Raw genomic sequence first — 72,089 nt, forward strand, 5'->3', positions numbered from 1 at the left:
GGGAACCCGCAGGACATTCTATGCGAAAAAAAACGCACCACATTGTGGTGCGATTTTTCGGCCTGAAATTCCGCTGCGGACTTACCCCCTCTCGCCTCTGACGTCCGGTCCGGCCTCCCTGGATGACTTTTCAGGCCATGTGACGCTGCAGCCTGTGATTGGCTGCAACGGTCACATAGGATGCAACGTCATCCCAGGAGGCCGGACTGCATGAAGGAGGGTGTTCTGGTTAAGCATGTTCATTTTTTTTCTTCCAGCGTTACGATTTTTAAACACTGTGATTACGCCGCAAAAAACGCTACGCTTGGCTTTCTGTTCAGGTTTTGCATCCGCATTGAATTCAATGGGGAAAACCCACAACGGAAAATTAACAAAAACGCAGCATAAATTGAATGCTGTGGCATTAAATTCCGCACCAGAGGTCAAGTTATTAACGTTTACACTGCGTTTTTTTTCCACAGCGTGGGCACAAGATTTTCTAAATCTCATCCACTTTGCTGCTACTGTAAACGCTGTGGAATGTCCGCATAGAATTCCGTTCTGGCAGGGGATTCCAGAGGTAACTATTGACGTCACTGTCCATATATGGTTAGTAACGACTGGGGCTTCTCCAGTAGCGGAATCCCCTGGCCAGAGCGTCGGCGGGGGATTCCGCTCCTTCAAGGAGCTACAGCGGCGCTGTCTGGAAAGGGGGGGGGGAAAGAGTGCCATGTACGGGGGAGGCCGGGGGTTGCTGCCATCTACAGGGGGGGAGGGTGGTCAGGGGAGACAGGAGTCCCTGGCCAGAGAGAGATCTCACGATGCTCTGGTCAGAGACTCCACAGTTGAAAGCCTGACATCACTGTCCATATATGGATAGTAATGTCAAGGGCTTCCCCGGGCTCAGCGCTCAAACTAGTGCTGTGTGCAGGGAATCGTCGTCCAGGATCAGTTTTTACCGGCCGTTACAAGGATGCTGGTAAAAATTGATCCATTGACTTCTATGGGCCCAGTTCTAACGGTCCGTTAAAAAAACGGCCGTGTGAATACACCCACAGGACTATCGTTCTGAAAACAGCCGTTACAAAAACGACCGTCACACGGCTGTTTTTCACAGTCGTGTGAATGTAGCCTTATATTTGTTTCATTATATATGTTTCATTATATATGTTTTTAATCAGTGAAACAATCGGTGGGGGCTTTCTCAAAGAGAATGCTGCTGCTATGAATGCTGTATAATAGCAGTCTCGGGAGCACGCATATACAAGAAGCAGCATTGTGATTTCATTACAGCGCCACTTGCTGGTGAAGAGTGATAGAAACACACATATTTATTAAATAAAAAACACAACAACTTTTTATATTAAAATTGATGAAATAAAAAATAAAATTTGACTGGACATCATTTTTAGGGGAAAATTATTATTTATTAATATGTAGCTTGGGAATAACCCTTTAAGGCGTTTGACAGATGGAGGCTCCTCCCTCTGTCAACCCGTCAGTACCCCAGTGACGCGATTACGGAGTCCTGATGGTTACCATGACCACCAAAGACCTAAGGCTCTGTTCACATCTGCGTTGGGGTCCCGTTCTGACATTCCGTCTGAGCTTTCCGTCAGAACGGAACCCTGAACAGACACAGACTGACATTTCCATCACAGTCGACTACGCTATTGCTTCCGGCCAAACGACAGGTCCGGTGCACAACAGAGACAAACGGAAACCATGGGCACCGGATCCGTCACCACTGAAATCAATGGTGATGGAAACTGTCAGTTTGTGTCTGTTCAGGGTCTCGTTCTGACGGAAAGCTCCGATGGAACGTCAGAACGGGACCCCAATGCAGATGTGAACAGAGCCTAAGAAAGACCCCCAAGTCTGCCATAAGTGAATGCCAGAGGCAATAATTCTTTAAAATACGAATACCACAAAAAAATAAATAATGTTGGATTTACTATTTTTTTCACTATCCCCCTCCAAATAAAAGTCAACAAAAATGGTGCCAAGAAAAACAAAAACGCATCTCGCAAAAAGCAAATCCTCAAAGTTACATAGAAAGGAAAAAAAAAAAAAAAAACTTAAAGGCAATGTAAAACTGACACAAAAAAAAACAAAACATAAAACTTTATTTGTGCAAAAGTACTGAAACAAACAACATATTTGGCATTGCTGCAATCGTAATGACCCAACAAAAAAAGTTAAAGGGAATGTGTCACTAGAATTATTATTTTTTTTTTTCAGTTAAACAGTTAGTATATAAGTGATTACACATTGTTTTAATTTTTTCACTAGTCAGGAAATATTATAAATTAGATTCTAATTTATAACATTTCCATGTGCTGGCCACTAGGGGGAGCAGTTCCCAAAATTGCAGCATGGTCACTGTGGTAAAGCAACCTCATAGATGTATGCTGCAAATTTGGGGTGGACACACTTGCTCTAGTGTCCTCACACAATCCCCTCTCCCTTATTCTAGCTAGTGCCAGGAGAAGGAGGGGGTTGAATCTTCAAATCTCCTACACTGTGTGCCACCATTTTCTGAGCGACTGCACAGTGTAGGAGGATTAGATACAGGGCTCAGCAGACAGTATATAATACACGAACATAATACACACATCACATCGTCACATACAAACCATCATCATAATACACACATAATACAGACCTCACATACGCGAACATAAATTACCTGCTCCTGCCGCCGCCTCCGCTGGTCTACGCTCCTCTTCCTTGCGCCTTTGCTTCGTTGAACATATGGCCGGAACTCGTCATCTTACTGTCCGGCAGCGGCTTCCGGTCCACATGAAAATTGCACCGGATTTCGCTCTACGAACGAGCTTCGTTTTGGTCTGTGTGGGAGCGGCGCATGCGCCGTTCCCACACAGACGGCGTACGCTTCTGAGAATGGAACGGCTCCGGTTCACATTCTCAATGCGGATGTATGTGCCGTATTCCATCTCTGTATGTGTCGTTAATCAACACATACAGAGATGAAAAAAAATGGCAGCCCCCATAGAGAAGTAAGGCTATGTTCACACGAGGTATTTTGCAGGAGGAATATCTGCCTCAAAATTCCGTTTGGAAGTTTGAGGCAGATATTCCTCTCCCTGCACGCCGATTTTCGCAGAGTTTTTCGCCCGTGGCCATTGAGCGCCGCGGCCATAAAACAGCGCGAAATACGCTTTCTCTGCCTCCCATTGAAGTCAATGGGAGGTCAGAGGCGGAAGCGCCCGAAGATAGGGCATGTCGCTTCTTTTTCCCGCGAGGCAGTTTTACTGCTCGCGGGAAAAAGACGCCGACGCCTCCCATTGAAATCAATGGGAGGCGTTTTCGGGCCGTTTTTGCCGAGTTTTGCGACGCGGTTTCAGCAATATAATATTAACAATAAATAAATTATGACACCTTCCCTTTAAAGGGTAACTAGACGTTCAACAAACTTGTCACATCTCATAGTGACGTCAGAAGTATTGATTGGTGGGGGTCCGAGCACCGAGACCCCACCGATCGCTTAAACGAATCGGCAGAAGTGCTGGTGTGAGCGCTCGCCGCTTTGTTTCTGTAAATCAGTGTAGCGGAGGACTGACTCAATAGAAAGTCTATGAGCCCGTACTCCGACGTTCTGGAAAAAGCTGAACAGACACGGAGCGGCTGAGCGCGGACACCAGCACTTCTGCCGATTCGTTTTAGCGATTGGTGGGGGTCTCAGTGCTCGGACCCCCATCAATCAAAACTTCTGACTTGTCACTATGACACACACGATTCTGGGGAAGTGCAATAAATGCTTAAGATGAAAATATATATATATATATATATATATATATATATATATATATATATTTAAAAAAAAGTTAAATGCATTTTTATTTACCGAAAAATGGTGCCCTTGAAAAATACAACGCAAAAAAAACACCCCGGGTGAAGGAAGCTAAACAGGCGCGGACAAGAAATAACATGAATATAATAATACTACACATTATAAGACCATATAACATGGCCGCCCTCGCTATCTATAATAGGTGACATATAATAATATACCGGAGCAGGATGAGACTCTGGGCCGGGCTGTCTATCAGGTCTCCTCCCCGCCGGGTGTGACGATACCGGGGGAGTTCCTGACTAAACGCTGGATGTGTTCTGCCATGTGTAGGCCTCGTCACCCGGCATGTTATTCCCAGCAGCGGCCCGAGCCTGCGGCAGGTTGTGTGTTGTGATACGGCGGCCTCCAGCCGGGGTCTGGCCCATCACGAGCCGGTTATTACACGACGACGGTGAAGGTAAATACCGCGCCCGGCATTACTCCATATACACACATTATATACGTACAGCTGTTCTACCTGCGCGCGCCCGGCTGGGATCACAACGCTAAGCATGTCCTGACAACTGAGGCGCGCAAGTGGACCGGGCGGTCGCTCATAGCAACCAATCAGGACGCTGCTTTAATTTTTTCAAAAGGCCTTTGATAAATGAGAGCTGTAATCTGATTGGTTGCTGTGGGCAACTTCCCTAGTTTCTGTATGTGTGTGTGTGTGTATATATATATATATATATATATATATATATATATATATGAGGCATATTTACACACCGCTGATCAGTATATCGGTATAACATTTTCAGTGTGTGCCATTTTCTTCAACATGATTTGTGCCGTTTTGAGGAATATGGCGCAGCTCCTATACAGTGACAGCCAGGTCTTACCTACTCACCACCACTTTACAATATAGATAAGTTCCACTGCATGTGACTTCAAGGCCACGGCCCGTTTCATCTGACAAAACATTGCTCATTTAAAAGCTATGTTAATGTTTGAAAGTTTAAAAAAAAATATATATATATATATATATATATCATAAAAATGTGTATTTATGTGTGCTTAATAAACTTCGTAAATACATTTTATTAAAAATTTGTTTTACTTTTTGAGATACAGCTGCTCTGTCTTCTCTATACAGAGCAGCTGTATCTAGCCTTATTCACTGAATCTTTTAGTCCCGCAGACCTGTTGGGTTCAGTGACAGCGGGTCGGATCCACCTGTAAACATCGTAGGCTTCGTTCACATCTGCGTCGGATGCTCCGTTAGGGGCCTCCGTCGCAGATCCGGCAGGGATTACCAGAGACAAAAGCGCAGCTTTCTGCGCTACTGTGTCAGGTAAAATCACGGACACCCCAACAGAACCTGTTCAAGTCAATGGGTTCTGTCTGACGGAGCAGAACAACGGAATGTAACAACGCAGGTGTGAACAGGGCCGTCACTGAACCCGTCAGGTCCGCGGGACTGACGGATTCAGTGAATAGCGCTAGATACAGAGCAGCTTTACCTTTAAAAATAATTTTTCATACAATGTATTTACAAAGTTGAATGTTAATACGCACAATAATTAACAATTATTAACACACAATAATACATGTCTTTATTTAATTTTTTTTTAAAAACCCCACACTTTCAAACATTTACATAGCCTTTAGGGTATGTTCACACTGAGTTTTTGGACGTGGAAACCGCGCTGCAAAACTCGCCAAAAACCAGCCGAAAATGCCTCCTATTGATTTCAATGGGGGGTGGAGGCGGTTTTCTCCCGCGAGCCGGTTTTACAGGAACATGCCCTATCTTTGCGCGGTTATGCCTCTGACCTCCCATTGACATCAATGGGAGGCAGAGAAAGCGTATTTCGTGGCGTTTTATGCCCGCGGCACTCAATGGCCGCTGGCGAAAAACGCAGCGAAAATCCGCGTGCAGGCAGAGGAAAATCTGCCTCAAACTTCCAAATGGAATTTTGAGGCAGAATTTCCGCAGGGCAAAAAACTCTGTGTGAACCCAGCAGTGGGGCCGCACAGAGCAGTAAACTACTGTTTACCTACAAAATCATGCAGCGCCAAACCGGGTGCCGGTGCAACTGTCGGCCGCTTTGTGGCCGTGTCCATGCCGCTCCGTGGGGCCTTATCCTTATAAAGAACACAACCCCAACCTATAGCATTTGAATCACAAATAGTGCATATAGCCGCCTTTATTACTCGCCAAAAATAAATACAGGCCTCCTAAAATAATACAGACCCCAGACTACCTAAACAAACAAATACATTTAACTAATATAGACCCTAGACCGGACCCCCTAAACTAATACAGACCATAGACAGACCCCCATAAACTAATAGAGAACCATAAATATATACAGACCTTATACCAGATGTGCAGATAGTCGTCTTTACTTGTTCCTGCAGTCAGTCCCTATATAAATCTTGCTCTGAGGCATCATGTAGACGAGCGTAATATGCGCGCGTGCGACGCGTGTGCTTTTCACGCGTGTCGTACGCACTTATATTAGGCTATGGGGCAGTGCAGACAGTCCATGAGTTTTGCGCAGCGTGAGTCCGCTGCGTAAAACTCACGACATGTTCTATATTTCTGCGTTTTTTGAGCATCACGCACCCATTGAAGTCAATGGGTGCGTGAAAACCACGCAGGTCGCACGGAAGCACTTCCGTGCGAACTGCGTGGTTCGCGCAGCAGCTGTCATTCTCTGAATGTAAACAGAAAAGCACCACGTGCTTTTCTGTTTACAAACATCCAAACGGAGTGTCAAAATGATGGTGGCTGCGAGAAAATCTCGCAGCCGCGCATCATACACTGATGACACACGCAGCTGTTAAGTGCCTTTTGCGCACGCAAAATGCCGCGTTTTTTTGCGTGCGCAAAACCCAAACGCTCGTGTAAATAAGGCCTTACAAAAAAAAAGCTGCATTAAGTTACAATGGTTGTCCCATATTTATTATAGACCGGAATGATATATATTTTTTTCGCAAAAAACTGGTGTACGTGTACGACAGCCATGAGGTAACATAAAGAAAATAAACATCCCGGAGCACTGCGGATGCACTTCTGACTGCTCACACTCTTGCCTGCTTGTTTTTTAGCTATAAGGACTTCTGGTCCAAAGCGCGTCAGCAGAATTTTGGTAACTTTTGTAATATTACGTATTTTATAAATTTATTGGTAGCTAATAGCAAGGACATCTAGGCCGAACTGCGTCCGTAGCATTCGGGGATTGTCCCATCAGGAAAACCTCTTTTGCACATGACGCATTCTGGCCCCCTCTATAAGGCCCCATGCACACGACCGTATTTTTCATCCATCCATAAATACGGATCCGTAGTCACCTGTAATGGAAGTTTGTCCGTAAATACGATCCATAATGCATCCGTATTTACGGATCCACAAAAAAAAAAACAGGGAGGAATCTAGGGTTATCCCCTGGCATCGCATAGCATGCACGTCTGTATCTGTCCGTAATTATGGAAGTGCCCATAGACTTCTATGGGGAGTCCATGCTGTAATTACGGACAAAACAAGGACATGTTCTATCATTTCTACGGCACGGACTCCCATCCGTAAAAATACGGAAAGGTGTCCGTATCCCATTGAAATTAACGGGTCCATAATTACGGATGAACAATACGGTCGTGTGCATGGGGCCTAAGCTAGAAACCTAATTTCAGCAGTTTTTATATTCTGTACCTTTACTGTTCAATGGAATGAACCCTATTTATTAATATCGGGGGGCCCCTTTAATAAAAGTATTAGAAAAGCACTATATCATGTGTGTGCCCTACACCTACGCAGCATGAATTGTGTGTTTTATCACTGCTTGTGGTTCGGAGCAGAACATCCTGCACCTTATAAAGTGAAGCTCCACCTTTGATAGGGGGGCTATTGTCAGCAAAAGTAAAAATCCACCATCTTGGTAATAAATCTTGTCCACCATAGCAAATATATTGTTCCAATGCATCTAAAATGAAGCCAATTTCCAAATAGTCTTGATTAAAATTCGTTGTGTGTCTACAGCTCCCATGCAGACGTCTCCATGGTTACATGCTACAAACTGTGTGTAGTCCGATCCTGCAGTCCTACTCCTACAGTAGGACTGCAGTATCTGACTACACAGGGTTTGTTTGTAGCCTGTTACCATGGAAACAGGACTGCATAAGAGCAGTCGACACACAACGACGTGGCATTTCTAATCAAGACTATTTGCAAAGTTGTTTTCATTTTTCACTTTTTTTCCATCTGGATTTGGGGAAGCAAAATCCGGAGAGAATTACAGCCCCAGCTATGTAGAAGCGATTGGAAAAAAACAAAAAACATCCACATGCTGCAGAAGATTTTCCGGAAGGAACTCGGAGCATGCTGCGGATTTCCAACTTTTCAATGTAGAAGTGGTTACGCGTGGAAATGCTGTGGAAACGATGCGTAAAATCCACAACAAATCCGCTATGTTTGTGGGTACCCTGAGATTAGGGCTTTACGGAAACTTTTGTTGCAGGACTCTACTACAGCTTCTATATCAGTCCGGCTACGTGAGTCTCCCCTATGCAAATTGTGTACGACCGCAGCAAATGTGAGGCATTACATTACACCTGCAGGAGTCAATGACTGATATTCATGTAACGCACATTTGCCAGTGACTCCTCTCTCTAGTGGCTCTCTTCTCTGGCTAATATAGGGTAGACCTATACGGGGAGAAGTCCTCTATTATTTTCATACGTTCTTAGGACAGATACACACGAACGTTGCGTTTTTGCGCGCGCAAACAACGCTGCGTTTTGCGCGCGCAAAAACCATTTGACAGCTGCGTGTGTCATCCGTGTCTGATGCGCGGCTGCGTGATAGAGATGAGGCTAGTCGACGGCCGTCACTGTCCAAGGTGCTGAAAGAGCTAACTCTTTCAGCACCCTCGACAGTGAATGCCGAACACAATATCGCAAAACCTGTAAAAAAAAAGAAAAAGTTCGTACTTACCGAGAACTTCCCGGCCGTTGCCTTGGTGACGCGTCCTTGGTGACGCGTCCTTGGTGACGCGCCTCTCTTGACATCGGGCCCCACCTCCCTGGATGACGCGCCAGTCCATGTGACCGCTGCAGCCTGTGATTGGCCTGTGATTGGCTGGAGCTGTCACTTGGACTTAATTGTCATCCCGGGAGGTCAGACTGGAGGAAGAAGCCGGGAGTTATCGGTAAGTCAGAACTTCGTTTTTTTTTCTACAGGTTCATGTATATTGGGATCGGAAGTCACTGTCCATGGTGCTGAAACAGTTTAACTCTTTCAGCACCATGGACAGTGACTATCTCCTGACGTCGCGTACCGATAATTTTTTTGCCGGGTTCGGCCAAAATGAGTTCGGCCGAACCCGGTGAAGTTCGGTTCGCTTGTCCGGCTTCGCTCATCGCAAAGACACTCCGTTTGGATGTTCGGAAACAGAAAAGCACGTGGTGCTTTTCTGTTTTCATTCATCCTTTTCACTGCTGTTGCGCGAATCACGCTCGTCCCACGGAAGTGCTTCCGTGTGGTGCGCGTGATTTTCACGCACCCATTGACTTCAATAGGTGCGTGATGCGCGAAATACGCAGAGTTATTGAACCTGTCGCGCTTTTTGCGCAGCAGACAAACGCTGCGCAAAAAGCACGGACTGTCTGTACTGCCCCATAGACTTGTATTGGTCCATGCGTGCCGCGTGAAAACCACGCGGCCCGCACGGACCGAATACACGCTCGTGTGAATCCGCCCTTAAAGTACTATTCTGATCTCGGACGTTTATGGCACATCCACAGTATATACCATAATCGTCCCAATAGCTGTGGGTCCAGACTTATCTCTAGAACGAGGCCCCCTGACCCTGTCCTACCTTCTCCCACTTTAAGGGTATGTTCACAAGACTTATTTTCGGCCGTTTTTCGGGCCGTAAATGGCGGAAAAATCAGAAGCAGAACGCCTCCAAATATCTGCCCATTGATTTCAATGGGAAAAACGGCGTTCTGTTTTGATGGGGCGTTTTTTTATGCGGCCGCTTTAAAAAACGCCCACAAAAAAAAAGTGCATGTCACTGCTTGAGCCGTTTTTTATTAACTCTATAGAAAAACAGCCGCGAAAAACGCTAGTTAATTAAAAAAAACAAAAAAAAACGGCTGAAAATCAGGAGCTGTTTTCCGTTGAAAACAGCTCCGTATTTTCAGACGTTTTTTGCTAAGCGTGTGAACATACCCTAACTGGTCCCCGACTACTGAGTTACGAGGTGGCCAGGAGTACAGAAACCGCTTAGCCCGCTGCGCTACTCTATTTCTGTAGCTTCTATTTACTTCTATGAGAGTCAGCTCAGCGAACTCTGCTGTTTCCGTGGTACTCCTGGCCACCTAGTAACTCAATGGCCCGGGACCAGCAACAGTGGGAGAATGTGGTTCAGGGGGCCCAGTTCTAGAGATAGGTGGGACCCACATCTATTGGACATTTATGGCATATCCTTTGGAGATGAGAATACCCCTTTAAAAGGCTTATGGGAAAGATTGTCCAAAACAGACAACCCCTTTAATGAACCAATTAGAACCACATCTCATTTACAGTTCCCAACACACACAATAGGAGTGCGGCCAGTCAACAGCAGCTTGTTGACTGTTTCCAGATTATTATTATTTATTTCTAATGAAGGTGGAACTTCTCTTCAGCCTCTTACATCAATAAAAGCGAAGTGTCACGGGTGTACTCAGTATGATTTTTGATTTGCATCTAAAATTATTTTTTCTGTTGTAGGTAATGGCCTGAGAAACAAAGCTAAAAGTACAGTAAGTATCAGTTGTTGACTGTTTTTTTATATGTAGTATATGCAGCACTGCACCGCACTTGCAGGATGTAACACAAAAATACATTTCAATCCTAAGGGCTCATTCACATGAACGTGAATCTCGTCCGTGTGACGGCCGTCACACGGACTTATGCATTACAATGGGGCCGTTCACACGACCTTTGTTTCAGCGGAGCGTGTGAACGCACCGTTGAAAGATAGGACATGTCCTATTTTACTGCGTGTCACGCATCCCTCCATAGACTCTAGTCTGTGGGGGATCCATGAGAACGCGTCCCGCACGGGTCCACCTCGGACGTGGAAAACTGCAGTTTTTCACGTCCGAGGTGGGCTACGTTCGTGTGAATGTAGCCTAAGGGTGCAGTCACACGTGGCAGATTTTGTTGCAGAAAATTTTGCAGCTGAAAATCACTTCTATTCATCTGAATGAAACTTGCAGAAATCCATGCAGCTGCTGCAGATGAATGGATCTGATTTTCAGTTGCAGAAAATTTCTGCAACAAAATCTGCCACGTGTGACTGCACCCTATGGCTCCTAAACCGAAGTATTCCTTATTGAGAGCTCAGCCTTCAAGAATAGCCTCAGGCTTTGGGCCTGTAACTTTAAGGGGACATTTACCCACAGCGTAAATGCTGCAAAATTTCCATCCAGCTTTTCTGCGTGGAAATTCTGCTGCGTTTTCGCAATAGAAATTGACAAGCTGCAGATAAATACGCACCGCCGGTCAATTTTCACATGTGTTTTCTGTATTTTTTTCCTGCAGCATGTGGGTGAGATTTGTTCATATCTCATTCACTTTGCTGCTACTGTAATACGCTGCAGAATTTCTGAGGCCAGTGATTGGCTGCAGTGGTTGCATGCATGATCGGCATGTCGTCACTGCAGGACAAGTTAACAGGGACTGGCAGGGACCACTGCGGTTAGTTTCAGGGATTTTCTTTTTTTTTAATCCACTATCCTGCTCTTACTCCATTGTTTTATTATTTTTTTAGGTACTGGAAAACCCCTTTAAATTACCATATCTCAAAATAGTAAGTTCCCACATAGCGGCGTCCGCATGCGGCTAACATCTCGCACCCTTGCAGTGGCCAATGGCCGCACGATTTTGCTGGGTATTACAAAGAAAATCAGGTGGCCATTCGCAGCCATATGTGGGAGTGATATTGGCTGCTTGCGGACGCCCCTACCAGGAACAAGATATGTTTATTGTGCACCATAGAATTTTTTTTATTATTTTTTTTACTTCTTATGCATCTCCTTTAAATCTTCTATTTTTTTAAAAAAAAAAATCTTTTTAGATTTGTGTGGAGGGAAACATAGCGAGTGGAAAAACCAGCTGTCTAGAATATTTCTCGAATGCTGCGAACCTTGAGGTAATCCGGTCTATATGTGCTGTACGGTGCGGTTCCACCTTCGGTACCACTATATCGTCAGGGTGACATGGTATTGTGGTTGGTACTGTACATAGAATGGGCTCAGGTGTTCCTATGTTGTATACTGTGGGGCAAATTTATCAATGTTTTGTACATTAAAGGATTTTTTTATTTCGTTATTTTCAAACAACCCCCAGAAACTTTTTGCTCTAAAACGTCTTTATTGATTTATTTTCCTTCTTTTAATTGCACGGTGTATGTTTCAACGTTTAATTCTCACCCACAGACATTGACAGTCACACCCGTTTAGTTTACACGCACCCACAAAATGAAGATATTATCTGTATGAATTGGCCTAGCGCCAAGTGGGTGAACACATTGAATTTTTTTTATTCTTTCAATTTTTTGCAAGGATTTAAAACTCAATGCATTTATGGAGTGTATAAAGGTTTGGACTTGTCGGTTATATTAGGACACGGATGCAGTCATTGTCATTAAAAAAACTCAGGCGGCCCTTTTAGTAAAATCTTACGTTTAATTACCGCACGCTCTGTACGCAAATAGAATACCTGGAGTCATCGGGCGGTGCAGCAGCGTTGTATAGTCACGGAGTCAGCGCTGTCAGCGCACTAGTCATCTGTGATTGACATCCCACTTTCCTGTCGACATCCACGCTAGCGGCTCTGAAAGCCTGTACGTGTATGGGGACGGGGGATGTCAGTCAGAGGAATAGGCATGCTGACACCGTGACTACAACGCTGCCGCATCGCCCCTATGTCTCCAGGTAAGCGATGTACATACAACCTGTGCCATAATTAAATGTAATATTCTGCAAAAAGGGCCACCTGAGGATTTTAACACAGACAGGGTTGGCATAGTGCTTAGGCCTCGTTCACATCTGCGTTGGAGTCCCGTTCGGACGCTCCGTCGGAGCTTTCCGTCAGAACGGGACCCTGAACGGACACACACAAACGGAAACCGGAGGTTTCCATCACCATCACCGTTTTGCCGGAAGCAATAGCGTTGTCGACTGCGCTATTGCTTCCGGCAAAACGACGGGTCCGGTGCACAACAGAGACAAACAGAAACCATGGGCACCGGATCCGTCACCATTGAAATCATTGGGGATGGAAACGGAAACCTCTGGTTTGTGTCTGTCCGGTGTTCCGTTCTGACGGAAAGCTCCGATGGAAAGTCAGAACGGGACCCCAACGCAGATGTGAACGAGGCCTTAAACGTCCTATAGTGCCACGCCAACCGCTTGATAGGAAAATAGCAGGTGACAGGTTTCCTATATGCTAAACAGCTCGGCTAGTATGCTAAACACAGCCCCATCATTTAATATTATTATGGGCTCATCACATACGGAGTGATCGTGATAGACAGTAGTGAGTGCTATGGTGATGTAGAGCGACGGTTACTGCCTGGACATGAATATCAACAGGCCCCGCGTACAAAATCCATGGCTTTGTCCTCTCCAGAGCTGTCCTGACTGATCTAGATGACGGAGACGTCTTCTGTAGCATTGAGAACTGCAGTAATTCTGTTTTCCTTGTGTTCAATAACGTCGTTTATTTTTTAGGTTATGACAGAACCTGTAGCAAAATGGAGAAATGTCCAAGGCCACAATCCGCTGGTGAGTTACTGCACATCTTCTATTCCTAAATAAGAAATGTCAACGGAAGGCAGAAGTCCTGTGTAGGAACACTTGTCCTGATGGTTGGATGGATTAATAGGTTGTTATACACTTGTCTCCCTTCCGGAGTGCTTCCTTAAAGGGGTTGTCTTATGACAGACAACCCAGGGGTAAACTTCTGACACCCCTGGGAAACGGTTGATTTTGCCAGGAGAAGCAGCGGCCAGCCAGACAATTCCCCTGCAGTGACCACTGCGTTGGAAACTAAGTATTACGTGGCAGCCATTCAAATGGATGGTGCCACGTAATACATGAACGGTTCGAACGTGACGTTCCGCTCTGAATTATAGAAGAAGACCTGAGCAGGGAAACCCCTCCAATGATACACATATGCCCTAATAGGAACTCTTAAAGGAACATCCAGTGTGTAATGTTTGGGCAGGCATGTGGTTGCTATAGGGACCAACAAAGGTGGGGACAGCTCAGGAGGGACCCTTCACAAAGTACATGACGTCTGTATCTGTGCAGGGCTCTCTAGCATAGGCAGAACTTGAAGTTCCTGGGCCCCAATGCAAAACGTAACAGGATCCCCACTGGTGTCATCCTATGTGGCAGGATAGCCTTTGGCCCCCTTTAAGCATCAGGGTCCAGGTGTGACTGCAACAGGCACCAGTGAGTGGCATACTGTCCCAAGGATCACACCAGGTTTCTCCTCTACAGGGCATGGCAGAACTACATGACCCAGAATTGTAAATAGGGAGTTTTTTTCTCCCTCCATGGCCACACATCTCCATTTTTTTTTCTTTTTTAAAGGCTATGTAAACATCTGAGGGGCATTTTTTAAATATATATATAAACAGGTCAGTCAGTGTTTTTGGTGTCAATTTATAATTAGCCCTTATTAAAAATTAGTTTTACATTTTTAGATACAGCTGCTTTGTATTGTCCATACAGAGCAGCTGTATCTTTCGCTATGACCTGAATCTGTCAGTCCCGCGGACCTGATGAAGGTTTCAGTGTCAGCGGGTCCTGCGTGTGTCTAACATGCAGGATCCACCTGTAATCTATCACATCTAAGTTATGAACTCAAATGCAGGACTCGCTGTCACTGAACCCGTCAGTCCCGCGGACCTGACGGGAGCAGCGTTTAGTGCTACATACAGCTGCTCTGTACAGAGAATACAGAGCAGCTGTATCTAAAAAAGTAAAACAAATATTTAGACTAATTATAAAGTTACACCAAACACACTGACTGACCTATTTGGAAAACTACAGATCTTCATGGGTTCAAGAAACTACCAATATTGAATATTTCTACACCATTCATTCGAATGTTTACATTTGGATAAAGTTATTTAATATTTGATTCCATATAACACGTCATTGATTTTCCTTGTTCATTTTCATTATATTTTCTCAAATTTAGAGTCTAATGTACATGGATCCAACGAGATGGGGGCTAACACTGCAGACCTACGTTCAGCTCACAATGCTGGATATCCACACCAGGTCATCGGTAAGTTATAAAAGTTACCCTAACCCCAGGTTGAACTTGATGGACGTGTCTTTTTTTATACTATACTGTGATTTTATCCTAGTACTAAAGAACCCCCCCCCACACACACACACCCCATGACCACAATTACGGTTTTCACTTGTAGCTGATTTTTTTTCTGTCCGGATTCGCGGGTGGAAGACTGTTGTAGACAAGTGGATGAAATTGAACAAATCTCATCCACATGCTGCTAAACAAAATCGGAGCATGCTGCGGATTTTCAGATTTGCATGCTCATTCTGTTCCGGATTTAACCCTTTTGAATGTAGAAGGGGTGAAATCCACGGCGAATCCGCAGCAAAACTCGCATGAAGTCCATGCAGATTTTGCTCTGGATTTGCTGCTGTTATCCACTACATGTGTGAGCACCCTATGGCCCTGTTCACACTGAGTTTTTTTGGCGCGGAAACCGCTCCGAAAAACTCGTCAAAAACCAATGGGATTGATTTCAATGGGAGGCGGACGAGTTTTTTACCGCGAGCGGAAAAACCGCGTCGCGGTAAAAAGAAGCGACATGACCTATCTTGAGGCGGTTTCCGCCTCCAAAACCCCATTTCAATCAGTCAGAAACGGGAAAAAAACGCTTCGACCAGTGTTTTGACGAGTTTTTGTCAAACCACTGTGCAAAAAACGTCTGGAGCAGTTTTTGCAGGAGGAATTTTCCTCCTAAATTGTACATTGGTTTATGGGATATTTACTGTGGTCTGTGCTGCATCAGTCAGTATGGGGCTTCTCTTAGGCATCTGAATTGTCCTGGGGGCACTACCTTTGTGGTGGCATATAACTAGACGTTTTTTTTTATTACGGTCTTGTTAATATCAGATGGGATCCCACTTGTATAACATATTATTGATTTGCTTAAAATACAGTTCTCGACAAAAAATAAAGTTGCTCCAAATCGGAGTGTCCCTTTAAGTATAGATCAGAAAGTCTGAAATGGCTTCTTCACCTCCATGACCACTGTTCTGTGTGTGTGTATACTGTATACTATGCCTGTACAGTCATGCTATTTCCTTTTGTGGACAAAATAAGTACACCCTCTGCTCTACATAGAGAACGAGCACGGCTTGTTTCAACTGCCCCCAGCATCTAAATGGTCAAATCGTCTCTGGGTGACATCACGTGTGACGTCGTGATGTTCTATATGATGATGTCATAGAGCAGGAGGGATTTACACTATAACATGGAAGTGTTCATTTCTATAGGGATATACCTCAGTCACATAAGTTCCATAGTACCGTATTAGTATAGTATGAACTACCCAATCATGTTACTGCTGTTATCTTTGGTTCTTGGGGCCTATATGGCCCCCCCCCCCAGACCTGGTATAATGTATTCTGAAGGCAAATGTGGCAGATTGACTTTCTCTGCAGCCCATGTTGTTATGGTATCACTCCTGCTAGTTTTATTATACATTAAGGAGTTGCTATTTAAAGGGACACTCTTCCTATCTGTCATGGTGGAGCGTTCATCACATCTTAACGACCGGTTTACATTTACCTGTGTAATTTCTTGCAGCTTGCTCCGCTTAAAATGATGGAGAGGTCAATCCATAGTGCAAAGTACATATTTGTGGAAAACCTTTATAGAAGGTAGAGTATTTTTTCCTTGAGTTATCCATCGATTGCGTGCTCAGATTTTCTTACAGGGACGGTAGTGTGTAAATAAAGCTTATTCATTGTATTCTAATATTTTGTGTTTGTTACCCATTTTCAAGATTTCTGCTTGCTGTCGGTAAACGCAGACATTCATAGCTTACATTCAGAGGCTGAGCACCTGTTCTGATATTGTCCTAAGGACACAGGTGTATTGCTCGTTACAAGAAAGAGCTCCGATGCACCGTAAGGGTACGTGCCAACGTAGCGGCATGAAGCCATTCCCATTTGTGGTAGCCAATGGCCGCACGATTTTGCTGGCCATTACCTGCAAAATCTTGCAGCCATTCGCTACCGCGTGTTGCGTGCGTTCGACCGCATGCGGCCACCGTATGGGCTGTGCATCTGCGACCGTTTCCCCAGATAACAGACATTGTGGGATGGTATTCTGGTCACCATAGACATGAGATTGGATAGATGATAAACGTCCATTGTGGGAAAACCACTAAGAATTACCCACAGGATAGATGATAAATGTCTGATTACTGGGGATCCCTACGATCACTAGGACTTGGATCACGAGCCCCCGTTCCTCTTCTACTGCACTACCGCAGTGGGCAGGACTTTGAATGGAACGGCACCACGTGTGTACTACTGCTGTTCCATTCAATCTCCTGCTCACTGCGATTGTGTAGTGAAGATGAGCTGGGGGCTCGGGACCTCTGTTCTAGTGATCTTGGGGGGGGGGGGGGGGGTCCAAGTGATCAAAAATTTATCACATACCCTGTGGATAGGTGAAAAAAATGTCCATTGTTGGAAAACGTAATGACTGTGGCTATCTTTAGAGAATCCCCTACCGTTTTTCCACGCAAACCGTACAAGCTCAAGGTTGTCACTTTCTGTTTTTTAGTCAATGACTGAATAGTGAACAAGTGGATGTAATTACCAGCAGGGGGCGCTCTGTAACTCTTCTGTAAGTCAATTCACTCAATATGTCAGATAAAGCATAGTGGGTCTATGGTGCCAGCAAACACATTTCAGTCCCCATATTTAGCAAACAACATATTTCTAATAAAATAGTTTCACTGTTTTTTTTAAATATATTTACACAAGGTGGTTTAGATTTTGCCGTGTGATTGTTACCATCGTACAGTAAAAGAACAACAAGATGGGAAGTGGGTAGAAAGGGGTTAAAAAAGGGCAACTACTATAAGCACCTTTCGTTGGGTGCGTGGGTGAGGATCCATAGAGCGAACAAGACGATCAAGGTCCCACAGATGCTCAATTGGGTTCAATTCTGGTGAATTAGGGGGCCGGGGAAGTACTGAGAAGTCTTGGTCATGCTTTTCCAGCCACTGCCGGACATTTCTAGCCTTGTGTCGTGTCGTGCGCAATGTCTTGCTGGAAGATTCCATCTGCCCCAGGGAAGACAAACATCATGTATGGGGGGGACGTGACCTGCAACAATGGATTCATACCCAAATCGGTTCAGAGCCTTCCACATGGATGAGTGGCCCAGAGAATGCCATGAAAACATCCCCAGACCATAACGCTGCCGCCACCGGCTTGTGTTCTTCCAGCAATGGTCGCAGGGTGTTGGTTCTCTGATGTTTCTCGCCTAACACACCAACGTCCATTCGTTTGATGAAGCAGAAAACGTGACGCATCGGAGAAGGCGACCCTTTACCAATCATCGGTGGTCCAATTCTGATACTTCTGGGCAAATTGAAGCCTTTTTTTCCAATGCACCTTTGTTAGAGTAGGAGCAGTAACCAGCCGTCTTTTTCTGAGCCCCATAAGCAGTAGGGTTTGCTGAACTGTTCTTTTAGACACACTTCTGGTAGCCCCCTGGTTGATTTTCACGGTGAGCTGCTCCGCTGTAGCGTGTTGTTCGCGCACACTCGTAGCCGACGTTCACCTCTCACATCAATGGCACGTGGTGCTCCACAGTTTCCACGTCAGTTATTCCCAATGGTGCCATTTGTCCCCTCACGATACACTTTCACCACAGCAGCACGCGAACAGTTCACAAACTGCGCTGTTTCAGAAATACTGCCACTCTTGGCCAAAATTATGTATTTGACTCCAATTTTTAAACCGGCCACTGGAGATGACTCAATAGACTGACATTTGCTGTGTTCTGTGATCACTTATCAGCTTTGTTGTATAGCTTGGGACAGCAGAGTCATCTCATCATAGAGGGCAGGGAATTTAATGATTGCCCTGTTATACTGCTAGAGGCCTAGATAAGGCAGAATAGTAACACTATACACATAGACAAGGCTCTGTTCACATCTCACCAGAAGCTTCAGTTTAAAGGTATATGTCGGGATTATTCCCCGAGGTATGTCAGACAGAAAGCTCTAATGTATGCCTATGTATAGCCAACCATACAATGGCATATGTCGCCGATTGGTCCCAATTTAAAGAAAATTCTGTACCACGTTTTTTTGCAGTGGCCCACTGTATAGGAAAGCACAGCCTGTGTACCAGGTGCATACAAGGCAGATGGAGGCCAAAAGGTCACTCTTTTGCCCTTCATCGCGTGAATGGGGCCCATATATACAGTCGGCGTAAGTGCTGGGAGCATTCCTGGTGCATACGCTGAATGTGTTCACATAACGAGTGAGAGTTTAAAGCTATGTTCACACTTCGCAATTTGTTGCAGATTTTGATGCAGATTTTTGAGCCAATGCCAGAAGTGCTTTCAAAAGGAATGGGAAATATAAAGGAAGTACTGATACTTTTCCTTCCTCCTCCATCCAATTCTGTCATTGACCCAAAAATCTTCAACAAATTTCAATGTGTGAGTGTAGCCTAAGGCTCTCCTGCCACTCCTCCTTGAGACTGTAGTAGTTCATTGACACTTTTCTGACAATTGACTCCCACTCATTGCAGCTGCCATAAAGCGCACACACCCTGCTGCACTGTCCATACAGACAATACAGGAAGGAAGCCGAACAGAAAGCAAGCGGCTCCGCGCTCACACGAGTGCTTTTGCCTCTTCGCTTTAGCAATCGGTGGGGGTCTCGGTGCTCAGACCCCCAACGATCAAAACTTCTGACATGTCAGAAGTTTGAACGTTTAGTTACCCTATAAGGGCAACTTTTTCCTTTTTAGCTCTCATGGTGGAAGTTCTATTTATTTTCTGTTATGTTTTTATTTAGCAAGTTCCCTTACTGTGTAATCTGTGTCTGTGTAACCTTTAGACGGGATATTCCAGTATTTCTCAATTGTTTCTGTTATGATAAGTGGTTACTAGTTTCTGTAACTATTATAAGGCTGATGGTATCACTGTGTATTTTCTTTTTTTAGTAGACTTTTTCCTCTTTACATTATGTTTTTTTTTTTTCTTAGGCCTTTAAAATGCACAGGTAACTGTTCAGATATACCTAAGGTATGCCCTAACAGGCGTTATTACTGGTCAGTACTGGGGGTCTCAGCAGTAAGCATCTCTCCTCCAAGCACTGTTGTTGAGTGCTACGTCCACCTTTTGCAAACCGCTTTTTATTCTTTCAGTGCATTTGAAATAAACAATAAAGCAATTTCGCATATAATCTTGATTAAAAAAATATCCTGTGCAGACCTATGTGTCTCCATGGTACCAGACTACAAACACACCCTGTGTAGTCTGATTCTGTAGTCCCATTCCCTTCCATCTGTGCCCTTCTTTTTGCTAACATACATTTGATAGGCGAAGTAGGAGACAGATGGAAGGGATTGTGACTACTGAATCAGACTACACCGGGTTTTTTTGTAGTCTGTTACCATGGATACACATAGGTCTGCATAGGAGCTGTAGAAACAAACCGTAGAAGATCGCAAATTGCCTTGATTAAAAAAGTTGCTTCATTTTTATGTATGGATGTATTCAAGCAATAAGACAAATCTTTTCAGATGTTGCGCTACGGGCTGGCCAATAGACAATTTTTGGCCAAACTGAATGTTTGTCTAAGGTCGCTCTTATGTGGCTAGTAAACACGGGAATGCAGGTGAAAAGGCAATGTGCAATCTTATTCTAGTCACGTCTGTAGAAGTCGTCTTATCCTGATGTCATGGATAGGGGAGTGGAGTAAACCTTGTCATGTAAAGCGTTGTCTTTGCTGGAACATAATCCCTCGTCTTGTTGATTTTCTTGGCTTGTGACCTCTCCATTAACCCCTCTTGCCCTCCTGTATTTTGTAGCGGAAAGATGCCTGAAGTGGATTATGTGGTTTTAACAGAGTGGTTTAACTGGATCACAAAGAATATCGACCTCTCTGTCGACCTGATAGGTGAGTAAGAGGTCAGGCTTGACACTCTGGTACAGATTTTTACGTGGCTGCTGTAAAAGACCTTTAATCCAGCATCCAATAATCCAGAAAATCTGATAATCCGGCACTTGTTTCCAGCACAGAACTGCAATGTTTTGTGGAACTTCACAAGACCAGAAACAGAAGCTGGATCAAATGACCATAAATGTCTGATAGGCGAGGGCCCACCTATCGGGAGAATATGTTCACCTGACCCCTGTTTGGCAAAGCAGACTGGCTCTTTGTTGCATCAGCTTCAATGAAGAGGTGGCGGCGCTTGTGTGTGACCATTTCCTTTTACGGTAATTTAAAAAATAAAAATAAAAAAATGTCTATCAGTGTGTTTGGTGCAACTTTCAAATGAGTTATTTAAAAATTATTTGTACTTTTTGAGGTACAGCTGCTTTGTATTCTGTATACAGAGCAGCTGTATCGTTCGCTAAGATCTGAATCCGTCAGGTCCGCGGGATCCTCCTGTAATCTATCATCTAAATTATGAATTTAGATATGATGTCATTGAACCCGTCAGTGCCACTGACCTGACTGATTCAGGTCTTAGCGAACGATACAGCTGCTCTGTATACAGAATACAAAGCAGCTGTACCACAAAGAGTACAAATAATTTTTAATAAACTAATTTGAAAGTTGTACCAATCACTCTGACATTTTTATTTAAAAAAGAAAATCCCTTTCAAAAGGTGTCCATAGCCTTTAAAGTCCAAGGGAGTTACAGCTGAGTCCCTGCATTGATTCTCATGTAGCCGTCGGCTTTGCTTAAGAAAACGGGGCTTAGGTGGAGGACCCAGATGTGGAATCTCCACTAATCAGGCATTTATGGTATATCATGAGGATATGGCATAAATATGGGAAATCCCATTTAAGACCCCTCTGACTTCCTTACTATGATTCCTGTCCGTCATAGAAAAAGGCCACAAATGAGTCATCTGGTGAAGGGTGGTAGAACTTCACTTTAGTCATCGCTTTGCTGATCTAGTCATGTATCCGACTATAAATAGTTAAAAACGCTGTCGCTTTCCTTTACAGTTTATCTACGTACAACCCCTGAAACCTGTTACCAAAGGCTAAAGATGAGGTGTAGAGAAGAAGAGCGGGTGATACCACTGGTAAGAGCCTAAGGCCTCCCATACACAAGCGCGTTTGGTCCGTGATATACGGTCCGTACGTTGGCCGCATTTCCAGGACCGAACACAGTGCAGGGAGCCGGGCTCCCAGCATCATAATTATCTATGCCGCTATGTGTCGCTGCCTCTCTCCGCGGAACTATTGTCCCGTACTGCAAACATGATTACAGTACGGGACAGTTGTCCCGCAGTGAGGCAGCGACACCTAGCGGCATAGATAACTATGATGCTAGGAGCCCGGCTCCCTGCAGTGTGTTCAGTCCGCGAAATGTGGCCGACGTACGGACCATATAACACGGACCAAACGCGCTCGTGTATGGGAGGCCTTACTCCGCTTTACTCGTTGCATGCACATAGACCTATAGGTATTACATACCATTGCAGAATCAGTTTTTTTCTTTCAGCTCCCCTTATTCCGTAGGTTGTTTTTAGTTCCTGTTTCCTAGCAACCACTTGACTTCCTGTCTGGGTGACCACTATTTCATTACATTTTGTTTCAGACATGGCCCCTTTATGCTACACAGCTTGTTGTATGAGAAGAGGTTCTTCAGGAATATATAAAGCACAAATAACCGAGCACTAGATTTTTTTCCGATTTTTCTTAATCTACTAAATTAAAATTTAGCCCCCAGGTACTGATCCCAGGGTACGCATCTGAAGGGGGATCAACTTTTTTTTTATTTGTCAATGGGAACAGCTGCCCACTGTCATGCTGATTGGCGAAACGCATTGTGATAAGCAGGGTCCCCTGTTATTAGATGTTAATGTCGATCATTAAAAGCTAAAGCAGGTCATGCATAGGGAGATTTGCCAGACACCTGTGGTAACGCTTATCTTATGGGGGATAAAGAATCAAGCATCTTAAAATCCAGCATGCCTAATTCTCGTTTCCACAATGGCAGACATCCCGAAACCGTTAGGCTGCTCCCATATACATTAGATTATCTGCTGATCCCGCCAACATGTATCGAAGTCTAGTCGCTGACTTTAAAGGAATTAGAAAAACATGGCTGCGCTCTTCTAGAAACCGCATCACGCTTGTCCATTAACTACTACTGTTGACTTGAATGGGGCTGAGCTGCAATACCTGAAACAGCCTATAAACAACAGTGGTGCTGTTTCTGCAAGAAAGCAGCCATGCTTTTCTAATGTCATACAATCCCTATGCTTTTCGTAATCATTTTCTGATCAGCAATATTGACTTGGTCCCTTGGTAAGACGTAGGCCCTGAGTTATGGGGTATGTTCTTTATTACAACACTGCCTTAAGAGGCTTCTCAACTTAGGACAATCCCTACTCGTTAAAAGGGTCCCTTGCCAAATAAACTAATCACAGCGATCAGTGTAATTTTTTAGAAAACCTGGCAGTGAGTGCTTGATTTCCCTACAGCGCCACCACAGGAGAAATTAAGCATTACAACGTGTCCATTCATATCAATGGGTGATCTGTGTAATGCAGGACAGGGCAGGTCCTCCAGAGTGTGACGCTCTTTGTAACTGCTTACCCTTACTCAAGAGATTAGGATCCTGTACAGAGGGCCCCCTCTATTAACTCCCTAATAGGGTATATGAGATGAGTTTTTTTCTAAACTAGACAACTCTTTAAAACTAAACTTTTAATCCAAGACTCGAGAAAATCTTCCTCTTAGAGCTATTGATCATTCGCAGCTTCCAGTGAATTTTTTTTTTTCGTAGGCCATTAATGTCAATGTACCTAGAATAGTAAAATAAGAAAAAATGTATGGATATACAGGGGAGCGCTACTAATAAGTAAACGGGTAACAGTGGTAAATTATTACTACTTATTAGTAGCGCTCCTCTGTATATCCATACATTTTTTCTTATTTTACTATTACATTGCGGTACCACGCTTCCATGATACCGGCATCTGGATTGGGGAGCAGCAGCTATTTGTTTCATTTCTTACATGCTCACATCAGTGTTGTACCTGAATTGTACAACCTGTTAAGGTGAGCGCGATCACCTACTTTTACATTTTTCAACCTTTTCCATCAGGTTTATCTTGCACCATGTGGCGCTGTGTACTCTTTTTTTTTTTCCTTTAGAATGTACCTAGAAGTCTCTGCAGAGTATCGCACACATCCGTCATAGGAGCAGCAATATTAGCGGAATAACAGACATTACCCTCTTGAAATGCGTGTTGATCTTTTTAAGCAACGCCATGAATAAAAGGGGTCAGTGGCTCTTTTGAGAGCAATAACGGAGCAGGTAGTCGCCGTGTAACTTGGATCAGAGTGACAGACTGGTACACTTCACCAGGGAATGTTATGGCCGGAACTAATGAGGGTCAGGGGAAAACTCAACAAGGGATCAGGTCGGCCGGGGCTGATGGGAATTGTGTGGTCGTGGAGTGTACAGTAAAGTGAATGGGCAAGAGGCCCGTCTGCTCGGCTTGTTATTAAATATGGATGTGAACACAGGCAACATTGAAAGTCCCGGCCCGAGGCGGAAAATTCTAATTTTGTTTTATTTCTCTTCCAGGAATACCTGCACGCCATACACGGGCTCTATGAAGAGTGGCTCATTAAGCGGAGCTCGTTTTCAGTGCCTGCACCGGTTCTTGTAAGTTATTCTTTACCATTACACTCGTCTTCATCAAAGCTTTATGTTCTCTTCCAATCGCTTCTGTCAGCCTTACAGGGCAAAAGCCAAACTTTGCACGTAATAGCGTGACTGGAGGACTATTTGCTTAAAGGGCTATTACAGTTTGAGCAAATAAATCTTAAAGGGTAACTAAACGCTCAACAAACTTCTGACATGTTATAGTGACATGTCAGAAGTTTTGATTGGTGGGGGTCCGAGCACGGAGACCCCCACTGATTGCTAAAACAAAGCGGCAGAAGTACTTGTGTGAGCGCTCAACCGCTTAGTTGCTGTTCGGCTTTTTCCGGAAATCAATGTATCAGAGTACGGGCTCAAGAGAAAGTCTATGCGCCCGTACACCGCTACATCAGCTTTCCGGAAAAAGCCGAACAGAAATAAAGCGGCTCACGCGAGCGCATCTGCCGCTTCGTTTTAGGGATTCGTGGAGGTCTGAGCGCTCAGACCCCCATTAAGCAAAACTTTTGACATGTCGCTATGACACGTCAGAAGTTTGTTGAACGTTTAGTTGCCCTTTAATCGTTGTATAATGAACAGTTCTATACGTTTCCAGTATATTTTCTATATCCATTCCGCACAATTTAAGAAATCTGCTTGCGGTCATTCAGTAGGAACTTCTATTGGATATAAATCGGTCCGGATCATGTGAGGTCACACCGGTGCTGGCCTTTTTACAGTAGTTATCAGAGCTCTTGCTTGTAACGATCCCTGCAGCTGTGTGTCCATCACATGACCAGGACAGATTTGTATCCACTTGAAGTAAACAGTGAAGGTTCCTATTAAATGACTGCAAGCAGAGATCTTGGAAACCGTGAGATATTGATACATAAAATATATTGGAAACTTGTATAACTGTAATACCCCTTTATAAAGGTCCTGCAGGTAGAAATGATTAAAGGGTTTGATGTAAAAAAAAAAAATTGCACTTTAATATACTTTGTTTCGGTTCATTACCATTCTCTAGACCGCTTGCTGTCCATGAATAAGAACATTCTTTTACACTTTATACATCTCACAGCTGTGGGTTTGTTACAATTGTGTCCAGTCTAGGCAATCCCTTGTGAGCTCCCGACATATAAACCTATACTGATACATTGTAGCAAACTATCAGGAGAGAAATTTATGTTGCTGATATAGGGGTCCAGTACTTTTAAAGATTGAGTGATCGGTGGGGGGTACCGATGCTGGGACTGATCAGAACAACGGAGGGGCCGTGGCACTTGTTGGAGCGCCGCTGTTTCTTCCCGTTTTATCAGAGATTCACTAGAAAGAGAAAAAAGGTGCACAACGGCGTAGACATAGGGCATTATCCCACGTTTAAGTGTTAAGAGTAATTCTGTCAAGGTAATGCTCACCTGGTGGTGTTGTGCTAGGAGCACGACACCCCTGTAGATACGGTCTTTCAAAGTTGATAGTGGTATTGCGATATTTCTCCCGCTAGATGGGTGAGATAATCTAAAAGCAGCTCTTGGTATGGTGCTGTTCCCTTTAAACATAGTACTTTGCTGGTTTCTAGTGTCGCGTGGTCAAAATTGACACCAAGTAGTTCAAGCTAAAAGGTTCTTTAATGATAAATGCGACGCGTTTCAGAGCTGTACCGGCTCCTTCCTCAGGCGGTATCACAAGGATCAAGACCTACGGAGAAGATGCAAACGTTTAGAACAGAAAAAAACGGGAGAAAGGACTGACAGTGATGTAAGGTCAGAGGTCAACCGTCCGTTCTTGTTAGAACGGTTATACAAAGGCAAGAAATGCACAAAGTAAAGAACATATACGAGAGTGTAGTATTTGGTTTAGCAGGTGTCATATTGTGTTTGTAGAGACTTTAAGGGATTCTAAAAGCAGCGATGGATCACTGCTCTTCTTTTACCGATGTGCGCACTGCGGTATTGTCTAGTCGTGCGCTCTGACAAAAGCCGGTGGGGACAGTATTTAAAATAAATCCCCGGAATGTGTGCAGAGGTTGGGTAGGGGGATCGGAGTTGTGGGGGTGCTCAGAAACTGTGAGCAGTTCTCAGTTTACTATGTGAATTCTGATGTACGGCACTTATTGGCCGGAGCTACAGTGTCCTTGGAACCAAGGTTGCTAGATAATGAGTAGTGGCAGCGTAGCAGGGCTGCAAGCCAGGGGGTGTTCCTGTGTGATCGATCAGGAAGCAGACCGATCCCCCTACCACCCCTTCCCAACCTCTGCACACAGTCCCCCACGACTAGACAATACAGCCAGTGCGCACATTGGTAAAAGAAGAGCAGTGATACGTCACTGCTGTTAGAATCACTTGAAAAGTCTCTACGATCACACCTGCTAAACCGAATATTACACTCTTGTATATGTTATTTACTTTGTGCATTTCTTGCCTTTGTATAACAGTTATATAACAAGAACTGACGGTTGACCCATCACTGTCAGTCCTTTCTCCCGTTTTTTCTGTATAACTGTTTGCATCTTCTCCATATGTCTTAAACCTTGTGATACCGCCTGAGGAAGGAGCTGGTACGGCTCCGAAACGCGTCGACTCTTCATAATCCTCAATCATCCCTTTTAGCTTGAACTACTTAGTGTCAATTTTGAACATGCAACACTAGAAACCAGCAAAATACTATGTTTATAGGGAACAGCTCTATACCAATGGCTGCTTTTAGATAAACTCACCCGGCTAGAGGGAGAAATATCACAATTCCCGTTTTATCGGACACAGTGCTGCTCTCGTCCAGCACTGGACGAGTTGGGTATTGCAGCTCAGCCCTTATTACTTCATGGGACAGTGTGAATATACTGTATGTCCAGGTTTTCTGTGCTTGTCATTAACAGGACCGTAGCCATGTGCACGGCCGTGATTTTCGGGTCGGCCGGCCACGGAGTGTCAGCCGCGAGCCGCCCGAAAATCGCGGGCCCTGCACATGGCCACGGCCAATATCTTCAATGAGCCCAGACCGCAGAACACAGCCGTAATAAGGCTTGCCCGTTCTTTCTGCGGTCCGGGTTCCGGGGCCATGCACAGACCGTGGAAACCACGGTCGTGTTCATGGCCCCACAGGAATGAATGGGGTTGCAATTCTCCCGTGGATTTTCGGAGGAATTGCGGCCGCAAAAGCACGTTCGTGTGCATGGGGCCTAAGACTGGCTCATCTCTCTTTTCAGGTGATAGATGCAGATAAGAACATGGAGGAGATGATTCAGCACTATGAAGAAAATCGTGGCAAGATCCTTGCAGCTTGATATGAGGACTTGTGTTTGGAGTCTACCATTACTGTCTCTCCTGCTGACACACGGTACAAGCTGCCATTTTGTATTAAAAGGAAAGTTATACCAGGCACAGCCACCATCCTGCCAGCCACCTCTGCCATCTTGCCAGCTTAATGCAATAAGACGGCTGCCTGGCACGGTGTAGGCTACAGATATCATATAAATCACACTCTGGATTGGACCATTATTGGGGGACCAGGTACTTTGTGTCAGACCATTTCTTTTCTACAGCATCTCGTAAGCCTAATAGAGGATATAGTGCGATAATCACTTCTATTTATTTGACTTCTATTGTTTTATTTATTCCTTGTGTTAGATGGTCCATTTTTTTAATACTTTGTTTTACATTGATGTCATTGCTATTGTTTGTGTATGTTGTGCAAAGTTAAAAAGCTCAATTATATAATAAAGTGCATCAGAATTGTGTTGCATCTGATTTATCATGATGGCGGGAGAGAAGGGTAAAGCACAACTAAGTATAAGGCATCGGCAGGTTATGATCTGGATATGGGGCAGCAGTGCTCAGTTTCCGGCCTTTGGACTTAATTACCGTCAATGAGGTACTCGTGATCACAGGCATGAAAGTAGCGCAATAGTCCATAATATGAGGCATTAACGTGGGTCACCCATAGACTGTAGTTATGTCCTAAAAATGGTGAACGAGCGCTGGCAGATAGTCCAGCTTGTGGCTGTATTCACAATTTTGAAAAGTATTGTATGGGATTTTTCGACTTAACGCCTGAAAAACGTAACCACAATTTGGTGCGGTTTTTCGGACTGAATTCCCTGCGGCTACGAGGGTGGATATTCCCTGATGGGGGCAAAGCAGACTTTTAGACCCCTCTGGCCCCAGGGACTGGATGTGATTGCTACACCTGAACCTCCGATAACTACACCCTGCCTGGAATAATGATAAAAAGCCAAAATAGAAAGGCCTCCACGGGCCGCCCGCAAATCACGGACAGTGCACACATTGATTTCAATGAGCCTGCACCACAAATGGGGCCCGTAATAAGACATGTCCTATCTTTTTGCGGTCCAGACTCCGGACCAGTGCACGGACCGTGGAAACCATGTTTGGGTGCATGGGCCCATAGCAATGAATGGGTCCGCAATTCATCCGCAGGTTTTCAGGTGAATTACGGACGCAAAAACACGTTTGTGTGCATGAAGCCTTAAAGGGGTTGTACCAGAATAGACTATTATCACCTAGCCACAGGATAGGTGAGAATTGTCTGATCGCTGGGGACCCCCAGATCCTTCTCATAGCAACCCCCCCTGCAGTAAGGAGCTTTAATGGAGCAGCAGCCCAGCATGTGCCTGCCACGCCATTTAATGTTAATGGGACGGACTGAAACAGCTGAGCACTGTACTCGGCTGTTTCCGTCGTTCCCATAGCACAAACTTTGAATGGAGTGGCAGCGCAAGTGCTTGACCACTTTATGTCCTCCTCAGTGCGGTCGAGCAGTAAGGAGAAACGGCTCGGGATCCTTATTCTCACAATCAGTGGGGATCCCAGCAGTAGGGCCCCCCAGCGATCAGACAATTCTCACCTATCCCGTGGTCAAGTGATAATTGTTGATTTCTGGGAGTACGCCATTAAGTGAAAAGTGACCCCCCTACATAGTCAATTACTCTACATTACAAAGTCACAACTTTAATACATTGCATTGCTTATGTTGTACTGATTCTTCGTTAGTCTGTATTATACTCCAGAGCTTCATTCACAATTCTGCAGGCTTCAGAGCTTAAATCTCCCAGCATACCTTACTGGCCCAATTTCTGAGTTTAGTCAGGTGACTTTCTGACAAGGAAACCTTTACGTCAGCCACTGTACAGTGCACTGATATGGGAAATCGAACGCCCTCTCTGCGTTATATAAACTCAACCAAGCTTTCACGGGTGTGTCTGACAACATGCTTTATAGACTGTTTCCAATAGCAACCAGCAGAACTGTGAAGGTAACTCTGGTGTATAATACAGACTGTAACTCCGGATTTGTGCAAGACAAGTAATGTATGTACAAAGATACGGTGTAGATTATATGTATAAACTAATAATTATGTTCAAAAGTGGACATGCCCTTTAAGCCCATAGGTTTTTGTTTTTTTCAATGATTAAAAAAAAAGGGATATCCGGTTTAATAATTTTAGTTTGAAATAAGAGCATTTCCACCTGTATACCTGTGATAATGCCCTAATATTAGAATCACTACTTTTCTGAGTGTCAGGGATCAGATAACAGAGCAGATCAGGAACAAATTTCCATTGGAATGGATCATTTATTGTGCCATAGACATAACGATTATCGTTCAGTCGTCATAAACAGTTTGTTGATTGCCTAGACGTATATGTTCACCTTAAATAGGTTGTCCAGGTTTAGGGAAAAACATTTCTTTCAAACACAGCGCCACACCTGTCCACAGGTTGTAAGTGATATTGCATCTCGGGTCACATTCACTTCTAATGAGCTGAGCTGCAATACTGATCAGAGTCCAGAGACAGGTGTGGCGTTGTTTCTGGAAGAAAGCAGCCATATTGTTCCAATACTGGAATATCCATTTAAGGATCATTGGTCCCTAAAAAGGTAACGATCTACTACACATGGATCTAGTCACCTGCTTAATCAGGATTATGCAAATCCATCAAAACTGTTTCAGATAATTATGTATTTTATGCATTTAGCAACCAACCAGAGTGGTCCTTTCAGTTTCTAAAGATTACGGGAAAAACATGGACTCCAGCTGGTTGCTATAGGCAACATGGACACTCTTTGAGACAGACATTTGGAGCTTTCTGATACAGAGCTCCAAATCGCTTGCGTAGATGTAAAAGTAATTATAGCTACCCTCAACCACCACTAGGGGGAGCTCACTGCATACTGTTTTATCATTGAATCCAGTGTATTAACAGTATTCAGTAAGTTCCCCCTAGTGGCGTCTGCAGGCAGAGTTTTTTTTAAGTTTAACTTTACATCTATGCAGGGGATTTGGAGCTCAGTATCAGACAAATTAATCTCCATCCACTATAAAGATAAATCATGTCTATTAAAGGTCTTGCAATACTTACTGATTGGACTATAGGTCTTGGAATAATTATCTTAACCCGAAACAAGTTTTTTTTTAAAAAAAAATAATTGATAGAACTCAATTTTTGAGAGGATTGTTTCTAGTGATCATCACATACCCTTCCTTGATATCTTCCTGTACGTTAAACTCATTCACCAGCAGGGTATCTCCAGGTAGAGAAGCCGCCCGAAAGTGATTTTCCTCTGGTTTGATATTTGTCAATCTCATACACTCACTTTCGGGTGCCCTTGGTGGAATGTATGTGGAGTTGGGTGGTTCTCGGAGCTTATTCTCTGGCGTCCCAATAGCGGACTTATTGGGGTTACTTAACACTGAGAAATCAGAAGACAGGGACATGTGACCGGTGAAGATCTCTGTGCCCTCCTTAGTCTTCAGGAGTTCCCACTTTACCTCCTTTTTACCCAAACCATTGCTGTTGGAAAACTTTTCAGAATTTGTTTCCTCAATAGGGTAAGCCAATGACTCTCCAGCCATGCTCGGCATCTTCAGTTTTATCACCAGACGCTTGTGGACTTCGGAGTAAGATTCATTAAGCATAAGAGATTTTGGTGGGTCCAGTTTTTCATTAAATGTCCTGACGTCAATGTTGTCACCGCTTTGTAGGCCACAAATGACCTTCTCAGCAAGATCGCTGCCCTTAGGTATGGTTGATTCAGATGGGATATGAGGTTTGGCAAAGTTTGGTTCCTTGTTTTTTATGTTATGTAATGGGAAAATTGGCTGCTGGGCCAAGTTAAGATCATTGTAGTCATTAAGGAACTCGACACTGTCCAAGGGTTTGATATAATAATTTGGCTCCTTCTTGGAAGTATCGGAGAGGACATCCGGACTGATTCTAGGGGTGACTGTCAGGTTCACAGCCTTTGTAGTGTCAGGACTGGTGACGTTGCTTTTAAGATCGAAATTATTTACTCCCTCAATTTCATGGACGCCATCGGCTCTGTTGGTACTTTTACCGGCCTGTCCGGTGTGATCATCCCCATTGTGTTCTTCAAAACTGGGCCCATTGACCAGTAGGTTTACACAGAGGGACTTATCTTCATTCTTTAGCCTAAGCAGCTTTTCACACTGAATTCTCGACAGGTACAACTCAAAGGCCGTCTGCTTGGCCTCTTCCGGGTTTATTTTCCCCTGGATTGCGTATTCTGTGTCTGACGCTATAGAGTAACCTACTCGCTGGAGGATCTGCCTGATGATGTCTTCAGGGATTACGGGTTCAACAAAATAGACAAAATTTCCAGTAAATTTCTGCAAGAGAATAATAAATGTATATTATAGCAAAAATAAATAGGTGACTCCAAAAAGCAATGGGCTGGATCATGCATAACTAGGCAGATATGACAACTAAAGCTGGATGACAACCCCTTTGGGAGATGTAATCACAATCATGTTGGTTGTCAACCAGCAGACCTAAGTACAATATAAATGTAATGATCATAAAAGTCTTGGCATGACCTTCAGTCAGATTATGCTGGGACTTGTAGTTCCCTGAAGGCTTTCTTTCCCCTTAGGCTAAGCCATCGATGTCCCCTGGGATCCCCATAATTAGCAGACCAAAGTGAATTGAGCTGAGCTGCAGTACCAGGCACTGCCACATCTTCAAATGTGTTGCTATGCTTGGATAAACTTTGAGGGGGCTGCAGAGATTCACTGCAGGGAAAATGAGCAGCGGAGGGAAACTTCTGCTAGAAAAATCAGTTGTTTGCTGGGGGTCTCGTCCTAGCATCTCATATTAAAGAGGTTGTCTGTGATTAAACAACCTGTTTAAGGAATGACTATTTAAAGCATGTCCTTATATGTTCACATATTTTCACTTAAAAGGTGTTGCCTCACGAAGACAACCCTCTGTTCTGGCAGATAGAGGGGGTCCCAAGCAGGGGACCACCTCTATGACATCTATATGGCTTATGGACAGGTTTTCTCCCGATGGGACAACCCCTTTAAAGGGGTTTGCCAGTCCCTAAAAATTGATGGCCTACCCTCCGGATAGGTCATCAATAGCTGATCGCTCGGGATCAGTTGTTTTGAAGGGGCTGCAGCGCTCATACGAGTGCTGCTTCCCCTTCATTCCGGTCACTGCTCGTATTGTGAATCCCCAACACAGCAGCAGCGGCGATTCACAGTATTTTACAACCTTCTCCCATGGAAGTGAACTGGAGAAGACTGTAATACTGTGAATCGCCGCTACTGCTGTGTCGGCGATTCACGATACGAGCAGTGACCGGAATGAAGGGGAAGCAGCACTCGTACGAGCGCTGCGGTCCCTTTAAGACAGCTGACTGGCGGTCGGACCCGAGCTATCAGCTATTGATGGCCTATCCTGAGTATAGGTCATCAATTTTTAGTCACTGGAAAACCCCTTTAAGGCTACAGGTATTAGCAAGTTCAGTCAAGCAATGGACAAAGCCAGTGCTAGTCAGACATGGCTGATAACCAAGAATAATAGCTCAAAATGAGCTACAAATCATATCGTAGTGAAGCTGTTTTTTCATGCTACTGCCACTTTAAATAGATGTCTAGAATACATTTACGTCTTTTATTCTGTATCGTTTGTCACACAGGCGGCCCTTTAATCTGTATCATTATATCTGCAGCTTTTATTTCCTCTTCCTGCAAATATTGTTTTGCAAACAAAATTTACAAGAATATAGTAAATGATGTCACTTCCCTAAAACTGCAAACATAAAACGCAGTATCAAAGAAAATATTCTCTTCAAGGGATAACTCCACCCAATGGATTGTGCCTAATTTTAGGGTCTCTTTAAATGCAGTTTGCAATGTTATTTTATTATATTCACACCCCACTTTCACTGTGCTAGACGTGGTCTTAAAGGTAAAGCTCCACATTGGCTCTATAGAGTAAAAAACCTTCTTGATATATCTCTATTGCCTTTGCAGTAATCATATATTTTTTATTTGAAAGCATCTGGATGCCAGCAACAAGATGCTGTTTACAGATCCTGAATGGTTATTACATGTCTATGTTTACTGATTCGAGAATACAATGATGTTCAGAGTGGGGTGTGGATCGGATTGTTTAGTAACACCCTAATATTCACTGAAGATCTGCTCATTAACAGATTCATACCTAAGGGAATTCTCAGGATGCTGTTAACGGATCCTTTACTCTAATTAATGGATCTCTGTTTACTCCTTTGAGTGTACAATGTTCTGAATAGACTGTCTGCTTGTTCACATATAACGCCCTGAAGCCCCGTTCATTAATACATTAACATATATCAGGCAATGCTAGAGGAACTTTGTGTATTCATGTGTTAATAAGTGCAATCGCCTTGTGTATTTACAAAAAAAGACATAATTAAAATAAAATTGAAGCCTTAATCAGATCCAAGCAACGAACCTGCTTGTTGATGGTTTCTAGAAAGCAAAGAATTTGTATTGCATTGTTGAAAAAGTGAACATATATGTTAAAACAGCAAAACAAAATAAAAAAATAAATAAAATGGAGGTATTTTACAAAGAGATTATATTCTACCCTGGATTACTTTTAGTCAAAGGTGGAGCTTCACTTAAAAGCGGGTGAAATTTCAGTACAATTGGCTTCTTTCATGGTGACAAAAATTTGGTAACTGGGGCACCTAGTGTCAGTGAGCTGCTGTTCAGGCACTTCTAAGTGTGGTGCTGTGTAGAAATTCAAGACAGTGTTAAGCCTTCATCAGTTTGATATTGGGGTTGTACTATCAGCACATTAGGACACCCCATCCCACATGTCCATAGCGCTGCAATAACCCATGGTATAGCACATGCTTGCCTACACTAACGAATTGTCCAAGAGTCTACCCAAAATATGTCAGAACTCCCAGATTTACGGCATAGCAGGCAAATCTTCTGCAAAAAGCTACCACAGGGGGTTGCTGGAAGCCCGAATTTTATCATTAAATTCTTTGGCTGCGTAAAGTGAGGTACTGTTACGTCCATGGCCGGGGGTCGTCATTCTGACTTACCCCTTGACGATCCCGGCAATGGACGCCTCTCTTCTCGGCGTGTGCTCCCTCCAGGGAGACGCCAGCACTCTCTTCCGGGTCCTCTGACTGTGTCCCACAGGGCGCGCCCACGGCCTTAAAGGGCCAGTACGCGTCCAGCTGCCTTACATCAATTATCAGCCCAAATGGCTGCTGGACTATAATAAGGGGCCCTGCCCACTAGTTCCTTGCCTGAGCGTTGTATACCCTAGTTTGTCTTGCTAAAGGTCTCCCAGTGTTTTCAAGTTCCCAGTGTTACCCGTTTCTGCTGCCTGTACCCTGTATCCCGTACTATGGTTACCTGCTGCGAAAGTCAAGTCGTGTCTTCTCGCTGCATCACCTGCTGTGAAAGTCAAGTCGTGCCCCTGCCACTGTCTACATTGCCTCAGGTACCCGTTCATAACTATAGACATTGTTTTGTACCTTGTTGGCCAGCTGCTACCCCGCTACGCGGTACGGCCCAGTGGGTCCACACCCCGCGCCGTGACAGGTACCATGCTGGCACGGTTACTGAGGGTGAACTCTGCTGGCAGTATTGTTTCTTGGGGACCCTCTGCCGGCACTGCTGTGTACGAGGAGCATACTGTTGGAACGCTTTTATGGGGGGGGGGGACTGTGCTGCACTGTAAATGGAGGAACTCTGGCAGTTATGTTGGTTTTACCTGTTCCTATTTACACAAAAAGAAAAATCTGGAAACTTTTTCTTAAAGGATTTCTCCACTTTGGTAAATCTCTAATTGTTAGAAGGATTCCTTGACAATAAGCAGATCTCAAAGTGTCCCCCTGCAGAGACGTCCAGCGTGCAGATGTAATCTGTGGGAAAACCTGACAGCAAGTGTTCTTTCCCTTTAGCCCCACCACAGGGGAAACGAAGCATTACACAGTGTCCATTCATATAAATGTGTTGTCTGTGTAATACAGGACAGGATAGATCCTCCGGAGAGAGAGACGCTCTTTGTAACTGTTCTCCACTCTAACCAAGAGATGAGTATCCTGAAGAGTGGACCCCCCTGTATTAACTCAAAATTCCCTAATGTGGTGTATAACAATGGGTTTTCTAAATAGGCAGGTATGGTATAGCAACTTGAAATCGGGACATCTGGAGGCCAATTATTGGTGACTTAAAAGGGTTGATCCCCACTTAGGACCACCCTCTATGTGTCAGAAAGTAGAGCCTATTTTAGGAGCGGACCCTGTGAGTCCTTGCATTATAGGGATGGCAATTCATGTAGTACTTACATCCTGTATTTGATCGCCTGACAGAAGGCAGAACTTCATTGAATACAAATGACTTCTTTGTTCCAAACTTCAACTTTTAAAGGGGAACTTCAAAGAAAACTCTATTCACCATTGATGTCCATAATATTTCCAAAGACTCTCTAAAGACCTATAAATGGCATCTTACAGTTTTGTTACTTTTAATTTAAGGGTGAAAATTTCCTCCGGAGTTCCCCTTTTCAAAGACGCGTTTCGCTTCAAATATTAGACACGCATGAAATACTCCAGATATTTGTCATCGGTTTTGTTTTTACCATTATATGCCTGTCATCAGAGAGCACGTGTAAGATGAGGCACAGGAGATCCAACGGGTTTTAGATCATCAAAAATTCTGGGTGATCAAACCGACGCAAAGGGAAGATTTTTTTAGGGTTCGGATCCTCCAATAGAGATGACTTTTTAGGGTATGGATCCTCCAGGAAGTCATAAAGTCCAATTAAAGTAGATGGGGAGGCCTGAAGCAATATCGTTAATCAGGAAATTCTTCTAATTGGTTATGTCTGTTTAGTCTTTTGCTTCTGGTCTTGCAAATTTCTGGATTATTGACCATTTAAATAAATTCTCTGGGATCTGTTTTTTTTTTTTTTACCCCAGAAACATCACATGGACAGGAGTGGCGATATGCAGTTCAGCCTCACTGACTTGAATGAGGATGAGCTGCAATACCAGCAATAGCCAATGGACAAGAGGGGCGCTGTTTGTTTGTTTTAAAAAAAAGAAAAAGCAAACTAGACCCTTTTTGTACTGCTGGACTAACACTTTATATAAAAGAAACGGCTGCCAGACTGGAGGAAGCTATGCTAGAAAGATAACCAGGAAATAGAAATAAACCTAGTGATATTGATTTATAGGAAAGCTGAATAACCATCAATATGATTATCAATCGACTCCTTCAGGGGATGTCACCCAGCTTTTCCAAACTCCTGCGAAGATTCTCTGGTGAGAAACAAAACATCCCCTACTCATTTATGGGAGTAAAACAGGTTTTTGACTAGATTTGGTAGGAAGCAGTCGCGGTAATGTGGCCAACCAGCGTTTCCAGAAAGAGATAAAGCTAGGAAAGCAATGGCTTAAAAGTTGAACAGAACCACTTAAAAAAGGAACTCCTGCTGTTAATATTTGAGGCAACAAATCAGGGGTCCACCATTCTAGCGATCATTGGGGCTTCCAGTGGTCCGACCTCCACCTATCCCCTGGAATACCCCTTTAAGGACTTTTTACTGATTTTTATTTTAAGTGAAAACTATTTTGTATACCTATTACACATACCAACCAATGGAGCAGTTTTCCATTTTGTTACCATAGATCGATGGATCCCAACCTGTGGCTTTCCAGTTATTGCAAACCTACGAACACCAGCCTTTGGCTAGCAGTGCATGCTGGGAGTTGTAGTTTCACAACAGCTGCAGAGCCACAAGTTGGGGTCCCCCACCTTAGATCTATAAAAAGAACATGAAATCATAGCATCAGTAGGATGATGTACTCTCATAGTTTGATGGTAAATCCTCATATGGTGCAGGAATCCACATTGTGCGCCTCCCCCAGCTGCAGGTTTCTCTTTGTTGTTTTCCTACCTTTAGTGTCCTGATCTCTCTCCTCCATGGAAACAGAAATAGATTGACACAGATAAGCTCCAGGATTGCAAACCCCTTCATCATCTGCTTCAGTACTTCCACCCTGCGCTCCTCTTTTTTTCTCTGTAGGTTCTGAGTGATCAGCAGGGAGTAGAATCCCCCCAGTGCTGCAGGGGAGTCACACAGCTGAGTGTCTCCCCTGCACTGCAGCATCTGATCACACAATGTTACATTGCCTTCATGGCTCCTGGACTCATAATGGGAGATGTAATCTTGGTAGAGCTTCTGTCTGTCTGCAATGCTCTTCATGTTATTAGATCTCAGCTTGTGTCTTCCCTTCCTGCTATAAGTTCTGCATGAGGAAGTTACCAGTTCTCAAGCTCAGCCTCCAGCTCCTTCTGTAACATTGGCTGGATCTGTGCTCTGTACAAAGCCACATAGGGTATTTGCTGTGTCAATCAAACCACAAGAGGCCAGGAAGTCTGAAGCAAAAGTGAAAGTGGAGCTATGCACAGATGTAGCAGAGCTCAACTTGTCATTCCACTCTGGGGCTGCACTGTGATAACTCTGAAAAAGTTTTATCTAGTCCTATGTAAAACCAAAGATTACACATTGGGATATTGTTAGGTGTTGTGCCAAATGACAAACTCAGCTCTGAACATCTGTATATTGAAATTGCAACTTAGTTGCATTGTGTATCAGTTATACAATGTAACATTTACAAGATACTGTATTTATTTATTTATGTGGTTTATTTATTTGCCAGTTCCTAGTGATGAAGCTCCACAGCCTCTTTCTTCACACGTACATATTTTCTGGCATTAAAGTACATCAAAAAACGCTTCTAAAAACGCCAGCGTTAATAAAATGTAACATGCATTTTTTTTTATGGCATTTCTAGTGGCGTTTTGGTTTTCTTTCAGTGTCATTTTGTACATGCTTTTTTTTCTGGAGTTCAGTCGTATAGAGAAGTCTATGGGAAAAAAAATCCAGAAAAATGCATTCTGCCATTGAAAAAAACCAAAAACGCTACTGACCACAAAATTGCCACAAACGAAAACGCAGCATATGCAGTGTTTTTTTCTTCTTTTTATATTTTACACTGAACTTTAATGTAACATCTGGCTGCACAAAATATGCAAGGCAAAAACGTAAATAAAAATGTCACCAAAAAAATGCATAAAAAAAGAGCAAAACCGCTTCATGCGGGCGGGAAATCAGTGGTAAGTTGGCTGGAGTTACGGAAACAGCCGAGCTCGCTGAGATACGCCGCTTCCCTAGCTCCTATTCACTTCTATTGAAGTTACGGAAACAGCGGAGCTCAATGCTGGGAATACCCCTAAAGGATGCAGACCGTTTTGGATTTAAATGGGGTTTTCCACAATGGACATTTATCATCTATCCACAGGATAGGTGCTAAATGCGTGATCGCTGGGGGCCCCACCACAGGGACCCCCTCTGATCTCTAGAACAACCCCCATTACTCTTGAAGTGGTAGTGTATGTTAAATGTAGGCGGTCTCCGTCAGCCCCATAGATATTGAATGCGCAACCCTCGCTCCATGGAGAATCCTTCTCACTGCAATCGTGCAGTGAGGAGGAATGGGGGTTAGGACCCCCGTTCAAGCAAGCAAAGTCTTTGTGGTGGGGCCCCCAGCGATCGTACATTTATCACCTATCCTGTAGATTGGTCATAAATGGTCACTGTGGGAAACCCCTTCAAGGATGCAGTAAATATTGTTGTATTTTTTAATGGCACCGTTTTGAGGGTACATATAATGTATTGTATAACTTTTATTCATTTGTCCTGAGAGGGGTAGAAAAAACAGCAATTTTTCCATTGTTTTTTTTATTTTGTTTTTACGGGGGTTTACTGAGCGGTAAAAATGACATATTAACTTTTTTCTGTGGGTCACTGATTACGGCAATACAAGATTGATATCGTTTTCTTTTCATGTTTTACGACTAGTGCAATAAAAACACTTTTCTTAACAACAAAAAAAATTGTTTTGTGTCAACACATTTCAAGACCCATAACAGCTTGTTGTAGTTTTCATCAGCAGCATTTTGGTGTACATGCTACTTTTTTATCACTTTATATTCAACATTTTGGGAGTGGGGAATGAACCAAAAATAGCAATTCTGTCATTGTTTTTTTACGCCATTTACCTGCGGGAATAATAACGTGATCATTTTATAGTTCAGGTTGTTATGGACGCATGATACCAGATAGGTGTAGCTTTTTTCACATTTTTTTTTATTTTTCGCTTTTTTTTTTTTATTTACACCTTTGAAATAGATTTTTTTTAATTTAATAAAAAATGTATATCAGTGTGTTTTGTGCAAGTTTTTATAAAAAATTATTTTTACTTTTTGAGATACAGCTGCTTTGTATCCTGTATATAGAGCAGCTGTATCATGCGCTGAGTCCTGAATCCGTCAGGTCAGCGGGACTTAGATGTTATCGGTAACCGCTCTATCCTGCGTGATCCACTGTCACGGAACCCATCAGTCCCGCGGAGCTGACGGATTCAAGTTTCAGAACTAGATACAGCTGCTCTGTATACAGGATACAAAGCAGCTGTATCTCAAAAAGTAAAAATAATTTTTAATAAAAAGTATTTAGAAAGTTGCACAAAACACACTGATATATATATGTGTAAGATTTCAAAGGTGTACATAACATTTAAGTCCGACTCTGTGTACAACCCAACACGCTACGACCACTCCCGCCATAGCACATCTTACCAAGAAGAGTTTTCTTTGTTAATAAATGCTTTATTTTTTAATTCCTCAATGTTTTGGTAGCCAGAAAATGCACATGTATAAGATGACTATGTAGTAGGTGCAGTAGGAGACAGTTCTGGATCTTATTAGCCCTCATTAAGGTTCGGTAACATTTCCTTATAAAACTATTGCACTCGCTTATTGCTAGATATAAACTAATTGCACTTCTCAATTGAATCACCACGACACACAAACGTATAGTGGCTACATAAGAAAGACAATGACTTATTCTCAAGGAACAGAGAAGACAGAATGCTACCAATAATATTGCTAAGTCAAGTTTTCTTCTGACACAACGATGCTCGGTGACGAGACGTCTTTCAATATGTCCATTGGTATTATAGGAAGGTGAAGACTTTTCTCGGCCATATTTTGGATGGGTGGAACAGCGTGAAGGTCAATGGTAGGGATGGGCATGGAGCCCTGGAAATGTTCTGTGTTGGGCTGTGGCATCTCTTCAGTGCTGATACCAAGTGACAACTCTTGTCTAAGACGTGGATCTTCTAAGGAGTAAGGTGGAGGATCATCTTCAGGGAGGTATATTTCCAAAGTTCCTGGTCCAACACAGTCTTCATAGCTAGAGGAAAAGATAGAACATCATTTTTCTGTTCTCCAATAATCTCAACATGGTTCTCCAGATTCATTGACCACTCTTATGGTCATGCACTTAGTAACGGGGAAGAAGACAATAGTAGATTAAGTCGTTCATCTGGCCATACATAATATAACGCAAGGTAGTTCGGCAGGCATTTATCACTAATAATCCCCCATATGAACACACATCTTTGGCTTGGCCCAACATCCATGTCTATGGAGAAGGAAGGAGGAATGACTGTCACACAATTGTGGTTCTGCTTATCTTGGAAAGATAAAAGTTAAATATGGTCAATCTTATGCCAATCTTATTAAGTGGGAGTCACTTGTAGCTTCCTTATATTAGATCCCTAGATGGAGTCAACCAAAAACTGGACTTAAATATGTATGGGTAGCTGAAGGGCCCAGCCAAATAAGGGGCCTGCTAAACTATCCGCCACAATTGAATTCAATTAGAATTTTCTGACTGTCAGCAGCCACCACTAGGGGGAGCTTACTGAAGATGGATTTATTAATGCGTTCAATGGGAATTGAAGAAATCAATATTCAGTGAGCCCCTCCTAGTGGTGGCTGAAGGCAGCCAGAATTTAAGCATTTAAAGAGGTTTGCTATGACTTTGATATCGATGGGGGCCATCAATATCAGATATGTGGGGGTCTGAACCCCGGGACCATCACTGATCATCTCGGGTTATGGGACCGCAGCGCGTGTCCCCTTCATTGTTTACCAGGCAGAGTGCCATAGATTTGGTAGTGGCTGTGCCTGGTATTGCAGCCCAGTGCCATTCACTTGAATTAGAATGAGCTGCAGCGAACTTTAGTACTAGGCACAGCCTCTACGGAATGTATGGTGATTCGCATGGTAAACAACAAAGGGGATGCGACACTGGGGCCCCTTCACTCAGCTATTCGGTGGGGGTGCCGGAGTCTGACCAGCACCAATCTGATATTGATGGCCTATCCTAAGGGCAAACTCTGCGAATGTGTGATCTACACACGAAAAGGACCGATTGAATGTAAGCAATACTAATTCCCATTAAATGACAGCAAGCAGAGATCTTTAAAACCATTATGAATTGATACACAAAGTATATTAAAAAATAGTAGAGCTCTTTAATTTGCAATAAACAAGGTTTTTTTTTCCCGCTGAAACCAGAATGCCCCTTTAACTATACCCCATATAAAACTAGAGTTGTGCTTAGATGAACCGTCTCTATAGAGAGACACAGCCCTCGCCTCATCGCCTTTCTGCTCATGATCTTGTTAAAAGCAGCTCTATCTGCAGCCTCCAGCAGATGGACAGTAAATTCAGAACTGAAGCTATCCAGGACAGGCATCTAAAAGCAATTAGGATGTTGTGTGTCTAAAATATGCTGCGGGATAATACGGAGATGATTACTTCATGCCAGCAGATGCTCCATAGATTCTGCAAAACAAATAAAGATGCCTGTTCTCCGCAAATAAATGTCTGGTGAACAAACACCCGCTCACGTCAGACTGATGAACCAAGGACCGTTACCGCAAAGGGGAGGAGAAAGAACAAGGCCATCAAGGACATGGGATAGTATTGAGGGAACTCCACCCTTAAATGGAAATCGTGAATTAGCAAAGATCGTGCAGCGCATTTGCCGATGATTGTGCTGATCATAGAGCCCCAAAGCAAAAATCTGATTTCCTTACCCCTCCCAAAAAAATAAATCCTATGACTTGATATGGAGCAAGCAGAAGGTCTATAGGAACCAGTTTCGGCAGGGTTGTAATGGTGTGTACACAGACCCTATTTTGGACCTGTAGGCATTCAGGCCCAAATTTACTAAGACCACCGTTTCACACGCCAGACTTAAACAGAAACCCGTTGGAGCAAGATGCGACAAATTTATTAAGAGACGCAAGCCTCTTAATAAATTTGTCGCATCTTGGGCTGTCTAGTGAGCACCACAAACTGAAACCTACGCTTTCCGTTATAATTTATGCCAATTTCTGGTGTAAATGATTACAAATGTCACATTTTTTTAAGGGACGATTGTGGCGTAAGAAGGAAAAAAGTTAAACATTTTTGCGCAAAACAAGCGTGCAGCAAAATTTGTTACTTTTTTCCGCCAGAATACTGGAGCAAATAGCATAAAGGATCTCCTCTAATGGCGCATCCATGAGGCGCTGTATTCTTGCCTATAATACGGCATGCAATGGAGCACGTCACTATTTTTTCTCATGGATTCCATATTGGATGCACAAGTAACACAGTATGGGGTACTGTACATAGCAGGCTATGGGCACCATATGATGGATCTATTCAACACGGATATGTGTAGCATGGCTGTATGCTGGACATACAGGCAACAATGAGGCAAGAATCCAGCCATGTACAGGAAGAAGTGCCCTTCATATGGTCAGAAGAGTCACGCCAGTGCTTAGTCACAACTTGAGAAAGTTTACTGGCCGATCATAGAGAACCCAATGACCGGTTTATCTCTAAAAACAAAGCGGCATCCCGGGGAGGAAGTAAAAGTTCTTTGGGCGCCGACCCAAGACTAGTGATGTCACCATGAATGCTCAGTGACGTCATTGAAGTTGAGATATCTCAGCCAGTTTTATCAAGGGGCAAAACTTTTCAGGTGGAAGTGAACTCATAGCTTCAGGTGGATGCTCTGTTATCTGTGGATGTAGAAGAGTGGGATTCCGGACCCCTCAGTTTCTGGGCTCTTGACACCCACCCAATAGTTGCATCTACTAATATCAGAGCTCCAACTCAGAAATACGTCTCCTTATCTGTTTCTCTTCTGCCATGAAGGCTGAATTCCCCCATCCTAACGACATTACAGAAATGATTTCCTCCTTTAAGGTCATTGTAACCTACAATGCTTCCATTTATCCTATCATTAGATTAATATGACCGCTGTACCAAACCATCAAAATCCCTCCTATAATAAATTCTGTGACCTCCTAATTGAAACTAAATTTGCTGTGAAGGGCAACAAGAAATATTCTGTCTGAGCTTCTCATCTTTCCCTGTCCATTTCACATTAAATAAAGCAGATGACGCTAGAAAACTAACCACACCGGAATTTCACTCATTCTCTTAATAGGACATAGTAACGTGATGTCCATTTATTCTGCCTGTCAGCTGTGATTTACTTAAATGCTTCCTCCTCCGACTCACTGAACGACAAAAAAAAAAATCTAATGCCCTATTTATTCCAAATTTAATTAGCAAAAAACTAAAATTGTTAAAGGCAATGGCCCAACATATTGAGTAGAGGTAAAGTGGATGAAACATTCGCATCCTGGTATCTACCATCACCAATCTATGTCTTATTCTGAGGTTGTATTTCATGCGGGACCCCATGGTCATAGTTTTCCATCTGGCAAATATCAATTCTTAATAATTATTCAAGCCAATTTAATAGCAACGTCGAGTAGGTAGAAGAGCTGGAACATATGATATGCTGAATATTATATCGTGTGGGCCTACTAAACAGGTAGAATGGGAAATCCTTCAAACTTGATGACTGTAGATCACCTTATAAAGCAACCAATGGGCTCATAAAGCTGTCTGTAGGATCTGGCATCCATCTCCTTTATGGGCATAGGTGGCACCTAATATGAGCCTGTACTAGAAATGGTACCTGAGAGGTTTAGATAGTGACATATATTAATGACATTATTACTAATGTGTACACCAAAAATAGTTTATACCATATATTGAACTTGGCACCAGATGTTGCCCTGGATAATAAGATTGGCTGCACATAAGATTCTCTAACAAATTCAGCAAACATTATTTGAATAAGATTAGACATGGTATGGCTTATTTATTTATTTATTTCACCTCATGTCATGTATGGCTCCCCATATTATATGGCACCATATATAGATATGTTTTGGCACCAGTTATAAATCACGGCATTATTCTAGGCACCAGGTATTGTCTTATTTAGTAAACTTGACACTATAAATATATTGATAGATGTCCAAATATCTCTATGGATCATGTCCACTCTTCTTTGGCAAATATAAAGTACAACAGGTTCTATGAGATACTGAGGGACACTTGTCTAAATGATATGTTACATGCATTATTTATTGGGACTACTTTTCCTTACCACGGCGGATAATCTGGATAGGAAGCACTAAGCTCTAGGTATGAGCCATATTCTAAGGCTGGAGAAATGTCCTCTGTACAGACAGACCTTAGGTCTCCAAAGGAAGATGTTGCATAGGAGATTCCATCTGCAAAACAGGGCATAAGAAGTAGTGAATGTAGACGTCCAGTTGGCCATGTCTGAGGCACCATCACCTTCACGGTGCACCACGTCTGCCAGTAACTCATGACATTACTTGACCTCAAGGAGTCTCAAGATATTGATGTTGAGTCTCTTTATGATCATGTGACATCACTGGTTGAAAGTACGTGCCCATTATCATACAATTATGTAAGATATCCGGTACACCTTGCATATCCCTCCATGTTAAGTTGACAAGAAGACTACTTCAACCTAAAATATACTATTTATATGGTTTATCATACCTCATTGAGAGTATTATCTTGGAGAACTCAAGGTGGCCGACACTACTGCCAGACACTACAGGAAACAGCTTATCTTCCTACAGAACAAACGATTGGGTGCGCTGAAACCCATCATGCCCGATTCTTGTTTTCCCTAACATCCGTCATCAGGGTAGAGTCGGGAAACCCCCATACACTTCAGATTAATGATCAATGTGTTGACTATAATGTTGATGTCCATAGCTTACCATAGCTTGGATTCTGAAGACGCCAGTCTCTTTCTCCTCCATCTTTTCTCAGGCTTCCTATGATGATGGTAACACAGGAGAGAAAGAGAACCAGTCCAATTACAATCCCAGCCACAACCAACGGGGACACCAGAAGTGCAGGGTCATGGCTGCTCCGGATATAACCAAAATACTCCGGAAGAGAGTTACTCTGGTTTACCTGAATTTCTGAAAGGATAAATGAAGGTGGTTGAAGCTCATTTTGAGTTAATATCTCATCATTGTGCCAACCAATGGGGTATATGATGCCTCAGAGGTGAAGACTAGCTCAACAAGTATATATATGAGGGTGGATTCTCCATAAGTACTTCTAGCTTGTAAGCATATACAACTTGAGACATCTAGTGCTTCAACTGTTGACTAATTTCCAGAAGAATGAACAACCAAAGTGTATGCAATGGCCATGTGTAGTGGGATGACTCCAACCATGACATACCTATAACACTCAACCAGTTGGATGATTGTGATCTGGATGACCACTTGGAGTACGAGGTCTACAATAATTTATAATATGTGCTCCTCACAGACACACACTTCTAGAGATCCACTAGGTTCTTGTTGACAATATATCTGTTGGCTCCAATCGGTGGCTTTTGTTGCGAAACTGCAACTCCCATTATGCTCTGTCAGGACATGCCGGAAGTTGTAGTTTTGCAACAGTTGGAGAGCCACAACAGGTTCTAGACAACTGATTTATGGGATCTAGAAACTTCTAAAGACCCAAATAAAGGACGTGGAGTGACATCAGCAAAGTCCATACCCCTGAACTGTAGGGTAGGGACCTACGTGTCCAAATGACTATTCTGAAACCAGTGAAGACGTGTTCTTGTATTCACACCAAAACCCAACCGCAAACTTTTGTTAAAGCCTATACTGTATATTTTATTCTTCATTGTCCTAAATACATTTTCAATGACCCCTTTTTAAGTGTCTACCTACTTGGCCTCTGTTATACATTTCTTTTTTTGGATCTTTTTAAATACAGAGTAGTGTCTTTAGGCATTGTATAAAGATTGTGGTTTCTGATTTAGAAATATGTCCATCAAACGTTTGAGTGACAAGTGCAACCAGATTAGAAGGGACCTTGAGAGTTCATTTTTGACCAGAGGGGGATATTTTTAATTGCTCCTTCCAGCATTGTGATAACCCCTTCCCTTCTCTGTCTAAAACAATTCATTCCCAAAGATAACATTGGTTAAGCTCCAGAGCGGAGATGAGCACAAAAGATTAAGATGAACTTTAATTCTTGGGAATCAATCACATAAATAGCTCGTTCTAAATGGAGCCAAAAGTGATAAAGCTGCTGATGCAACAACATGATACAGACGCCTACTAAAAAATTAGGTCACTAATACAGAGATGTAACTTGAAGTTCTAGGGCTCCAACGCAAAATCTGTAATAGGGCCTTCCCACCATTTATAATACTGGTGCCTTCCCAAGTAGGGGGGGGGGGCATTGGGCCCCCTCAGACACCAGGTCCGTTTGTGATGCTTTTGGATTTGTAAATGATTGAAATTGATGAATGTGTCCTTTTTGAATACCCATGTACATGAAATAGATGTTGACCAAACACTTATTCGGCTGACAGCTATCTCCTCCACCTCCTCATAAATATGTTAGCGGTGGCCTCCAAAAGACTAAAATGGGGTCCCATTCTGGTGCTGGTTGATACCACCACACCCTTAGCCACCTTTTTTGTCTCCAACTAATTTCCAGAATACTTGGGTTAATTTCCCACAAAAGTTATTTTCATGAACTGAGACGAGTGCCCAGCCAAGCGTATCTACCATAGATACATATGGTAGATACGCTTGGCTGGGCACTCGTCTCGGCTTGGCATGCATTTTTTTTTCAATAGGGTAGAAGGAAGCAAACCACTGCCAGACACTACTGGAAACAGCTTATCTTCCTACAGAACAAACGATTGGGTGCGCTGAAACCCATCATGCCCGATTCTTGTTTTCCCTAAAATCCGTCATCGAGGTAGAGTTGGGAAACCCCCATACACTTCAGATTAATTTTATTTTGTTTTAAAGAGGATCAACAATTCTTTCATTTGAGGAGCTGTCAAACATCTGCTCATATCTCAGCTTCCGGGACCTTTGTGAATTTGCCAGGAATGTGAATTTTTGTTAAAAAGTTGCATAGAGCAAGAAATATAATTTTTTAGGTCAAGGTCAATCCCATTTGTGATTAGATATACACTGAATGAATGAGTGGAGCTGACAACATAGACAGACTTGATGTAACCAAAATCCGACTTGAGACTTTTTAGTCTTGTGATTCTGCCCTTTTTCGCAGTGACTTTTCCCTTTGACAGGGATGTCTCTGCAATTATTTTTCTTGCACAGCAATTTATTTTCATTTTATAAGCCCATTTGGCATTACGAGTCATAGATAAAGCAAATCCTTACACTTGTAATTTTTTCATGCCAGCTGCTAAGTGCTGCCATTAATTAATTCCATTATAAAATTACCCTACTAATTACGTGAAAAAAATAGCTTTTCTTGCTAGAAATACTCGGAGGGATAAGTTGGCATCTGCTGGATTTTGCTGTCTTCTGCACCCTGGGAATTATCACATTAAGCTTCAAACCAAGTTTTAGCATGAAACCAATGCTAAGAGGAGATGGAGGAGGGGGCCCGAGCTTCTTAAGATTGAGGGGAATTTATCTTGTTTATTGTGTGTTCGTCTTTTCATAGTAATGGGTATTTTTCTTGTTACAGACTTTTCTTCTTCACTTCTTTTCGTTCCCCTGACAATTATTAGAAAGAGATTATAAAGAATAGAAGTGTTACATTTCAGGAAGACACATGCCAATAATACAAATTACCCAGTATAGGATCACATTAGGGCATACTGATGTCATAGAGGGGGTTCCCTTGCTCAAGGGGAAGAACGTAGACTGGCTGTCACTCTGTAGGTCCCAGCCCATCCATAAATTACATGGTCAGTTATTCATTTGAATGGCTGAAATGTAATACTACCTTTCCCCTGCAGCAGGCGCCACTTCCCTCAGCCATAACCGCTGATCAATGGGGGTTCTTCAATTTAAAAAAGGGTAGTCTTTGTGTTACAACCTCTTTAAGGAACACTGTAAAGAAGAGAGTTGGGGATTCTGCCACAACTATGAGATGTCTGTTGCTTTGGATTGGCCCTTTTGGGATATCATTTACATATGGGGGGCTGTAGTGCTGAGGCTATGAGCCATTATTGCATGTGATGTCACTATGTGTACAGGTCAGTCACAGGTCAACCCCATAGATCCACCCCTGAATATAATCTTTGGCGTGTAATATTGAATTAGGGGTACACTGAGAGTGGTCTGCGCCAAGGACAATAATGGCCATAGTATATATAGAGTCCGAGCACAGTACTTACTTGTGCATGTCACCTTGATTGACATGAAGAGCTGAGAGTTCACTCGAGGTCCTTGGCTCAGTGATATAAGCCTCTTCCTTTCTGTTCAGTGGATTTTCTCTGCTCCTGGGGAGAGCTGGAAAAAGCAAGTGAGGTCATTATGTGATGATAAAAGGGCCGTCTGGTTGAGAAAACCAATTTAAAACACCCCTTTCAAAAATTCTGGGTCATTAGAGGTCACTTCAGAGCCCTTATCTATTAGCCAGAGTGGAGCGTGACTACATAGAGCGTCCCTCAGCCTGGAGGATCCGACACATCTGTGCATTACACTGACAGACCATTGATTTAGATGGTAACTGTGTAATGCTTTACTTCCCCTGTGGTGGCGCTGCAGGAAAATTGAACACTTGTTGCAGGGGTCTCCCACAGTTTACAGCTCGTCGTTGAAGGACTATTATAACAAAAATTGTTTATCTAAACCTGACAATGGGATTTCCAGTTTTCAACATATAGGGTTAACTAAAAGAGCAGTCGATATATTCCCAAACATACTGATAGGTCAATAATATTTATATTAAATTGGCGTTAATGTCAGTGTCTGAGATAGGAAGATCAGATTGTGTGCCCCATTGGGGACAGGGACTGATGTGAATGGCCACAATCTCGGCACAGTACTGTGGCATATGCGAACAGAGGCCACACATCTGTATTAATTTTTTAAGGGTTAAACATGTCTTCCGCTTTTAGGCAAGTAAAGTTTAAGGGGAGTTTCCCATAATCAATATTTATCACCTATACGCAGGATATCTGATCGGCGGCGTAAGAATGCTGGGATCCGCACCGATCACGAGAACGGGTTTACATTGCCGTTCCTGGGAGCCGCATGGGAATGGAGCGGAAGTGCGCATGCCCGGCCACCGCGCCATTCGTTTCTATGGGGCTTCTGTAGATAGCGCTCGGCAGCCCCATAGAGATGAATGGAGTGGTGGTCGAGCACGCGCACTTCCGCTCCATTCCCATGTGGAAATATGCAAATGATGGTGCAGATTCATTGCGTAATTGCCCCAAATCTGCACCAACATTTGCAGTGGAGAAATTCTGCTACGTGTGAACCTGGCCTTACGGTGCAAAGTGTCAGTGCAGGTAAAATGTATCAGTCTGGCATCCCAGCTGTTTAACTCACTATGGATTGTCTACACTGCATACAATTGTAGCAAATTCTCAGCTGTACAGGTTTTTAAAAACGTTTTCCAGCCCCATATTCTGTATTCGAATAAAAGGCATATGGATTACAAAAAAAATAAAAAACATGGTACCCAACTTTTTTTTTTACAGTCGGGAGCATGGAAGCAGCGTGGTATTTGAAAGATCAATTCAATGTTTTTTGTTTTTTAACCCAGGGTATGACCGCGTCTCCCGCCAGGACCTGACCGTCTGTACCCCGCTGTCACATCTGGTGTCAGGCCAGGCCGTTCTTGTCGCTGGCGGACAGTAGAAACTTAATGGGGCTAGAAAACCCCTTTAAAGAGGCTCTGTCACCACATTATAAGTGCCCTGTCTCCTATATAAGGAGATCGGCGCTGTAATGTAGGTGACAGTGATGCTTTTTATTTAAAAAAAACTATCTTTTTTCACAACGTTAGGAGCGATTTTGGTTTATGCTAATGAGCTTTCTTAACGCCCAAGTGGGCGTACTTTTACTTTCGACCAAGTGGGCGTTGTACAGAGGAGTGTATGACGCTGACCAATCGGCATCATGCACTCCTCTCCATTCATTTACACTGCACTAGCGATATAGATATATCACTATGTGCAGCCTCATACACAAGCCCTAACATTACTACAGTGTCCTGATAATGAATACACATGAAATCCAGCCTGGACGTCATGTGTACTCAGAATCCTGACACTTCTGACTCTTTTTTTGTGAGATTCCGGCAAGTGAAACCAAATCTCGTTTAGCTCCGAGATCTCGCGAGATTTCGTATCCGTTGCTGGAATCTCACAAAAAAGAGTCAGAAGTGTCAGGATTCTGAGTACACATGACGTCCAGGCTGGATGGTCATGTGTATTCATTATCAGGACACTGTAGTAATGTTAGGGCTTGTGTATGAGGCTGCACATAGTGATATATCTATATCGCTAGTGCAGTGTAAATGAATGGAGAGGAGTGCATGATGCCGATTGGTCAGCGTCATGCACTCCTCTGTACAACGCCCACTTGGTCGAAAGTAAAAGTACGCCCACTTGGGCATTAAGAAAGCTCATTAGCATAAACCAAAATCGCTGCTAACGTTGTGAAAAAAGATCGTTTTTTTAAATAAAAAGCATTACTGTCACCTACATTACAGCGCCAATCTCCTTATATAGGAGACAGGGCACTTACAATGTGGTGACAGAGCCTCTTTAAAGTCTCTGTATGTACAAAAGAATGTTCCCATTCACTGACAGAAAGCAGAGGTATTACAACTGGCGAGGAATTGAAATTCAAAGTATATTTGAAAGTCGTAAAACTTTATAAAATGATTGAGATTTATTTACAGAAAACCAGGAAACTCCTTTAGGGCCTGTTCACACGGAGTTTTTTGACACGTTTTTTGACGCGGAAAACGCGTCGGAAAACGCGCCAAAAACGACCCAAAATGACTCCCATTGATTTCAATGGGAGACGGAGGCGTTTTTTTACCGCGAGTAAAAAAAACGCCTCGCGGCAAAAAGAAGGGACATGACCCTTCTTGATGCGGTTTCCGCGTCCAAAACCGCATTGAAAGCAATGGGGACACGTCAAAAAACACCTCGAACTAGTGAGGTGTTTTCTGACGAGTATATTGCCGAGAGTTTTGGAGGAGTTTCTTGCAGTCTCCTGCTGCTAGTCCAGCCCAGAAAGGGGCTGTCATTTCCTGTCTGCTCGTGGAGGCTGAAAAACATCGTGGACAGAACTCAGGGATACAGAAAACCGAAGTCCTGCATCCAAATACAAGTAAGTGCACTTGCTCCTATGTTCCATACATGCTATACATGTATGGAGCTGTGCATTTTTTTTTTTAGAATTTTTTTTTCTGATTTTTTTTTCTGATTTTTTTTTTAGATTTTTTTTTTCTATTTTTTTATTTTTAATTTTTTAATTTTGTTATGCAGTTGTTCATGTATGTCATCTCTTTTTTATTTTTTTTTAACATTTCAGGAACAGAAATGACGACAGCAGAGGTGTACCACCGAATGGACATTGATGTTGGGAAATTGATTCAAGAAGTAAGTATACTTTTTTTTTTTTAATGTGGGCCTGTTCACATCAGCGTGGTTTCCGCTGAGGGGTTCCGTCGGTGCTTTCAGTCAGGGGAACCCCTCAACGGAAAGGCAAGTGTGAAGTGGTGACAGATCCGTTGCTAATTGTTTCTGTTTGTCCCCGTTGTGCAAAGGGTTCTGTCGTTTCGACTGAACCAATACCGCAGTGTAGGGAATCCCATTAGCAACGGATCCATCAGCATTGAAGTCAATGATGATGCAAACAGAAAACAATGTTTTTTTTAATGTGGGCCTGTTCACATCAGCGTGGTTTCTGCTCAGGGGTTCCGTCGGTGCTTTCAGTCAGGGGAACCCCTCAACGGAAAGGCAAGTGTGAAGTAAGTTCCGTTTGCATCACCATTCATTTCAATGGTGACAGATCCGTTGACAGAAGGCTGTCAGGCTGGGTTCACACGACCATGTTACGTCTGTAATGTACGGAACGTATTTCAGCCGGAAGACCCGGACCGAAGACAGTGCAGGGAGCCGGGCTCCTAGCATCATAGTGATGTACGACGCTAGGAGTCCCTGCCTCGCTGCAGGACAACTGTCCCGTACTGTAATCATGATTACAGTACGGGACAGTAGTTCCACGCAGAGGCAGGGACTCCTAGTGTCGTACATCACTATGATGCTAGGAGCCCGGCTCCCTGCACTGTCTTCGGTCCGGGTCTTCCGGCCGAAATACGTTCCGTACATTATGGACGTAACATGGTTGTGTGAACCCAGCCTCATGCGTGTGAAAACCTCGGCAAAAACAGCCTGAAAAACCGCCTGGAAAACCGCCTCAAAAACCACGTCAAAAACCACGTCAAAAACCACGTCAAAAATGAAAACCTCCAGGGTCAGTTTTTACAGGAGGAATTTTCCTCCTGCAAAAAACTCCGTGTGAACAGGGCCTTAAAGTTTTCAAAAAGCTTCTAAATAACTAAAAAATGTACATGTAGATAAACCGCGCCGTCACTATGCCGTACATTGTGGGGTCCAGATCATTTCATATTTCATCTTCTCGGTAAACCTCCCCCTATATAATCTCGTATATGTACATTTTGTTGTATATAGGGTCTCATGCAGCAGTTATATATATCTATGTCCACAATCATCCCTGACTGTAGAAGACCACGTCACTATATGCACAGGCCTTGGAAGGGTTAACCGACCAAATCCGACCATTTAAAGGCCTGCAGTATAAAGATAATCTATCAAAAGCAGCGTCTCGCTTACCGGAGGTGAAGAGCAGAGGATTCCGTGTCCCCATGCAGCTTAGTCCGGCCCGTAGATGGAAGGAGCAGCATTTGCCATGGAAATAAAAGACAATACAGATGGGAAAAGGTGTTTCCTGTTTCCCTTTGTGAAACGTACGAGATGAAATCCCCCCTCAAATCAATATGGCACTGCCCGCCTGGAGACTCGGTCACAGCAAACCTGGCATGTCCCTGTGATCTAAAGGGGGGGAACCAGCAGAGTGTCCAAAGCAAATAGACTGAGGCTGGAGGTGAGGAGTGTGCGCTGGGAATGATGAGGAAGGGGGAGATGTGACAGGATCCCGCCGCTGCCCCCCGCAAAACACAGATCTACATGTCAAATCAATAGAAAGTATGGAGAGGAAAGAAGACGCAGCATTTATTATCAATGAGACCTGAGACCTGTCACCTTATTGTCCCCTTCAAAGGCGCATGAGAAACGCCAGAGGGAGGGAAAGGATTATTATATAACTGAACAGCTGAAACGTTGCACTGATAATGGGGGAATAAAATGATATTTTTCACTTGAAACCCCTTGCTGTGGAGTGCTGCCTTCCTTTACATCTATTCTATCTATCTATCTATCTATCTATCTATCTATCTATCTATCTATCTATCTATCTATCTATCTATCTATCTCATATCTATCTATCTATCTATCTATCTCTCTCTCTCTCTCTCTCTCTCTCTCTCTCTCTCTCTCTCTCTCTCTCTCTCTCTCTCTCTCTCTCTCTCTCTCTCTCTCTCTCTCTCTCTATCTATCTATCTATCTATCTATCTATCATCTTTAAAAATGAGTTTCAAGGTTTTTTTATGGTTTCTTTTCTTATCTAGTGTCATTTTGTACATGCGTTTTTTTCTGGCATTTTTCCTAGAGACAAGCCTAGGGGGAGAGATGCCAGAAAACCACCATACCTTGAGCATGCTGCGTTCGAAAAAAGCACCACTGACCCCAAAAATGCTACAAACCAAAATGCTGAGTATTTAAGGCTTTCTCATATTTAACCATACACTTTAAAGGAACATGTGGCCACAGAGTTTTTTTTGGGAAAGAAATGTGCAAACAAATGCTGTAAAAATTTCCACCAAAAATGTGAGTATTTGCTGTGTGTTAGGCCTCATGCGCACTTCCATCACCGTTTTATCGGCTGTTTTTGACGCATCCGTGTGTCCGTTTTTGATTCCGTGTGCACTCCGTTTCAGTTCCGTGTTTCCGTTTTACACGGACGTTGTGCTTCTGTTTGGCTTCTGTTTTTCCGTTTAAAAAATGGAAGGTAAACTTCATTTGCACCTGTCACATGTCCCAGGAAACACCCATAGAAAGGTTACAGGAAGTTTCTGGTGCTGTTTTCTGCGGCTTTCGTAGCATAGAGAACAGTTTGAGATTACTCTGCTTGGCTTGCTTTGTTTTTTTTTTATTTTTGGAGTGAAATGTGTGCACTTACTTATTTTGTGACGCTGGGCACTAGTTTCCTGCTGCCATCTGTGCGTCAAAAGCTCCTTGGCAAGTTCTTCCCACGCGGCGTCCTTTTTGTAGCGGTCGTGGTAGCGTTCTGCCCGCGTATCCCACAGTTCTGGGTGATCCTGCACCAATGCTATGAGTCTCTCCACATCCATCTTCAGGAATGAATGTGTACTGTGGTCTGTGAGTCTGTGAACTTTGGCTCACCCAGCCGTTGCTATGGCAACAGATCCATCAAAAACTGACGGCACACGGAAGCCTTCCGTGTGCCATCCGTTTTTTTGACTGACCAATTGACTTCTATGGGCCACACGGTCACTGAATCACTGACCAAAGTAGGACATGCTCTACTTCTGATGGAACGGAACAACGGATCCGTTTAAATAACTGAAGTGTGCATGAGACCATTGAAATGAATGGGTTCAGGGTGCTATCAGTGACAAAAACGGACAGCACCCTGAAGGAAAAGACTGAAGTGGGCATGAAGCCTTACAGGGGTTGTCCACGACAGGACAACTGATGACCCATCCCCAGGTAGGTCACCAGTATATGATCAGTGCGGGTCCGACACCCGGACCCCGCACTGATCCGCCACTACGGCTGCCTCTGGACACCGGGTGTTTTGAACGGTATGCGGTAGTTGGAGTCGGAAGCAGATAGACAACTGCATAGCGGCCGTTCTACAGAACTGCTCCTATTCACCGGAATAGGAGCAGAGCTGCAGTTCTGCAGAACGGCCACTATGCTGTAGTCCATGCCATCTGCTTCCAGATCCCATAACTGCATACTGTTCAAAACACCCGGCGCCCGGAGGCAGCCGTAGTGGCGAATCAGTGCGGGGTCCGGGTATCGGACCCACACCGATCATATACTGATGACCTATCCTGGGGATGGGTCATCAGTTGTCCGGTCGTGGACAACCCCTTTAAAGTTCTCAGAACTGAAGATAAGAGATAAAGTAGTGATTATAGGGGCAGACATTAATCACTAATTCCTAGCGGTGGGGCAAGTATTCTTAATGCCCAAGGCGATAGTTTCAGAATATGTGTAAACTCTACATATAAATTATGAAAAAATTACATCCCATGTGGCAAATAAAATCTGTAGAGTACAATGCCACCTATTGGTCATTATGGAGAAATGCACATACTGTAATTAAATAGCTGCATGATTATTTATTATTTGTAGGATACAATACAAAAATAAGGATTGGATTGTATCATCTCATGTTCTGCTTTTTGTATACACTCCTAACAGTAACCACTGAAATAAAAAAACAAACATATTTTTGTTAGACCGAAACTGTCAGCAAGCTGATGTTGACAGATCTGTGATTTATGGTATTTGTCTGTATTATGGCAAGAACGAATAACACTTGCTCTTACAGATGACAGATGGATGCCAGTCCCCAGCACTATGGTATACAATCAGCTTCAGATTTTATTGTGCATATGAGGTCTGTAGACAGCAGGGACCTCGGATAGAAAATTATTCTTGTTGGAATTTGTTGTTTTTTTTAGAAGCATCAGACATTCTTGTGTTAATGAGCTGTGCTGACCGGTTTATTCCCACATGCCATAATTGCAATAAAATAAAAACGAAATATGATCCGTCAGCAGCAGCAGTAGCTTCTATCCTGCTTGTTGATGGTTTCCATGCAGCATATGATGGTTATTACATTGCAAAAATGTAAAAACAAACTGAAAAATAGCAATAAATGTTAATTACAGAGCGTCAATGTTCATCAGAGGTCGACTTTCACTTTAAACAAGATTTTCAATTCATATCTAGGCTTATTGCTTCCATATATAAATGTCAATTTGGCGCAGATTTTATTTGAATGTCGGGAAGATGTAATTATTTCAGTATGCAGGGAACATAATTGTAAAACTGGATAATGGTTGCTCTGCCGCGGAGAGCCGATGACTGATAAGACAAGGGCCTGTCATATTTCAATCACCTCTAAACAACAACAGACAGGAGACATAGAGAACACTGCCACCAAGTGTTGATTTATGTGCATGACATTATAACGCCATGACAGCTGCCAGTCAGGCTTGATTTAAATGTCAATCAGTAGAATTGCTGCATATGTTAATTGCTTTACCTTGCATGACTTTACTGTCAGGATTACACATTGCACAATGAAATCCTGCTGTTATTAACTTCGGTTCTTAAGAACAAAGGAAGTTTTATTCTTGATGGAACTTCTGACAAGTCATTTAAAATGATTCTCCATGTCAGAAATTACAGGGGTTCTTAACAAAAAATGAGTACAAGAAGTTTGGAACTTACTCTATGTTTTTAATGCCAGATCCTGAGATCCGAGGGACTGTGGCTGTATGGAGGCACAGAGTTTATTAGTACATGATCCACCGCTATACAAGAGATTAGGAAAAAAATGTCTGCTTTTTTTTCCGCCCATGCTCTGTCTCTGGTAATACTGTTTTTAGGGTATGTTCACACGTAGTCAACAAAAACGTCTGAAAATCCAGAGCTGTTTTCAAGGGAAAACAGACCCTGCTTTTCAGACGTTTTTTTACCAACTCGCATTTTTCGCTGCGTTTTCACGCCGTTTTCACAGCGTTTTTTACGTCCGTTTTTGGAGCTGTTTTCATTGGAGTCTATGAGAAAACAGCTCCAAAAACGTCCAAAGAAGTATCCTGCACTTCTTTTGACGAGGCTGTATTTTTACGCGTCGTCGTTTGACAGCTGTCAAACGACGATGCGTAAATAACAGGTCGTCTGCACAGTACGTCGGCAAACCCATTCAAATGAATGGGAAGATGTTTGCCGACGTATTTGAGACGTATTTCCAGACGTAAAACGAGGCAAAATACGCCTCGTATACGTCTGAAATTTGGCCGTGTGAACATACCCTAATAAGCCTTATTTACCTGTATATCAAACACAATTTGTGCACTAGAATGGCACTGCTTTTCTATAATCCCAGAAAATCTCTTAAAGGGTAACTAAACTTTCCAAAAACTTTTGACATGTCATAGTGACATGTCAGAAGTTTTGATCAGTGGGCGTCTGAGGACTGAGACCCCCACCGATCACTAAATCAAAGCGGCAGAAGCGATCGGGTGAGTGCTGTGCCGCTTCATTTCTGATTGACTTTCCTCGGAACGGTGTACGGGCTCAATAGAAAATCTTAGTCCATATACATTGCTACTTCGTTTGAGCGATCATTGGGGGACTCAGTGCTTGGACCTCGACCGATCAAAACTTCTGTCATGTCACTATGAAAAGTTTTTTGAAAGTTTAGTTACCCTTTAAAGCCTGGATCACTCACACAATTTTGGTGCAGTTTTTCTTAGCCAAAGCCAGAAGTAGATCCAAAAGGAAGGAAAAGTATAAAGAAAAGACTGATGCATCTGCTTTCTTTTGTGTCCACTCCTGTGTTTAGAGCACATTGAAACCAATTTCCCAATTGCTGAACAATGTAGTTAAAATATAACTTTTATTATTTTGCTATTAAAGATGTCCATGGGGACATAACACTCAGCACAAACGGTTAAAATTAGTAGCCAATATTGCTTCAGCACACGCTCAGTATTCACTCGGTCTGCATGTGTTGCCAGACGGAGTGTAAATGCTCAGTTGCCAAGTCTCGTGTCAGCAGCTGCAGACTGCCGAACTATAGTGGATACGATGTGGTATGCGTGCTCAGAATTGCCAAGCAGGTTAGGCTTATTAAAATAATAGATTTAGCCCCCCCGACATGTTTCACTGTCAACACAGCGTCCTCAGGGGATCAAAACGGGGCTAGTGAGCGCGCGTGTAGATTGTCAGTCCCTTTAAAAGTTTGCGATTATCCTCACACAGGGTTCACCTGTGTAAGAACCAATTGGAGCTCAGTACAAAGACCGAGCCTCCACAGTGAGAGATTGACACATGTATTGGCCAATATGTGAGCCGTATGTGTGACCAATAGGGCTGTGTTAAGTGCGCATGGGCACTAACAGCACGGCTGGACTTAGTAAATTTTCTTGCTTTGACACTGTTATCGGCGCCTGCGTACAAGAGGCACCGATGATCTTAGTCGATTTTCAAAATTGGTAGCTGCATGTGCGCATGTCTAGGCACTTAGAAAAAAGATCACTAGATGAATCTCTGTAATAGAGATATACTATCCAGTTTGACCACTATAAAGAAAGTATAAATAGCCTACCAGGATGCAGATCACGTTTACAGGTAACATGACCACAGACAGGCTTGGTTGAACGTCCAGAGATGACTTGGACAGTATCTGAAATAGGGGTCTAAGTGTGTTAGGAACATAATGGTACCATATTCGCAGTCATATTTAACTAAGTACTCCGAAGTTTTAGTGCGCATGTCTAGGCACTTAGTAAATGCATCAGCAGGGAGTTCTCCTACCGATGGGGTACATATTATAATAAATGCATATATTTATATAACAAGTCCACCTATACTTCCACAAGGAATACGGCTCAGCCTCACTGTATTGGTTCAAGTAAAGGAAGGAGGGGAGAAGACCACAGGGACGGACAATTAGTCCAATGGACATAATAGACTACTTGAATAGTCAATGTGGAAATGTATTGTCTCTTTTTTCAATGGAGATAAGCATTGGTCTAGATGACCAGATGACAGCTGTCAATATATATATATATAAATATATATATATATATATATATGTATACCAATTGTGGCATTAGAGATTAGGGCGATTATAAAAAGGCTGCAAAGGTGAATCCTTCATTTAGCCCATTTGGGCTTAGGGATCTGAGCCTATGAATCCATTTTGCTTCTTCTTGCAATAGTTTTTTATCAAGATTCCCAGCTCTGGGACCCAGCTTAACTTGGGTGATGCCCCAAAATTTAAGAGCATTGATGTTTCCTTGGTGGTAAAGTCTAATATGTTTAGATAGAGGTGTATCCTCCTTCATATTGATCGTACTTTTGTGCTTCGAGATCCTTCTGCGGAGTTGTTGAATGGTCTTGCCCACGTATAATTTTGGGCAGGGGCACTGTGCGGCATAAACGATACCACTACTTTGACAATTAATGAATTGTTTTATGGTAAAGATCCTCCCATCAACTGGGTTGGAAAAGGTTTTGGTCGTCGGCATCAAAGGGCAAAAGGAGCATCTGCCACAGGGAAAGGAGCCCTGTATTGGGGGCGGAAGCCACGTTTTTTGTTCAGTTAATGGTCTCGAATAGTGACTATGTGTTAGATATTCGCGGAGGTTCTTACCTCTCCGATAAGTGATGTTGGGAATATCAGAGATTGTATCACAAATGTCACTGTCTGTTAGTAAAATAGACCAGTGTCTCTTTAAGATATTTTTAATTTGATATGAGCAATTATCAAAATTCCCTATGCATCTTATGAGGGAAGATGGTTTATTAACAGCCAGAATGGATTTATCATTCTCCTTTTTCCCATGTAGCAGATCATCCCTCGATGTTGCCCTAGCCCTAGCGTAGGCTCTATGCAGGGTTTTCTTTGGGTATCCGCGCGCGAGGAACTTTTTATATAATGTATCACATTCTAATTGGAAGGTGATTTCTTCAGAGCAGTTTCTTTTTGCTCTCAAATACTGTCCGATAGGAATACCTTTTTTAAGGGCCGGTGGATGGAAGCTTCCCCAATGCAGGAAACTGTTTGTTGCAGTTTCTTTTCTGTAGATATTAGTTTGTACTGCCCCACCAGGATCCAGGGAAATTTTTAGGTCCAAGAAGTTAATTTCATTTGAATGTATAGTGTAGGTGAATTTCATCCCAATATGATTAGTGTTGATAATATCCATGAAGTCGGAGAAAAGAGCAGTGTCCCCCTCCCAAAAGATAAGTATGTCATCTATATATCTACCCCAGAAGGAAATGTGACAAGTGAAAGGGAGTAGATCGTCGTTGAAAATTAAAGTGTCCTCCCACCACCCCAAAAATAAATTTGCGTAAGTGGGTGCACAAACAGTGCCCATGGCCGTGCCTTTAAGTTGGTGGTAGAATTTATTGTCGAAAAGAAAGTAATTGTGTGTGAGTAAAAATTGTAATAAAGATACAGTGAAGTTGTTGTGTGCCTGAAACTGAGTCCCCTTAGTGCTCAAAAAGTGTCGGGCAGCACTAAGACCCAGATCGTGATTGATATTGGTGTACAGTGACTCAACATCAATAGTGGCTATTAGTGTAGTGGAAGAGACATTAGTCCCCTGGATCCTGGTGAGGGTGTCTTTTGTATCTCGTAAAAACGAGGGCAGAGCTGTGACAAAGGAAGACAGTATTTCGTTTACGTATGTACTGATACCTTGCGTTAAGTTGTCATTGCCGGAGACAATTGGTCTACCAGGTATTGGTGTGACATTTTTATGTATTTTGGGCAAGGCATAAAAAGTCGCCAGAGTAGGTGTTGCGTTATACATCGATTTGAATTCCTCCGGTGATATTATTCCATTTGACCTTGCATTAATCAGTAGTGTACGTAATTCAGATAGATATCGCTCAGTTGGATTACCATCCAATATCTTATATGTAGATGTATCGTTAAGGAGTGTCTGGACCATCGAGACATAGTCTTTACGATTGAGAATAACAATATTGCCCCCTTTGTCAGAGGGTTTGAATATAATTTCTTCGTTTTTGCTAAGTTCATCCAGTGCTGTTTTCTCCGATTTACTGAGATTACTTCGAAGCTTTTGTTTTTGCGATTGAAGTTTTTTCAGATCAGCACTGACCATTTTAACAAATATATCGATATGTGGATATTGCGATATAGGAGGTGTTAGTCGTGACTTCGGTCGTAGTGTAGAGAAAGGGCCAGTAGCCATATCAGCTGGGTACTCATTTTCATTTGCTAGTTCTTCTAGTGCCTGTAAGGTAGTCAGTTCGGTATGATTAAAAGCAGTAGTATCATCTGATTTGTTCTTGAAATATTTATGTAAGGCAAGCTTTCTTGCAAATAAATTGACATCTTTGGTCCAAGTGAATTCATCAAAATTTGGAGTGGGAGTATATGATAGGCCTTTACATAGAAGTGATTTTTGCTGTGAGCTAAGTTCAAATTGTGAAAGATTTACTACTTGCATATCATCTGACAAACGATTGTCACTGTGTGTCACTTGGTCTGGCTCCATGGTGTGTTGTGCAGACCTAAAAAAGGGAGCGCAGAAAAGGTGTTTGTGGGTGCTGAGACTATGGAGCTCGCGTTTCCCATGTTCACAACATTCCTCATAGGGCCATCTGTGTGTTTTCCCACAGGAAATGGGGTGCTGGGTGTCACCGTTGTGGGTATGTGGGACGCTGAGGGGATAGAAGAGGCAGCATATGTAGAGATAGCTGACGTGGCTGAAGTAGCGGCACGTTGTCCATTGTGAGCTGTCCATATTGGTGATATACCTTTAGGGCCGGTAGGTGTTCTTTTAGACGGATTATATTTTCTATTTTTTATTTTTCGTTTGGCTCCTAGTCTATTGTCGTCAGACGGTAGTCTGGACTCCTCTGTGCCAGATACGTCTGACTCAGAAATATCAATAGATCTGTTGTCACGATTATGAAAAGGAGTAGGAGGAGCACGGCTACGATAGGTATATATCTGACCTGTATCAAAGTCTCTGCGATCTCTAATATATTTTCTATGTTTTCTCTCCTTTATTTCTCTCTGTAGATGTTCAATATTTTTTTGTAGTTTTGTTTCACATTCACAATATTCTGGTGCTGAACTGAAGGTCTGAATATCTTGAATCTCTTTTTCTAGTTGTGAGCCAACCTTGAGAAGGTCTCTTTTCTCAAATTCTAATAGATATTGCATTAGACGCAGGGAACTTTCAGTTAGTATTTTTTCCCATCCCTTAATGAAATTTGTATCACTGCGATATAAATTAGGTATTAGATTAATACGTAGACCTCTGTATATTATTTGTTGTTGTAAATATGTTTCTAAACTGGTAATTTCCCAACAGGATCTAACATACTGCTTATAGGTTTTCTGAAGGTCTCTAAAGGCAGTGTGTACATCAAATTGATGTAGTGGTACGTTTTCCGTGGAGAAAACGAATAGAGCCTCAGAGGCCAAGTCATCTGGATTCAGCTTTCTCGATAAAAAATTTGCCATCACCTGATTAGTGGTATATATATGAGTGAATATCTCAATAGAAGACAAAAAAAGGGGTCGAGATATATAGGGTGATTAACCCAATTGGAGAACAGATACTAGGAGACCCTAGCAATTGGCAGGTATATGTTGAATATAGAAGGAACAAGATGTGCCTAGAGCACATTGAAACCAATTTCCCAATTGCTGAACAATGTAGTTAAAATATAACTTTTATTATTTTGCTATTAAAGATGTCTATGGGGACATAACACTCAGCACAAACGGTTAAAATTAGTAGCCAATATTGCTTCAGCACACGCTCAGTATTCACTCGGTCTGCATGTGTTGCCAGACGGAGTGTAAATGCTCAGTTGCCAAGTCTCGTGTCAGCAGCTGCAGACTGCCGAACTATAGTGGATACGATGTGGTATGCGTGCTCAGAATTGCCAAGCAGGTTAGGCTTATTAAAATAATAGATTTAGCCCCCCCGACATGTTTCACTGTCAACACAGCGTCCTCAGGGGATCAAAACGGGGCTAGTGAGCGCGCGTGTAGATTGTCAGTCCCTTTAAAAGTTTGCGATTATCCTCACACAGGGTTCACCTGTGTAAGAACCAATTGGAGCTCAGTACAAAGACCGAGCCTCCACAGTGAGAGATTGACACATGTATTGGCCAATATGTGAGCCGTATGTGTGACCAATAGGGCTGTGTTAAGTGCGCATGGGCACTAACAGCACGGCTGGACTTAGTAAATTTTCTTGCTTTGACACTGTTATCGGCGCCTGCGTACAAGAGGCACCGATGATCTTAGTCGATTTTCAAAATTGGTAGCTGCATGTGCGCATGTCTAGGCACTTAGAAAAAAGATCACTAGATGAATCTCTGTAATAGAGATATACTATCCAGTTTGACCACTATAAAGAAAGTATAAATAGCCTACCAGGATGCAGATCACGTTTACAGGTAACATGACCACAGACAGGCTTGGTTGAACGTCCAGAGATGACTTGGACAGTATCTGAAATAGGGGTCTAATGCAATATCTATTAGAATTTGAGAAAAGAGACCTTCTCAAGGTTGGCTCACAACTAGAAAAAGAGATTCAAGATATTCAGACCTTCAGTTCAGCACCAGAATATTGTGAATGTGAAACAAAACTACAAAAAAATATTGAACATCTACAGAGAGAAATAAAGGAGAGAAAACATAGAAAATATATTAGAGATCGCAGAGACTTTGATACAGGTCAGATATATACCTATCGTAGCCGTGCTCCTCCTACTCCTTTTCATAATCGTGACAACAGATCTATTGATATTTCTGAGTCAGACGTATCTGGCACAGAGGAGTCCAGACTACCGTCTGACGACAATAGACTAGGAGCCAAACGAAAAATAAAAAATAGAAAATATAATCCGTCTAAAAGAACACCTACCGGCCCTAAAGGTATATCACCAATATGGACAGCTCACAATGGACAACGTGCCGCTACTTCAGCCACGTCAGCTATCTCTACATATGCTGCCTCTTCTATCCCCTCAGCGTCCCACATACCCACAACGGTGACACCCAGCACCCCATTTCCTGTGGGAAAACACACAGATGGCCCTATGAGGAATGTTGTGAACATGGGAAACGCGAGCTCCATAGTCTCAGCACCCACAAACACCTTTTCTGCGCTCCCTTTTTTAGGTCTGCACAACACACCATGGAGCCAGACCAAGTGACACACAGTGACAATCGTTTGTCAGATGATATGCAAGTAGTAAATCTTTCACAATTTGAACTTAGCTCACAGCAAAAATCACTTCTATGTAAAGGCCTATCATATACTCCCACTCCAAATTTTGATGAATTCACTTGGACCAAAGATGTCAATTTATTTGCAAGAAAGCTTGCCTTACATAAATATTTCAAGAACAAATCAGATGATACTACTGCTTTTAATCATACCGAACTGACTACCTTACAGGCACTAGAAGAACTAGCAAATGAAAATGAGTACCCAGCTGATATGGCTACTGGCCCTTTCTCTACACTACGACCGAAGTCACGACTAACACCTCCTATATCGCAATATCCACATATCGATATATTTGTTAAAATGGTCAGTGCTGATCTGAAAAAACTTCAATCGCAAAAACAAAAGCTTCGAAGTAATCTCAGTAAATCGGAGAAAACAGCACTGGATGAACTTAGCAAAAACGAAGAAATTATATTCAAACCCTCTGACAAAGGGGGCAATATTGTTATTCTCAATCGTAAAGACTATGTCTCGATGGTCCAGACACTCCTTAACGATACATCTACATATAAGATATTGGATGGTAATCCAACTGAGCGATATCTATCTGAATTACGTACACTACTGATTAATGCAAGGTCAAATGGAATAATATCACCGGAGGAATTCAAATCGATGTATAACGCAACACCTACTCTGGCGACTTTTTATGCCTTGCCCAAAATACATAAAAATGTCACACCAATACCTGGTAGACCAATTGTCTCCGGCAATGACAACTTAACGCAAGGTATCAGTACATACGTAAACGAAATACTGTCTTCCTTTGTCACAGCTCTGCCCTCGTTTTTACGCGATACAAAAGACACCCTCACCAGGATCCAGGGGACTAATGTCTCTTCCACTACACTAATAGCCACTATTGATGTTGAGTCACTGTACACCAATATCAATCACGATCTGGGTCTTAGTGCTGCCCGACACTTTTTGAGCACTAAGGGGACTCAGTTTCAGGCACACAACAACTTCACTGTATCTTTATTACAATTTTTACTCACACACAATTACTTTCTTTTCGACAATAAATTCTACCACCAACTTAAAGGCACGGCCATGGGCACTGTTTGTGCACCCACTTACGCAAATTTATTTTTGGGGTGGTGGGAGGACACTTTAATTTTCAACGACGATCTACTCCCTTTCACTTGTCACATTTCCTTCTGGGGTAGATATATAGATGACATACTTATCTTTTGGGAGGGGGACACTGCTCTTTTCTCCGACTTCATGGATATTATCAACACTAATCATATTGGGATGAAATTCACCTACACTATACATTCAAATGAAATTAACTTCTTGGACCTAAAAATTTCCCTGGATCCTGGTGGGGCAGTACAAACTAATATCTACAGAAAAGAAACTGCAACAAACAGTTTCCTGCATTGGGGAAGCTTCCATCCACCGGCCCTTAAAAAAGGTATTCCTATCGGACAGTATTTGAGAGCAAAAAGAAACTGCTCTGAAGAAATCACCTTCCAATTAGAATGTGATACATTATATAAAAAGTTCCTCGCGCGCGGATACCCAAAGAAAACCCTGCATAGAGCCTACGCTAGGGCTAGGGCAACATCGAGGGATGATCTGCTACATGGGAAAAAGGAGAATGATAAATCCATTCTGGCTGTTAATAAACCATCTTCCCTCATAAGATGCATAGGGAATTTTGATAATTGCTCATATCAAATTAAAAATATCTTAAAGAGACACTGGTCTATTTTACTAACAGACAGTGACATTTGTGATACAATCTCTGATATTCCCAACATCACTTATCGGAGAGGTAAGAACCTCCGCGAATATCTAACACATAGTCACTATTCGAGACCATTAACTGAACAAAAAACGTGGCTTCCGCCCCCAATACAGGGCTCCTTTCCCTGTGGCAGATGCTCCTTTTGCCCTTTGATGCCGACGACCAAAACCTTTTCCAACCCAGTTGATGGGAGGATCTTTACCATAAAACAATTCATTAATTGTCAAAGTAGTGGTATCGTTTATGCCGCACAGTGCCCCTGCCCAAAATTATACGTGGGCAAGACCATTCAACAACTCCGCAGAAGGATCTCGAAGCACAAAAGTACGATCAATATGAAGGAGGATACACCTCTATCTAAACATATTAGACTTTACCACCAAGGAAACATCAATGCTCTTAAATTTTGGGGCATCACCCAAGTTAAGCTGGGTCCCAGAGCTGGGAATCTTGATAAAAAACTATTGCAAGAAGAAGCAAAATGGATTCATAGGCTCAGATCCCTAAGCCCAAATGGGCTAAATGAAGGATTCACCTTTGCAGCCTTTTTATAATCGCCCTAATCTCTAATGCCACAATTGGTATACATATATATATATATATATATTTATATATATATATATTGACAGCTGTCATCTGGTCATCTAGACCAATGCTTATCTCCATTGAAAAAAGAGACAATACATTTCCACATTGACTATTCAAGTAGTCTATTATGTCCATTGGACTAATTGTCCGTCCCTGTGGTCTTCTCCCCTCCTTCCTTTACTTGAACCAATACAGTGAGGCTGAGCCGTATTCCTTGTGGAAGTATAGGTGGACTTGTTATATAAATATATGCATTTATTATAATATGTACCCCATCGGTAGGAGAACTCCCTGCTGATGCATTTACTAAGTGCCTAGACATGCGCACTAAAACTTCGGAGTACTTAGTTAAATATGACTGCGAATATGGTACCATTATGTTCCTAACACACTTAGACCCCTATTTCAGATACTGTCCAAGTCATCTCTGGACGTTCAACCAAGCCTGTCTGTGGTCATGTTACCTGTAAACGTGATCTGCATCCTGGTAGGCTATTTATACTTTCTTTATAGTGGTCAAACTGGATAGTATATCTCTATTACAGAGATTCATCTAGTAATCTTTTTTCTAAGTGCCTAGACATGCGCACATGCAGCTACCAATTTTGAAAATCGACTAAGATCATCGGTGCCTCTTGTACGCAGGCGCCGATAACAGTGTCAAAGCAAGAAAATTTACTAAGTCCAGCCGTGCTGTTAGTGCCCATGCGCACTTAACACAGCCCTATTGGTCACACATACGGCTCACATATTGGCCAATACATGTGTCAATCTCTCACTGTGGAGGCTCGGTCTTTGTACTGAGCTCCAATTGGTTCTTACACAGGTGAACCCTGTGTGAGGATAATCGCAAACTTTTAAAGGGACTGACAATCTACACGCGCGCTCACTAGCCCCGTTTTGATCCCCTGAGGACGCTGTGTTGACAGTGAAACATGTCGGGGGGGCTAAATCTATTATTTTAATAAGCCTAACCTGCTTGGCAATTCTGAGCACGCATACCACATCGTATCCACTATAGTTCGGCAGTCTGCAGCTGCTGACACGAGACTTGGCAACTGAGCATTTACACTCCGTCTGGCAACACATGCAGACCGAGTGAATACTGAGCGTGTGCTGAAGCAATATTGGCTACTAATTTTAACCGTTTGTGCTGAGTGTTATGTCCCCATGGACATCTTTAATAGCAAAATAATAAAAGTTATATTTTAACTACATTGTTCAGCAATTGGGAAATTGGTTTCAATGTGCTCTAGGCACATCTTGTTCCTTCTATATTCAACATATACCTGCCAATTGCTAGGGTCTCCTAGTATCTGCACTCCTGTGTTTGGCTCAAAAAACTGATCCAAAATCTGCACTAAAAACTGCATCAAGACTTTGTGTGTGACCATGTCCTTCAGTCTAGGTACAGATCTGGTCCATAGACTGTGTGGTATGGTCATACAAGTGTAAGGCTGGGTTCACACGACCTATTTTCAGACGTAAACGAGGCGTATTATGCCTCGTTTTACGTCTGAAAATACGGCTACAATACGTCGGCAAATATCTGCCCATTCATTTGAATGGGTTTGCCGACGTACTGTGCAGACGACCTGTTAGGGCATGACCACACGTGGCGGATTTCCTCCGCAACTGTCCGCATCAATGCCGCACAGAATCTGCGTTGCAGATTCTGCTGCGGATCTGCACAAAATGTGCAGTAAATTGATGCGGACTAGCTGCTGCGGACTGCGGGAAAAGTACTTCCCTTCTCCCTATCAGTGCAGGATAGAGAGAAGGGCCAGCACTTTCCCTTGTGAAAGTCAAAGAAATTCATACTTACCGCCCGTTGTCTTGGTGACGCGTCCCTCCTTCGGCATCCAGCCCGATCTCCCTGGATGACGCGGCAGTCCATGTGACCGCTGCAGCCTGTTATTAGCCTGTGATTGGCTGCAGCCGTCACTTACACTGAAACGTCATCCTGGGAAGCCGGACTGGAGACAGAAGCAGGGAGTTCTCGGTAAGTATGAACTTATATTTTTTGACAGGTTGCTCTATATTGTGATCGGTAGTCACTGTCCCGGGTGCAGAAACAGTTACTGCCGATCGCTTAACTCTTTCATCACCCTGGACAGTGACTATTTACAGACGTCTCCTAGCAACGCTCCCGTCATTACGGGAGCCCCATTGACTTCCTCAGTCTGGCTGTAGACCTAGAAATACATAGGTCCAGCCAGAATGAAGAAATGTCAAGTTAAAAAAGCAAGACGGATCCGCAGCACACATAACATGTGCATGACAGCTGCGGACTTCATTGCGGAAATTAGAATCTCCATTGAAGTCAATGGAGAAATTCCACCATGAGTCCGCCACTGCTCCGCAACAGACAGAGCATGCTGCGGACACCAAATTCCGCTCCGCAGCCTATGCTCCGCAGCGGAATTTTACGCCTCGTCTAAACGAACACTGCTAAATTAAAGTGTAAGTCAATGGACAAACGGCTCCGCTGCGGATTAACGCTGCGGAGTGTCCGCAGCGGAATTTAAGTGAAATTCCGCCACGTGTGAACCCAGCCTTATTTACGCGTCGTCGTTTGACAGCTGTCAAACGACGACGCGTAAAAATACAGCCTCGTCAAAAGAAGTGCAGGACACTTCTTTGGACGTTTTTGGAGCTGTTTTCTCATAGACTCCAATGAAAACAGCTCCAAAAACGGACGTAAAAAACGCAGCGAAAACGGGGCGAAAAACGCCGCGAAAAATGCGAGTTGGTCAAAAAACGTCTGAAAAGCAGGGTCTGTTTTCCCTTGAAAACAGCTCTGGATTTTCAGACGTTTTTGGTCACTACGTGTGCACATACCCTAAACCTCCACCTTCATGCAGCACTGTCCATTAAATCTTAGTGTATTACAGACCCACAAGAAATGTTGAATTTCAGATTTATGCCCAAAAACTAAACACGTATGTGAATACAGAGATAGAATATGACTGTGTAAATAACCTACACAAAAACACACACACACACACACACACACACACACACACACACACACACACACACACACACACACACACACACACACACACACACACACACACACACTTTTGTGTTTCTACTTCTATAAAGTGCATCTACAGTATATTATTATTTGATATACCGAATTATTTGACAGTGAATTTTGTATATTTGTTTTATTATTAAATAATACAAAAAAGGCAAAAAACACCCCCCAAAAAACAGTACACAAACAGCACACCCTCCTCCTGTACAGTAAGTAATACCTTAAAGTGTAGCTAAACGTTTGTCAAACTTCTGACATGTCATAGTGACATGTCAGAAGTTTGGATTGGTGGGGGTCCGAGCACTGAGACCCCCACCAATCACTAGAACAAAGCTTCGTGTCTGTTCGGTTTTTCCGGAAAGCCGATGTATCGGAGTACAGGCTCATAGACTTTCTATTGAGTCCGTGCACGATACATTTATTTCCGGAAAAAGCCGAACAGACACGAAGCGGCTGAGCGCTCACACGATCGCTTCAGCTGCTTCGTTCGAGCGATTGGTGGGGGTCTCAGTGCTCGGACCTCCACCAATACAAACATATGACAGGTCACTATGACATGTCAGAAGTTTGTCAAACGTTTAGCTGCACTTTAAACAATGACAGTATTAAAGACATAACATTAAAACGATCCTTTATGATGACGATAACGGTTAGTATCTAAACATACGTATACAATTCCACTATTACATGATATAAATCATTAGAGAGGTTTCCAGATCTTATAAAGCGCAGCGTGAGACTATTCGTCATTTCATTCTTTTCGACAAGATACCTCATCTCATTATATCTGTGCCTTAGTCTTCCAGCAGCGGTTAAATGTCAGGGGAACATGGTTAGCGGAAGCTATATTCAAGTAATTAATCACATAAGTATCCCTGAGGAAGAGGAGGTGAATATATAGTGTTAATAGTCTCCAGCAGATTGACAATTCTTAGCGAGAGGATGGATATAAAACGGAAAAATATGGCTATGCAGCTCATTCATTTTGGAAGGATTTAATAAAGGTTGGACTCGATTTGCACTTAATGAGGTCTTTGGCGTATCGTAAATCGAGACCCCAATATACAGATCTTATCCTCCAGCCAAGTGCAGGGTTTTACGGAGGGATTTACAGCAACGCTAGTTAACAGAAGTGTGCATTGCGTATACGTACAAATACTGAACATCAACTATAGAGAGGTTTATATGGTGCCTAATAGATTCTGCCTTAGAATAGTCTACAAATGATACTCCAAATTACCCCATTCAGTCTGCTTGGCATTGGCCACGCATTTCACAGTCTTGTTCCAGTACTATATGCCATAATTAGAGA

General features: G+C 43.0%; 3 protein-coding genes across 3 annotated transcripts; 1 reads left to right on the forward strand and 2 right to left on the reverse strand.

The window, feature by feature from the left end:
• The first annotated feature begins 4,019 nt into the window (after positions 1-4,019).
• On the forward strand, positions 4,020-28,494 carry TK2 (thymidine kinase 2). Its single transcript, XM_075838636.1, has 10 exons — positions 4,020-4,253; positions 10,557-10,588; positions 11,908-11,982; positions 13,565-13,618; positions 15,045-15,134; positions 16,692-16,765; positions 20,954-21,042; positions 22,105-22,184; positions 24,704-24,784; positions 27,966-28,494. The coding sequence occupies exons 1-10, from the start codon at positions 4,142-4,144 to the stop codon at positions 28,041-28,043; spliced, it is 765 nt and encodes a 254-aa protein (XP_075694751.1). The 5' UTR covers positions 4,020-4,141; the 3' UTR covers positions 28,044-28,494.
• A 1,837-nt stretch (positions 28,495-30,331) lies between these two features.
• LOC142660514 (uncharacterized) lies at positions 30,332-38,341 on the reverse strand. The gene is made up of 2 exons (XM_075837138.1): positions 37,994-38,341; positions 30,332-32,406 (listed from the first exon to the last, which is right to left on the reverse strand). The coding sequence occupies exons 1-2, from the start codon at positions 38,300-38,302 to the stop codon at positions 31,216-31,218; spliced, it is 1,500 nt and encodes a 499-aa protein (XP_075693253.1). The 5' UTR covers positions 38,303-38,341; the 3' UTR covers positions 30,332-31,215.
• Positions 38,342-40,628: 2,287 nt separating this feature from the next.
• Positions 40,629-54,150, reverse strand: BEAN1 (brain expressed associated with NEDD4 1). Its single transcript, XM_075837139.1, has 5 exons — positions 54,038-54,150; positions 49,550-49,664; positions 46,128-46,334; positions 45,476-45,602; positions 40,629-41,356 (listed from the first exon to the last, which is right to left on the reverse strand). The coding sequence occupies exons 2-5, from the start codon at positions 49,572-49,574 to the stop codon at positions 41,050-41,052; spliced, it is 666 nt and encodes a 221-aa protein (XP_075693254.1). The 5' UTR covers positions 49,575-49,664; positions 54,038-54,150; the 3' UTR covers positions 40,629-41,049.
• Between the last annotated feature and the right edge of the window lie 17,939 nt (positions 54,151-72,089).

The sequence above is a fragment of the Rhinoderma darwinii genome, chromosome 9 (genome assembly GCF_050947455.1).
Source record: "Rhinoderma darwinii isolate aRhiDar2 chromosome 9, aRhiDar2.hap1, whole genome shotgun sequence".
Taxonomy (NCBI): domain Eukaryota; kingdom Metazoa; phylum Chordata; class Amphibia; order Anura; family Rhinodermatidae; genus Rhinoderma; species Rhinoderma darwinii.

What these genes read in the sequence shown, in the direction of transcription:
- TK2 (XM_075838636.1), top strand. Translation starts at nt 4,142, where the DNA reads ATGTTATTCCCAGCAGCGGCCCGAGCCTGCGGCAGGTTGTGTGTTGTG. An exon ending in ATTACACGACGACGGTGAAG is followed by an intron (nt 4,254 to 10,556) that starts GTAAATACCGCG and finishes TTTCTGTTGTAG; the next exon opens with GTAATGGCCTGAGAAACAAA. An exon ending in GTGGAAAACCTTTATAGAAG is followed by an intron (nt 16,766 to 20,953) that starts GTAGAGTATTTT and finishes TGTATTTTGTAG; the next exon opens with CGGAAAGATGCCTGAAGTGG.
- LOC142660514 (XM_075837138.1), bottom strand. Translation starts at nt 38,302, where the DNA reads ATGAAGAGCATTGCAGACAGACAGAAGCTCTACCAAGATTACATCTCC. An exon ending in GAGAGATCAGGACACTAAAG is followed by an intron (nt 32,407 to 37,993) that starts GTAGGAAAACAA and finishes ATTCTCTTGCAG; the next exon opens with AAATTTACTGGAAATTTTGT.
- BEAN1 (XM_075837139.1), bottom strand. Translation starts at nt 49,574, where the DNA reads ATGTCAATCAAGGTGACATGCACAA. An exon ending in AATCAAGGTGACATGCACAA is followed by an intron (nt 46,335 to 49,549) that starts GTAAGTACTGTG and finishes TTATCCTTTCAG; the next exon opens with AAATTCAGGTAAACCAGAGT. An exon ending in TCTTCAGAATCCAAGCTATG is followed by an intron (nt 45,603 to 46,127) that starts GTAAGCTATGGA and finishes CCTGTTTTGCAG; the next exon opens with ATGGAATCTCCTATGCAACA.